This window comes from Lynx rufus, unplaced genomic scaffold, assembly GCF_022079265.1.
Source record: "Lynx rufus isolate CCGP_SWC_20201006 ecotype Redwood Valley unplaced genomic scaffold, mLynRuf1.p SCAF_2, whole genome shotgun sequence".
Taxonomy (NCBI): Eukaryota; Metazoa; Chordata; class Mammalia; order Carnivora; family Felidae; genus Lynx; species Lynx rufus.
In genome coordinates, this window is record NW_025814834.1 from 128,609,529 (window position 1) to 128,681,617 (window position 72,089).

The 72,089-nt window shown below is 43.7% G+C and overlaps 1 protein-coding gene across 2 annotated transcripts; it reads right to left on the bottom strand.

Annotated features, from left to right (window-relative positions):
- Window positions 1-12,230: 12,230 nt before the first annotated feature.
- On the bottom strand, window positions 12,231-50,567 carry AHCYL1 (adenosylhomocysteinase like 1). Of its 2 annotated transcripts, XM_047084136.1 has the most exons (17): window positions 50,405-50,566; window positions 26,898-27,009; window positions 24,261-24,404; window positions 23,157-23,257; window positions 22,628-22,730; window positions 21,161-21,255; window positions 20,484-20,590; window positions 19,550-19,666; window positions 19,246-19,309; window positions 18,351-18,439; window positions 17,915-17,985; window positions 17,454-17,548; window positions 17,268-17,366; window positions 16,808-16,876; window positions 16,284-16,362; window positions 14,805-14,925; window positions 12,231-14,282 (listed from the first exon to the last, which is right to left on the bottom strand). In XM_047084136.1, exons 1-17 carry the CDS (start codon window positions 50,522-50,524, stop codon window positions 14,276-14,278), a joined length of 1,593 nt encoding a protein of 530 aa, XP_046940092.1. In that variant the 5' UTR covers window positions 50,525-50,566; the 3' UTR covers window positions 12,231-14,275. The 2 variants fall into 2 exon arrangements, with proteins under 2 accessions (XP_046940092.1, XP_046940093.1); XM_047084137.1 differs by lacking the exon at window positions 12,231-14,282 and having other exon boundaries at window positions 14,801-14,925; window positions 50,405-50,567.
- Window positions 50,568-72,089: the final 21,522 nt, after the last annotated feature.

The window sequence follows — 72,089 nt, forward strand, 5'->3', positions numbered from 1 at the left end:
GGACACGATCCCAGTTTTCACGGAGTTTACATTCACTTGGGGGAAATACGGGGAACAAATGAATAAGTCAATAAAACAGATTTGTGATAAACATGCATTCATCATCATTCAATAAACACTAAATGCTTCCTGCACTTTCAGGCAGTGCTATAGAATGGGGAACAAATCAAGTTCCTGCTCGAATGGCACGTAACTTAGTACCTAGTGGGAGAGGTAAACAATGAGCACACCGATACGGCATTAGAGAAGTAAGTGCTGAGAAGAAACAAAAAGAAGTGTAACAGATTAGGAAGTGGCAGTGATGATGGGACGCATGGCTATATTAGGTTGGATGCCCCGGGAAAACAAGCCTGAGGGTGTGATTTTAAATGAGTTCTGAAGAAGCGCCATGGAGACAATTCAAGTGGAGGGACCGGCCAGCTACAGAGCCCCTGAGGTCAGTGTGGCAGGTGAGGGGATTAGGGAGAGGATAGGAGATGAGGGCCAGATACATGCAGAGCCATGAAGGGCATGAAAATTTTTTGAATTTTATTCTAAGTGAAAAGGAAAACCATCAGAGGATGTCAACCACGGAGGTGTATGGTCTGATGTTTAAAAGACCAGTCTGGCTGCTTTTTTGGAGAAGGGATTAGAGTTGAGAGTGGATGAGGGTAAGCAGATTAGGAGATTATATAGATGAAAATGGGTAGGAGATTATACAGATGAAAATGATGGTGCTTGCACCAGAGTAGTTATGATATTTCTACATTGTGTGGGTAGATTGGACAGGATTTAGTGAAAGGCTGGAATCCTATCAGCAGGATACAGAGGAATAAAGGATGGGTCCTAGATTTTTGGTCTGAGAAACTAGGTGAGTGGTTGTATTGCTTATTAAAATAGGGAAGTCTGGGAGAAAGAAAAACAGGTTTAGGAGGAAGATCAAGATCTCAGTTTTGGACACGTCACATTTGAGATGCCCATTAAACATCTTAGAGGTGATGTGTCATAATTACCTGTTACCGTGTGGTAAAGTCCTTAAAGGCATTTTCTCCATCTTTCTCTCTCCAGAGTGCCACTTTTGCTGCTCCAGCTCGATTCCCAGAAAGTCCCTGTGATGCAGCTTTGGCGAAATTTCCACCAGGGTCCCAACTAGTAGGTGCTTTAGAAGTCTTTGCTGTAAAATAATGAATGAATCTAAAGCCACTCTGTTGCTTCTTCTTCCTGCTGATCTTCCTGTCCTTTGTCCCTGTTTCTTTTCATATCCAGTAACACACTTGGTAAATTAGCATTTCATCCAAGCTGGGCTGGGCCAAGGTGACAGGAAAAATGAAGGAATTTGCAGGAAAGGGACCCATGCAGTTCTTGGATAAAATCAGCAGATCCCACAAAACCCAACACATAACTGCTTTCTAGTTTTAGTAACTGGTTGGGCCAATGTCTAAGACTGGCCTACCACAAGCTCTATCTCCTTGGGGGGAAAAATAGGCCTTTAAACACCCTATATTGCTTCAGCTACATCCAGGACAGGGAAGGTTTAAGGTTTTAGTTCAGTTATTCCCCTTGTAGTAATAGGTCCTAAGGACACAAAGATTTAGACAAAGATATATGTGTGATGAGATGTTCCAGCCAGTGGTATTTTCAGCTGTGCAAAATTGGGGCCAACCTAATTTGAGAAATAGCCAATAAGAAAATGGGTAACTAAATAACGGAGCACTGACAAAACAGAATATACAGAAACCATTGATATTTGTGTTTAATAATTAAGAATTTTTAGAGACCCTTAGGAAAATGGTTCCTTCTCTCCTCATCTGTAAAATGATGATAATCCCCTGTTTTATGAGACTATGGATCAAATGAGCTAATTTATGTGAAATCATTTTGATCACTATAAAGCATTTTTTAAAAAAGAATTATTGGGGTGCCTGGGTGGCTCAGTCGGTTGAGCGTCCGACTTTGGCTCAGGTCATGATCTCACGGTTCGTGAGTTCAAGCCCCGCGTCGGGCTCTGTGCTGGCAGCTCAGAGCCTGGAGCCTGCTTCAAATTCTATGTCTTCCTCTCTCTCTCTGCTCCTCCCTGGCTCATGCTCTGTCTCTCTCTCCTTCAAAAATGAATAAAAACATTAAAAAAAAAAAAAAGAATTATTGCCAAAAGGTGAAGCCTAGGTGAGAAGGCCCTTCCTCTACCATAAGTGGTTATGGTTCAAGAGACCAGAGGAAGTTAAATTTCATATCTGAGTCATTACAGCATGGCAGGGGCTGTACCAAGAAGACGGTGGTTGTCCCAGTTAGGCTCTGGAGTAGGAAGTTGACACATACTGTGTGCCTCCAGGGTGTCATCTACTGAGCAAGATGCTTCACCTCCGTCTATACCTAACTGCATGCTGGGAGGCAAAGTGAGCCTCTTTCTGGCAATTTCTGACTTAGCCCTGGTCAGGTTATTACCAGTCCATGAAATGCTGCATATTAAAGTCATGACTTGTGGGGCATCTATGGGCCAGGTCTTAACCTCTATCTAGTTGCAATGCCATATGGCGTTTTCTCCATTAATGGCTATGAGAAGAAGAAAATATGGATAATGTGTTAGTTAGTTAGTTAGTTAGTGAATAGGGCAAATAACCTGAATCTTGTCTCCCAAAGGAATCAGCTGTCTGTCCCGGGACATATTAATTTATAACTTCCTAGCCTTCTTACATGCAGTATGGCTTAGTCAAAAGAGGACACAGAGATACATCCAGGGGAGCCTGGGTGGCTCAGTCTGTTAAGGGTCCGACTCTTGATTTCGGCTCAGGTCATGATCTCACGGTTGAACTTGTGCAATTAAGTCCCACATCAGGGCTGACAGTTCAGAGCCCACTTGGGATTCTGTCTCTCCCTCTCCTGCCCCTTCCTTGCTCATTCTCTTTCCCTCTCTCTCTCTCAAAATAGATAAATAAACTTAAAGAAAATTAAAACACACACACACACACACACACACACACACACACATCCAATGACTGCTTTGACATCTCACTTGGATAGCTAATAGGCATTTCAAACTTAACATGTTACAAACAGAACTCCCAATTGTCCCTCCCTTTACCCAAACCTGCTCTTCTCTTGCTTTTCCTCATCTGAATAGATGATATTACCAACCGCCCATTTTTCTCAAGCCAAAACCTAAGACACATCCTTAATTTCTCTCTCCTTCCCCCTTCCATCTAGTGGGGCAGTGACTTTCCCATCAAAACCTGTCGTGGCGCCTTCCCTGCCCTTCACGAACATCATTACTCGTCTTCCCTGCTTCCCTCGCTGCTGTTGTTTTCCTGCTTCTCCCCACAGCCAGACTGAGCTTTTAGAACCACATATCAACTGGTGTAATTTCTTTGCTCTCACTCTGCCAAGGCTTCCCACCTCACTTAGATTTAAATTGTAACTCTCTACAAGGCCCACATGGGCCCAGCAGGGCCCTGCCTGCTTCTCTGACCTCAGCCCCTACCATGCTCCTCCTTTAGCCTCGGGGCCCTCCGCACTCTCTCTCTCTCTCTCTCTCTCTCTCTCTCTCTAGCCTGCCAAGTTTGCAGCCATCTCAAGGCCTTTGCACTAGCTGGTTTTTTGCAGTGAGGGGAGCAGGGAACTTGGGATGTTCTTTTCGTAGACAGTAACAATAACAACAGCAACTCTCTATATGTGTTTACTATATATATATGGCGGGCACCATGCCAAGGACTTAAACTCATTTAATCATGGTATTTCTCCCATTTTGCAGATGGAGAAGCCAAGAATTTGAAAGGTAAAGGGTTTGCTCAAGGTCACATAGTGTCTTAGGTCAGGTTCCCTGGAAAACAGGCTCTGAGGCAGAGATTTAGGAGGTATGTTGGAGACTGATCCTGGTAATAACGCCTGTACAAAGGTGGGAGAAACAGGACTTGGGGGCTGGAGGAGGGAGAAGTTCAACTGTGACACAGTTGTCACAGAGGTCTCAGTGGATCCTTCAGGGTTATCCCATATTGGAGGCCAAGGGGCCAGGCCTTTATACTCCTGCATGGACAAATCCTTGGGCGGCAGACTGCCTGGGAAGGGGGTATATCCTTGGGCAAGGTAGCTCTCTTTACCAAAAGCAACAGCTGGAGAAGGACTTAGCTGCAAACTGCTAGCAGCCAACACTCTGTGCAATAGAAGCAGGAGAGCCCAGTCCTGGAAGGAGAATTTGAGCCATGCATCATAGCATCCAGGCCACATCAGGCATTAGTTTCTAGCTCTGTGCAGCAAATGACCCTAACATTTAAGGATCGAGACAGCAAACATTTATTATCTCATAGTTTCTATTGGTCAAAAATCTGGGGATGGCTTTGCTGAGTGCATTTCGCTCAAGGATGTTAAAGAAAAAAATATTCTGACACTTTGTTAACATAGTAAGGAAGACTTTAGTCAGTACCCTTGCAATAGGTGTCAAGGCTGTCAGTAGGTGAGAAAGATTGGGCTCAACTCCAAATCCAGCAAAGATAGCTGGGGATTTGTAGCCAACAAGTGGAATGAGGGGGTCAGTGGATGAAAAAAAGTTACCAAGAGGAGACAGCTAGGGCAGGGGGATTCTTGCTAAACTGACTCAAAAGGAATTCTTGCTGAAGGCAGGCCAAGGTGATCAGATATCAAGGATAGAGAATGAAGAATATGATCAGATATCAAGAGTGAGGAGATTCTTGCTAAACTGACTTAGTGGGATTCTTGTTACAGTTTGGCTATGCAGGCCTGGCAAGGATCCCCCCTTACTCTCCCTCTCCCTCTGCACCTCTCCCCTGCTCTTTCTCTCTCTAAAGAAAAGAAAAGAAAAGAAAAGAAAAGAAAAGAAAAGAAAAAGGGCTCAGAGGAGCCTGACTCCAGTTTGGACAAGCAGAGCGTCTTTTTGTCAAGGTCTGTCATGAGGTTACAGTCAAGCTATTGTCCAGGGCTGTGGTCTTATCTGACAGCTTGACCTGGGGAGGGGAGAGATGATGGGACATATTCAAATGATAGGCAAGTGTTAAAATCATAGGGGGTGCAGGGAGAGGCTTCTAGGAAGCACCAGGACTCGGTCTCCCCACCTAGAGCAGAGTTGCACTGGCAGAATCTGTCTGATGTAACTATTTTGGAACCCTGAAGTTTGTTGAAGGCTTTGCAACTTCCAGGGGAAGGGCTGGAGAGTAATTTATGATTAACTTTGATCAGTTTCAGCTTTTAGTACACAATTTACCCATCCCCAGTGGCTTGTTACTATTCTCTCTTTTTTTTTCTATACGAGACTAATACATTTAAAAAATAATTGGAGGTGCCTAGGTGGCTCAGTGGGTTGAGTGTCTGTCTGGCTCTTGATTTCGGCTCAGGTCATGATCCCAGGGGCATGGGATTGAGGCTTGTGGCCAGCTCGCGCTGCTTAAGATTCTCTCTCTCCCTCCCTCTCCCCCTCTTGCAAGGACTCCCTCTCTCTCTCAAAAAAATTAAAAAAAAAAATAATAAAGAAAAGAATTGTTAGCGTGAAAACCAGTATTACTGTATCTTTGGTTTGTAACTCCACACTTTGTGTTTTACATAATTTAGAAGAATAATGAATTTTATTTTTTTTTTTTAATTTTTTTTTTTTCAACGTTTATTTATTTTTGGGACAGAGAGAGACAGAGCATGAACGGGCGAGGGGCAGAGAGAGAGGGAGACACAGAATCGGAAACAGGCTCCAGGCTCCGAGCCATCAGCCCAGAGCCCGACGCGGGGCTCGAACTCACAGACCGCAAGATCGTGACCTGGCTGAAGTCGGACGCTTAACCGACTGCGCCACCCAGGCGCCCCAAAGAATAATGAATTTTAAAAAATTATTAGTCTGTTTTGGGGTATACAATGTATAAAGATGATATTTTCTAACATCAACAACCAAAAGGGGTGAGAACAGAGTGAAGGAGCAGAGTTTTTGTATATTATTGAAGGTATATGTTCAAATTAGAGCATTGTAAGTTTAGAATCTTCAGTGTAACCCCATGGTAACCACAAAGAAAATAGCTATATAATACATACAAAAGGAAATGAGAAAGGAATTTAAACAATTCACTACGAAAAAAAAAAAATCAAACACAAAAGAAGACCGTAATGCAGGAAATGAGGGACTGTAAGGCATATAGAATACAAATAGCACAGTGACAGAAGTAAGTCCCCCTTAATACGTAATTACTTTAAGTGTACATAGATTTAACTCCCCAGTCAAAAGGCAGAGATTGGCAGAGTGGACAAACACATGACCTAACTATATGCTGTCTATAAGAGACTCACTTGAGATCCAAAGGCACATCTGCAGATGATGAAAGGAGTTGAAAGGAGAGGATGGAAAAAGATATTCCATATAAATAGTCACCAAAAGAGAGCAGGGATGGCCATACTAATATCAGACAGAATCGATTTAAAAAAAAATTTTTTTTTTCAACGTTTATTTATTTTTGGGACAGAGAGAGACAGAGCATGAACGGGGGAGGGGCAGAGAGAGAGGGAGACACAGAATCGGAAACAGGCTCCGAGCCATCAGCCCAGAGCCCGACGCGGGGCTCGAACTCCCGGACCGCGAGATCGTGACCTGGCTGAAGTCGGACGCCTAACCGACTGCGCCACCCAGGCGCCCCCAGAATCGATTTTAAATCAAAAAAAAAATTAGAAGAGACAAAGAAGGACATTATGTCTTAATAAAAGCCTCAATACAGCACAAAGCTATGATAATTACATTTATGCACCTGATGAAGACCATCAAGATATATAAAGCAAACACTGATAGAATTGAAGGGGGAAATGGACAGTTCTACGGTGACGGTTGGAGACTCCGATACCCCACTCAACAATAATGGTTAGAACAACCAGACAGAAGATAATCAAGGAAACAGAGGGCTCAAACAACACAATAAGCCAACTAGATCTAACAGGCACACAGAACACTCTATCCAAGAAAGGGGAACCCTCTTGCACTGTTGGTGGGAATGCAAACTGGTACAGCCGCTCTGGAAAACAATGCGGAACTTCCTCAAAAAATTAAAACCAGAACTACCCTACGACCCAGCAATAGCACTATTAGGAATTTATCCCCAGGATATAGGAGTGCTGATTCATAGGGGCACATGTACCCCAATGTTTATTAGCAGCACTATCAACAATAGCAAAATTATGGAAAGAGCCCAAATGTCCATCAACTGATAAATGGATAAAAAAGATATGGTTTATATATACAATGGAATACTACTTGGCAATGAGAAAGAATGAAATCTTGTCATTTGCAACAATGTGGACAGAACTGGAGGGTATTATGCTATGTGAAATAAGTCAGTCAGAGAAAGATGTCATGTTTTCACTCATATGTGGAATTTGAGAGGTTTAACAGAAGACCAAAGGGGAAGGGAAGGAAAATTAAGTTTCAAACAGAGAGGGAGGCAAACCATAAGAGACTCATAAATACAGAGAACAAACTGAGGGTTGATGGGGGTGGGGGATTGGGGGGGCGGGGAAAATGGGAGATGGGCATTGAGGGCATGTGTTGGGATGAGCACTGGGTGTTGTGTGTAAGTGATGAATCATGGGAATCTACTCCTGAAGCCAAGAGTGCACTGTATATACACTGTATGTTAGCTAACTTAACAACAAACTATTAAAAAAAAAAAGAACAGGGGCGCCTGGGTGGCGCAGTCGGTTAAGCGTCCGACTTCAGCCAGGTCACGATCTCGCGGTCTGGGAATTCGAGCCCCGCGTCAGGCTCTGGGCTGATGGCTCAGAGCCTGGAGCCTGTTTCCGATTCTGCGTCTCCCTCTCTCTCTGCCCCTCCCCCGTTCATGCTCTGTCTCTCTCTGTCCCAAAAATAAACGTTGAAAAAAAAAATTAAAAAAAAAAAAAAGAACACTCTATCCAACAACAAAAGCATACACTTTAGTAAGCCCACAGCATAGATACGAAAAAGCCACAGGCGGTGGTTTGCTCCCAATTGTATATGTGACAGAGAAAGACAGTTCCCTTCTTACCATACATATTAGATTTGAGATAAAGTCACCTTTGCTTAAAAGAAAAGTTCACACTCAGCTATCCCCTCTGTCGACAGATTTGCATGAAAGCAAGCTGTAGGAGCGAGTGCACCTCAGAGAAGGCTGTGCTCACTTAACCTTCAGTAGAGCAGTATGCTCATATTTATCCAGTTCAAGCTCTTTCTCCTTTCCCTGATGAGAAAACACCTCTAAGTGGCCCTGTGGAAGTAATTTGCCCAGATAGAAACACAAAGGCCAGAGAATCATTGAAGAGAATGGACCTTTCATTTGGTGTTTATGCGCTGAAATAGTGGCGTCAGTAATGAACCTGAGTGTGAATTTCTGTGGTTTAAAAACAACCAAATCCAGAGCACAAGGGCCCCACGGGTCATCAGTAAATCTTTGGGGCCCCAAGAGTGGGTAACTTTGACCTGGTTTGGTTCTGGCTTTGGGAAGCAGAATTCTTTACGCCAGGAGGCAGCAGGTTCCCTGGGCTGTCAGGGCCGTTAGCAAAGTCATGACATCTGCAGTTTGGGTCTTCATGCCCATGCTCTTTCCTCTGCTGAAAGGATCTTCGCTAAGAAATAAGAACCATAGGGAAACTGCCTGAAAGTACCCTTGGGGAGTTTCCAGGTGACTCAGAAGAAAGTCCACAAGGGAGCCAGAAAGACTGGAGGTCAAATCCTAGGTCTACCTGTCAGTGGCACTGTGACCGGAGATACGTGGTTTCCTCATGGCTCTGAGTTTGTTTCAGCAGGTCTGGGGCAGGATCCTGGGATCCCTATTTTTCAAGCAATATTGCCTGGTGTTAAGCATAGACCCTGAAGCCGGACTGTCTGGGTTAATTCCAGCTTCACCAACTTGGGAGTTGTATACCCTCGGGCAAGTTACTCCACCTCCCTGTCTCAATTTCCCCATCTGTACTATGGAGATAATAGTAATATCTGTCTTATAGGGTTATTGTGAAGATCAAGTATGCTTATTGTGTAAAGCATTTAGAATGGAGCCAGTTAGAGCAAACACTATGTGTTACTATTCCATAGCCACAAACCTCATCCACAACTCCAAAATTAAAAAAAATTTTAAAAATCAGAAATTCCCCTCGAAGCTTGTCACAAATCAGTTTAGCAGCAAAACCTGATCTAAACGAATGGGAGGCTTTTGATAGTCTTTATCCCTTATTCTGTGAATATTAAAACATAATTGAGAAAATATCAACACATTTGATTATGGAATGTCACCCCCCCCATAGGTATTACATAATATACTATTTGTGTATTTCCTAAAAATATGAAATATTCTCAACTTCAAAACACAAGGTTTCAGAGAAGGGACTGTGGAGCTATATTTTATTATCATTTGCTGGCAGGAGACCATGTGTGACCACCAGAGACTGTGAGAAAAGTCGCCATCTGGTGGTTGCAATGGAGAACCACGTCACACGGAGGGCAGGATGGGCAGGGGAAAGCCTGAACATCAGAGACAAATAGACCCTCTGGCCCGCAATCTAGAACAATTCTTTCTAGAGGACGTTTTAAAATATGTTCAAGGGCTGCGGTACGGGCAGAGAAGACACCACTGCCAAGAAAATGAATATTCAATTTATTAAAGCAACAAAAACATTACTTCAGCTTTTTCGAGTACAGCTTATAGATCTTATTTATAAATAGCAAATGTTAATTACTTTTAATTGAAAGAAATTTGAATACCCAATTTATTTATAAATTTAAACTCCTTTAAACATTTCCGATTTGAGTTTCTTTTTTTTGTTCGGTTTTGAGAGACAGTGCGCACACACCGTTACACACCCTAATTGGAATCACAAATTACTTTCCCAGGTAATTTTTAAGTTGCTTTATCAGTCTGCTGAGATTTCCTAATACCATAGTGAATCCTGGCCAGGATGCAGGTGGATTTAGCATACGCTACCTAGACTAGAATACTTTGTTCAATATCCTTTTTTTTCTAAGTTTATTTTTGAGAGAGAGAGAGAGCATGAGCAGGGGAGGGGCAGAGAGAGGGAGGAATAGAATCTAAAGCAGGCTCCAGGCTCTGAGCTGTCGGCACAGAGCCCTACATGGGGCTTGAACTCAAACCATGAGATCATGACTTGAGCTGAAACCAAGAGTTGGACGCTTAACCAACTGAGTCACCCAGGTGCCCCTCTCATTTTTTATTAAGCCATTCATTCATATCAGTATATAGACTCATAGTTTCCTATTTATTCAATGGTTTATAAGCCATTATTTTGGTGTCAGATTGTCTCAGATTTGCCCAGTGTGAATCCCTTAAAGCTGGCCTCTGTGTCTTTTTGACATGCCCCCATCATTTTTTTGAGTACTTCCTTTCTCTCTGGCTCACCTTGTACTTTTCCTGCCCAGCCATGGAATCAGCCCTTTCTCCAGTCAGTCCTGGCTCCTTTAAGTGGAAAATGAGGTACCTGAATCTGGATGCTAGATGTGTGCACCACAATGGGGGAAGGAGACAGCTGCCAGGTTCACGTATTAGACAGAGCTAGGGAATGTTTGTACACACACACACCTATATTTATTTTGGAATTCATGAATTCACAGCAATACCTCCTATTCAAACACACTAGAGTTCATCCTAGTCTTCTCTCTTTCCGATTGGTAACACCTTCTCCAAAAATGAGAAAAATTGGCTTCTATTATTCTTACTATGTTTGCTTATTTGATCAAGTCCCATGTTCCTATCCTACCTGCCATTGTCATCCCTCCTCTGTGTCAACGTCCCCCTCATCCCACTTAGGATAACTCCCTGCACTGGGCCTCACCCCAGCTCCCACATCCACATACCTGGCTACAAATCCATGTAGGTGCCTAGCTTGCTCTGCCCTACCAAATGGCAGAATTGTGGGTAAAGGAAAAAGGAAAGAGGAATCTGAGACTTACTGGAATTTTATGTAAACTCCACAAAAGAAGAAATCTGATTCTCACTGATGTATCTCAAGTATCTAAAACAGACTTTTGGCACATAGTAGGCGATAAGAAAACTTTGAAGAATCAGTTTTATGAAACTATAAGGTCAACAGTTCATTTAAATTCCTTATATTCAAATATTTAAGATATTTTCCCACCATAACAGATGACTTTTTATAATCTCAAGAGTTATCAAATAGATTCACAAGACGGTTAAAAGTTTAAATCACTAATTAGGCAATATGAAGTTTATCTTAAATTCGGATTTATGTGTATGGAATAAAGCTTCCAGAATTAAAAACACGTCATTTTTCTAGTCTGCATAGAAATCATCAACATTGTTTGGGGCCAATTTAACAAAACATAAAAGGTTTTGTGTTTTAAAAATTTTTTTTAATGTTTATTTATTTTTGAGAGACAGAGCACAAGCGGGGAGGGGCAGAGAGAGTGGGAGACACAGAATCCGGAGCAGGCTTCAGCTTCTGAGCTGCCAGCACAGAGCCCAATGCGGGGCTCGAACCCACGAACTGTGAGATCATGACCTGAGCTGAAGTCTGACGCTTAACTGAGTGAGCCACCCAGGCACCGTAGAAAAGGTATTACTTTTGAAAGATATTAATACATAGTCACACCAGAAGCCACAGAGATAACTCTAGAGATGGCTACAGGTGTGGGAGGGGCTGAAGCTTTCCTAACTTTAGAGACTTTAAGGAAAAAAAAAAGGTACAGGGTCTTAAAGGGGAACTGCACAAATGAGGAACCCTGAAGTGCAAGCAGATTTGTCTTTTTTTTTTTTTTTAACTTTTTAAAGATTTTATTTTTAAGTAATCTCTACACCCAATGTGGGGCTCAAACTCACAACCCTGAGATCAAGAGTTGCACACTCCTCTGACTGAGTCAGTCAGGTGCCCCACAGATTTGCTTCTTGATGGAGTTTACAATGAAAGTGCTTTGGCACAGAGCAGGCAAACAAAACTTAAGATATCACTACAGGGGCGTCTGGGTGGCTCAGTCGGTTGAGCTCTTGACTTTGGCTCAGGTTGTGATTCTGGGGTTGCGGGATTGAGCCCTGCGCCAGCCTCCATGTTGAGGGCGGAGCCTGAATGAGATTTTCTCTCCCTCTCTCTCATCTCTCTCTCTCTATACACATATATATATGGAGATATTACTGAACTCTGCACCCAGCCTGCTCCTCTCCATATTAGGTCCTCAGAAAATCTCTATCAGAGACTGCTGACTGGCCCATGACTCATCCCACCCTCGAAAACAAATTCTAATGACGTTCTGTTGTTCAGTCAAGAATGACACAGAATTCCAATAAGGTCTTATCATTTTAATTGACTTTAATGATTATTGCTCATCTGCAAGGATTAATATTGCATTCATTAAAAATCATTCAATACAAAATAAACTTGTTCCTCCCAAGTTGCTCTCCACACGCTCCCTCTGATGCCAGACATTTTCCCACAGTGTCCTTTGTTACATGGCTTGACAGAGATGGAACCCTTACCTATTATTCCTATGGACACAGAAATAGATGGGGAGCAGGGGGCAGGCCAGAGGGCTGCGGGACCTGGGCCCCTTCCCTCCAGCAGAGCTGATGCGATGGATACCACTGTTGGCCAGGTTACCTCCCCTAAAGGATGGGGTGTTCTGATTGGCTGGTTCAATGCCCTGGGGAAAAAGGGCTTGAACCATTAGCATCTACAGAAAAGAAAGCATGGTCACACTGAAAAGGAGTGGGAAGGGGCTGGGTGGGGGAGAACTAGGAGAGGAAAAGGAAAAACGTTTTGGCAAGACTCTGCTAGAAGGCTGCAGAGTGAAAGCTTTCCTTTCGTATGTTACTGTTTTTTAATGTCTGTCTCTCTGATCAATGGCAACAGAGAAATGAACATTTCTAGTACCTAGCACTAATGCCTGACCCAACTTTGAAGGATCACCAGCTAGAACAAGTTGAGGATTTGGAATCCTGGATAATTATATACTTAAAGCTCATGAGCATAAAGCTCATTGGACCATGCAGAAATGCTGGTAAGCAGGGTGCATGGCATGGGAACACACCTCTCTAATCTTTGAGGGCCTCTCTAGGGATTCTTTCCAAGTATGGGCCAGGACGCACGGATTGCCTTCTCTGTGCACAAGCTGCCCTTTAAGATCTTGGTTCAAAAACTCTTTGTGAAATGTGTCAATTAAAAGTGGTACCACTTCCGTGAAACTAACATTATACAGGGGGCCTAAAGTCCCGGACCAGTTATACGGAACTATATTTCCCTCACCCTGGCCCAATTTATCCTTCTTCCTCCCATCCACATCTACCTCCCTTTAAATATTTTAGGTTGCAAAAGCACAGCTGACCAGAAATTTGCTCTTAAAGGATAAATCCTAAAGATAGAGCTCAGTGTTTTAGACTGAGTAATGGCTCAAGAAATTCGCCATCAGCACAAGCTGTATGGGGCAGAGCTGATAGAATTTGCCGTTATGGCCCCAGTTCATTGATGCTATAAACTATGGGCTTAGAAACAGAGGGACTTATCAAGAGTTTGAGATCAGCACTTCTCTAGACTCAACTGTGTACTCTCAGCTCCAAAGGTTCAAAAGAGAAACTGGTAACAACTAATCACCCAAGCAGTTCCTCAGTGTTAACACTAAACATTTTTTTTTTTTTTTTTTTTTTTGTGTGTGTACAACAGAAATCAATGCTAAGGGACAAAATTCAACTGAATAGAGTGCAGTCTGGTTAAAAACCTGAAAAATGAGAAGGTCTGGTGGGAGTGGAGGAAGGGCTGTACTAAATCCAAGTGGACCAACTGGATCTTAACAATACACATCTCTGAACCAGACACACCACCTTCACACAGGAAACAGGGCTTGGAACATCTGGGGAAATGAACATGCGCCACCTACATCTAACCTACCTGGCTGGTGGGTACCATCCCTGCTCCTCTGAAGAAGTGAAAGAGCACTGATTTCAGCAGCTAAGAAATGGGCTCTTTTAAGGCAATTTAGACATTGCAGATTGTTCAACATGGAAGGTACCTTAGCATTTCCTGTTAATAAGGTACCCAATTAAGACTAAAGTCCCCAGAAATGGGAAAGGAAGAATCACCTTTCTGGGCTGGGAGAGTAAAATCCTTCTTTAGTGACTAGGGTGAGGAACCTTGAACCTCAGTTTCATCTAAAGAGCCATGAAGCAAGTTCCTGTGTGGTTTGCAGAACTTGGATAATGAGATGAAAAAACAAAAATGAAATTATAGAAAAAAAAATCAACAGGAAAGGAATAAGAAGAAAATAAAAGTTATCTTAAAAAATATTTCTTTTAGAGTTGTGTGGTTCATGTGGACTGGTCCTTGGGAATATGGTCCATTAGTATCTGTAAATAAAGAGATTGGTTGGTTAGCACTTGTGTCTTCCACATTGAGAGATCCAAGAGAAAAATCTGAAACAGGGGACACTCCCCAGGGTCCTTCCCCAGCCCCAGCTGGGATCCCTAAAGCCGTTCCCCAGGGATCATTCTTCCCTGTGCTTCCACAGGGCTTATGACAGTGCCACCTCTGGTTTCATTTCTTGCTCCCTGAAAACATAAGCCAGTGGTTTTCAACCCCGACTGTATATTAGATTAATCTAGGGAGTTTTTATCAAATAAGTCTGGGCCCCAAGCCAGACAAAATGTATCAGACTGTCAGGGAGTGAGGCCCAAGCTTCCCAACTCTAGAAAACCCTTACTCCTTATATCTACCACTAGATAACACAATTTCTCTGCCTATCTTGTTAGGTCGGAGCAGAGTTCTTATACTCTTCAAAATCAGGCACAACACTTTATTTAAGAAAGCCAGCTAACCTGCTTGGTTTAATACTGCGTAAAAGAGCTTTTCACTTGGTTTTCCCAAGTTACCTGTAATAATTGGGTTTGAATGGCCCATTTTTGTTGAGTCCCAGATATTTTGCTTGGTCATCTGTCAGCTCTGTCAGGTGGGCATCAAATGATGGCAGGTGCAAGCTGGCAACATACTCATCTAGGAAGAACACAGTGATGGGGGAGCAGACCCCATTTCAACCTGCCTCTCAGAACATAACCTCCCCCTATTTTCATCTGAAGCTTTTTGAGAAAGAGGACAAGGAATGGAATAACTGCAAGCATCTACAACTCAAAATATTTGCTTAAAGAGCCCTCAAAGTTGCCTTTTTTGGCAGGGTACCCCCCCTGAACATCCAGAGTGTGTTCAGAAAGGCATTTGCCAGGGTAACAAAATGGGGTGGGCTTGTACCTCTGCATCCTTCTCTGGCAACGCTTCTGGCTTTACCCCAGTGGCCAACATGCTATGTATCACTCTCATCTTCCTGCAACAACTTCTTTAACTGAATTACACTCAAACTACAGAACAAAGCAGACACCGGTAGCTCAAAAGACCTTTGTGTCATTAAGATTTATTTAGAATATGGGACGCCTGGGTGGCGCAGTCGGTTAAGCGTCCGACTTCAGCCAGGTCACGATCTCACGGTCCGTGAGTTCGAGCCCCGCGTCGGGCTCTGGGCTGATGGCTCAGAGCCTGGAGCCTGTTTCCGATTCTGTGTCTCCCTCTCTCTCTGCCCCTCCCCCGTTCATGCTCTGTCTCTCTCTGTCCCAAAAAATAAATAAATGTTGAAAAAAAAAAATTAAAAAAAAAAAAAAAGATTTATTTAGAATAACATCCATAAGGGCCTTGAATTTTAGGATCATGGATTTCTAAGGCAGCTGGTGCAAATTTATTACTCTTCCCTGGATAAACTTCCTGGGCTTTTATGAATATGAATTAAAGAAAAAAACTCAATCTGTTGGAGGAGATGAGAGTGAGAGGTCTTTCAGCTTTAATCAAGGGGACAGGGGCTGATCAATTATAGATGGGAGGTGGGCATCACTATTCAAGAAGGGAAAGAATCAGAGAGGACATGTTTTCCATATGAACGCAACACAGCTGTCCCCTAGAATCTCAGAGGTTGCATTATTTACACAGAGGATGGACAATAAAACCTAGATTTGTTTCTGTTTCTCTCATCTTGGTCCCAGGCTGAAGTCACTAGTGGTAGGAATTTTACTGAACTTCATAAGGCTACTCAGACTAAGAGCATCTACCCTAAACCACCATGCTAAACACTTAGGCTCGTTAGTTGTAATTCTTACTACAATTCTGCACTGTATGTATTACTCTCACTTTATTGATGAAGAAACTGAGGCCCGTAGCGATTAGAACTTGTCCCAAGGTCCAGAAACCATGAGAGGTTAGGATGGGGATTACAACTGTGACTCTAAATCTAATACTTTTCATGATAATCATTTCACCAAACCATTCAAGAGTCTGAAGATCGGTACAGGTTCCTACTGTTTCTCACTCACCCATCTTCTTAGGAAGCAGGTATACGTCTTGTTTGTATCGTCCCTCAGGTGCATTATAGAGTTCTATCAGTGCCAAAGCCTAGGTTGAGAGAAGAGGGTGAAAAAACACAGAAACACTTCTTAGACAGGGACACAAAAACAAAACTAGATGTAACAGGGTCTTGGGTAAGTACTACAGTGATGTATCATGGTGACAGCACCCAGGACTTGGGCCTGTAATAACCACCACCATACATCGTAAAAGGATTTGCTGCTGTTTTTGTTTAGTTCCTAATAAAAGAACAGACTAAATACAACTAAGCCAGAACACTACATTCTCAGCTAACACAGCCAACTTAAAGGGACACAAACTCCAAGTCTGCCTGACTGAAGACTCTCTTCTACACTCGAGAAAGCCTGTCTTGCCCACCCACGACCTGAAACGTGTTGAAAAGAACATAGCAGGGCACACTCTCATCGGAACTATGCCCGAGGCCCCGTCCCACTAATCCCAGGGCAGGAGAAGCAGGCATTTAGTCACATACCTGTGTTGTGGCTGTGATGGACAGAACAAAGGTGGGAACTGTGGAGCAGCTCAAATTGAGCAGACGACCCTGGAAAGGTAAGAGAGCCCTGGGATGAGTTTTGCTCCCCTTCGGGTTTCAGATTCCAGGGTCATCCAAGTTAAGCAAATGCAACTCAGATGGTAGAGAAAGCATTACAGTTCCAGATCAGGACTCGAGATTTTATCTTATTTTCTTAAGTCCATCGGAGTAAGACAAATGAAGAATGAGCTGTGGTCAGGAAAGAGTATGTTACTTGGGAAAAGGTAGGTATTTTTTTGAGTGGTTCTATGTTAGGGACCAGAAAATGTACGAAGGAGATCTGTATCCAACGACAGAGTTCAGGGAAACATGGCATAACATTTCCTCCCTGCCCCTCCTCCTGCCGCAGATCTAACTACGGTGCCTGTGCCGCACTGCCAAAGCCCTTCTGAGTGCGTACCTCTGCCAGGAGGACGACACGTTTGCCATCTGGCCAAATGACATGGTCCACCTGAGAACGCACTCGCTCCCATGTCAGCTCTGGAGTGCGGAGGCTGGTCTGAAAGGAAGACAGCACAGTTGACTGTGGCTCTAATGGAAGGAAGGGGAAAAAGGCCTTGCGGTCAATGAATGAGAGAAACCATACCACATCAATTTCCGTGTTGGAGTGGCCCATATTGCACACGATACAACTGTTTTTCATGCGGTCCAAGTGCTCCCGTGTCACTACATTCTTATTTCCTAAAAATAAAGGGAGAGCGGCTGAAGGAGATGTTGAGCAACAAAGGTACCAACCGGCTTTCAGTAGAAGATGGGAAAGAGGAGTTTCGCTGCATGAAAGGGCATGTATACTCTGTGAGAAAAGTGTATGCTGCATAACTGCTCTTCAGGCTCACTGATTTGGTTTTAAGATTCAACTGTATAAAAAGCCATCAGGGAAAAAGTCTCTTTGTTCTGGAAAACACTGAGGTTCTGATCGCTTATTCTAGTTCTGAGACTTCTACTCCAAGCACAGGCCTCCCCTACTTTATGTGACGGTCAGACCATTTTCACGATCTGGCCTCAGAGTTACCACTCCTCCACGCACCTCGGAGCACGGACACTTACCCGTGCAAGTTATTACGACATCAACTTGCCGGATGACTTCATTTAGCTTTACAACCCTGAACCCATCCATGCTGGAAGAAAAGGAAGGAACATTATGAGCAAAGCAAGGAAGCAGTGGGACAGAAGCTGGTCACAAAATGAGACTGCTAAATTCCCTTGCAAAGTCAGGTCCAGGGCTACCTCACAGGGATGATAAGTGACAAGCTGTGCTAAACTACAGACTGGCCTCTTCAGACTCCCCAAGACTCCATTCAGGAAGGGAAAATGCCAAGAAGCTCCCGGAGTGCCCTGGGATTACAATGGAGGGAACAGAGCCATCCTAGCCTTCTCTTCCTCTGAGAGATTTCTGCAAGGAATGGTTAATACGATCCATCATGAACTCTCAGAAGCACGAAGTACTGGGGTCAATCTAATCGTATCACCACTCTGTTCTTACCAGGCCTGCAGAGCACAGATGGGGTCGATTTCTGTGATGTAGACAATCGCTCCAAGGGCCTTGAGAGCAGCACAGCAGCCCTTTCCCACCTGCAGCACGTAAGAAAGAAGTCGGGGTGACAGGTCCATCACGGCATGGGTACTGGGGCAGGTAGGCTCTTCGGGAGATGGGGATGAACCTCCCTGAAATCACCATCTAGTAAGCCCTTGCGGGGATGCTCCAATCCAAGCAGAGCAGAAACAGATCCAGATTATGCTGTGACCCTTAGTCAGAGAGGTGATTTAGCGGACACTCACATTTCATAGCAAGGGCTGGGGCTTGGGATGGTAAAAGAAATCAGGAGATCAAATAGGTGTTACCATTAGGAAAACAAGACCAAGGAAGAGCAACTGTAACCTCTCCTATCTTAGTCCAGGAAAACTTGATTAACTCTCATCTAAGATGCATCTAACTCAAGGAAAGCCCAGCAGCTCGGGGAACTTCCGTGGGTCACAGATGACAACAAAATCTCCTTCACCTTTTCTAGTTTACAGATAATCAACTATGTATCACTTTGGGTCCCACCCTTCACTCCAATACCAGGGCACTTGTGTGGCTAAAATGCTACATATTCACTCAAATTAAGTCTCATAAAAAGTAACTGTTATGGGGGGGAGGGGGCGGGTGATGCCCACATTCCATTCTACAAGACAACGCGGTGAGATCTGAAGATTCGATTCATTTTGTGCATCTCTATTCCTAAGTCTGAATAAAACACTTTTGCTATTATTTTGAGATACGTTATCTAAAAGCATGTTTTAACCTCACAGCAGTGACCATCCTGACAGCACAAATCTCCTGCACTCAACATTTCTGGTAAGTCTACGAAAAGACACACTCAGGCCCAGTTATTTACCTCACCATAGCCACACACCACCACTTGTTTCCCACCAAACATCACATCTGTGGTCCTCTTCAGGCTGTGGAAAACAGACAAGGGCTCAACTTAAACATTATTAGCCCAAACACAGTCCCTCTGCACACAATTAAAAGAACTCTGGCTGGAAGCTGCCTGGGCTTGGTATGAAATGGACCCCTCTGACAAACCTTTAAAGCCAAAGGAAGACCACGGGACAAGACTGGAGTGGTATCAGATTAACACTGCAACCCAACCCAGATCTGTCCCCTGTAAGTCTGAGTATCTCTACATTTCAACTCACCCATCCAAAATGGACTCTCGGCAGCAGTACAAGTTATCAAACTTCTGTTTGGTAACAGAATCATTGACATTCATGGCCGGAACACAGAGCTTCCCAGCTTTGGAGAGCTGATATAGCCTAAAGGGAGAAGAAGCCACAAAAACAAACAAAAACAAAGTTAGCTGATGAAACAATATGCAGCAAAATCTGCCTAATTCTCTTCAAGCTTCATGCTGCCCTCCCCAAGGACATTAGTAACCAAGATCATTTCCTTGTCATCCCTCCTCGCACTTCTTTTCATTTTCTCTCCCCCTTAGCCCTCCCCCCCCCTTTTTTTGGAAGGGAAAAAAACCCCTTTCCATTGAAGAAATTTACTTCTCTTCCATAAAAGGGATGTATTTCCTTAGACCAGCATTTTCTCAATATATATAAAAAAACATGCCCACCCCTGATAAACAAAGATTATCAATGACTCTGCTTTGGTTCCCTCCGTGTGCGTGTGTGAGCATGTGCGATGTGCTCCCAACTGAGAAACACTCTTTTAGATAGAGATCTTTTAGATTTTCCGACAAGCCAAGAATATTTTGCCCAGTTTTGCTTTTTGTAGTGTGTATAATGTATACTTTTACAATAGGATTTTTTTTTATATTTCAAATAAAAAATTATAATACAATATTGAATACAGTTTTTCCAGATATATTCACTCCCTACACCTCCCAGCGTTGGCTGAGACTCACAGTGGGTTAAGTGGGAAAGAAAAATGTGTGAACGAGAACCTGAGATAACTTCCTCTTAGGGCCTCCTGGATTCTTCAAAAGGAAAACTCAGAAGTTTTATCTAATGAAGATACTCCCAATTTAGTTACAAGTCTGAAACACAGCCCTAAAGCCTGACAGAGACCAGAAGAATTTGCTGAGGCAAGAACACAAGGGGCAGCTACTCCAGAATCTGTTACCTGTGAACACCAGTCACGCTCTCTTCCACAATGCCTCGGATCTTCTTAAACACGTTTGGATACTTCTTATAAACCCAGTGGGTTAAGTCTCCCCCATCATCCAGGATCTATAGAACAGCCAGAAGACTTCTATGGGCATTCAGGCTGCTAGAGCTGGGGGGAACTTTGAACCCACTTTCTGTACTAGTAAGAGAGCCCTGTATGTTTTGGAAGAGCACTCCTCAGAGCTCCTTAGAGCAGGTTTAGACAGTGGAAACACAGTCAAATTTGTCGGTGTAAATGGTTAAAAGGATTCCTAAGTTTGTTCTTGGCTAGAGGGAAGAGTATTAGGCTAATCATAGACTCATTTTTTAGTCTAGAGTCTTGAAATATATAACTCCTTGGAATGCAAAAGGAGAGCTGGGGCAGGAAGGAAAGAAACCAGAATCCTATTCCAAAGAGGTACCACATTACTTCTTTCTATTTCTTTCTGCTGTGTTTGAGCCACACGTGTTCACTTTAGTCTTACCCTTCCCCCACCTTTCCATTCAGTACTCCGACCCATTCTGAATAGGTTATCAAGCAACAAAGTAAGTGCATGAAGAACAAACATCCAAAACATATTTAGGGAACCATGCTTTGAGGGAAAAAAGGAAACAAATCTGTGGTCAAAGTGTAGGATGAATATGTATCATTACCATGTTAGCTTGCCAACCATCCATGTTCACACAGCGGTCAATACACCACCAGAAGTCATCTTCCGACTCGCCCTTCCAAGCAAACACTGCAACTCCTGTAGGGATGGGAACAAATCAGCTGACTCCTCCTTCCGGGAGTTCCCTATACCAATACCACTTTCTGAGATCCACGTGAAGAGAAAAAGGCTACAGAACCTATGTTGGAAAGGAAACAACTTCAAAGGGGCAAAAAGTCAAAAGAGCACCTTTAGTTGAGGAATCGGTAATGAATTTAAGAGATTTTTGTTTTAAAAATATTTTAGAACCTTAAAATGTTATTCTCTTTGGCCAATTTCACACTTGGAACTCTGTCCTAAGGAGATAAAATGAAGTGGGAATTAAAATAAAGTTGTTCACTGGAACATTATTCGTATTAGCAAATATCTTAAAACAACCTAAATGTTTAACATGAGTATTGATAGTGAAGTAAAACCATGTGGCCATATGATTATTACAAATGATGCTGTCAAGTTTTCAGTGACATGGAAAACTACTTCTGAAAATGTTGTATTTTAGGTTATAAAATTGTATACGTACAGAGATTTATTTATCTCTGTAAAAAGTGAACTGAAAAAAGGAAAAAATGTGTCAAATATCCCTGTGTACTAGGATTATTATTATTATTATTTTGGAAACTCCTCTAAATTTTCTGCAATAAACACCAGAAAAAGGTAAACAAGAAAAACAGAACTATTATAAAATTGCTGAGGATCTCAAGGAGACGGGAGGTCCTTCAAGAAACTTCATGGTTCTGGAACGCCTGGGTGGCTCAGTTGGTTAAGCCTCCAACTTCGGCTCAGGTCATGATCTCATAGTTTGTGGCTTCGAGTTCCACATCGGGCCCTGTGCTGACAGCTCAGATCCTGGAGCCTGCTTTGCATTCTGTGTCTCCCTCTCTCTGCCCCTTCCCACTCATGCTCTGCCCTTCCCTCTCTCAAAAATAAATAAACATTAAAAAAAAAAAATTTCATGGTGGTTTTCTTCTGAACATTTTAACAATAAAAATTGTTTTATGCTTAAGTGAACTTACAAGCAGTCGACAATTTTTCAATGAACTACTAATACAGAAGGCACTCCTTAACTTGTGTTCTCTCAAAAGTGATGAGCCTTTGGTGAAAAAAGACCAGCTGAACTTGTATACCTCACACAGTTGAATACTCTTCTTTGTTCACTTAACATTACAATTAAGCATTTCCCCATGTAATTAAGATTCTTTTCAAGGGTTGGTCATTCTTAATGACCATATGATATTTCATCACGGATATGGACCTTCATTTTATTACCCATTTTCTTCCTGTCGATATTCTTAATACCCTCCAAATTTTACAGCCCCTGGACATACATGATACTGTAAGGACTATTTTAATACATAAATACTACATTTAGATAATTATTTTGAGGCAAAGGTGGTGAAAGAGCCGAACTTACCAGCCTCAGCCAGTGCTGCGGCCACTTCATTCTGAGTGGAGTAGATGTTGCAAGCAGACCAGCGGCACTGGGCCCCCAGGGCACAGAGTGTCTCAATCAACACCTATGCAGATAGGGAGCAAGAAAGGGTGAGAAAGAGGAGGGCCAGATAGGAGTGGCATGTGTGGGAACAGTACGGGCAACTCTGCAGCAACCTAGCCGCACTGTGACATTACAGAAGGTGACATTACAGAAGGTATAATCCAGCGAGGCAGCACACTGGCATCTAACTTCACCCAAAAGATGTGCTCCTAAAAGTCATTACATTTTCCTAACAATCATGTTTTTGCAACTCTAGATCTCCCGAAGTCAGGTTATGATTATACGTATGTATACAAAGACGAAAACCCCATTATTGGGTAACAGGAGGCCCCACCTGATGGTCATTTGCATTTGGAGACTGGATAGATAGGGAAGGAAAAGCAAGTAAAAAGAGTTTGTTTTTTTTCTCCTCATCACGAGTCCCTCCTTTTTCTCCCAGCAAACTCACCGCTGTCTGGGCTGTGATGTGTGTACAGCCCACTATTTTAGCACCAGCCAAGGGCTTCTCCCCCTGAGCACGTTTCCTGAGTGAAATCAGAGCAGACATGTCTGTGAAAGAACAGAGGATTTGAGCCAGGCCTGCACCAGCAATATCACCAATTCCTGCCCCAGCAACATCTAGGGCTGGTCTGTATCTGTTGAGATATCGCAAGATAAGGCAGAAAAACTCTAAGTATATTTCCTCGATGAACTGGCAGCTTCAACAGCAGAACAACAGTGGGGAGCTGCCAGCCAATCACCTGGAATTTCTTTTTCACTGTTTCAGCCTTGTGTACAGAGGGCTGAATGGAGAATGAAGTAACTTCTCAAATCTGATCCAAATGGAGGGTGAGTCTCCTCATTCATTTGGGAGGAGGGGGAAATGGTTATGGCAGTGGCTAGTGGGCTCCTATATATAATCATCAGACCAGGAAGGAAGACTTCACCCTCAGCAGACGAGCACTTGTTTCTCTCTGCTACCGAAGCCCATTCTGTCAGTCTGTCTGGTTTCTGTACTACCCCCTCCCAGTACAGAGCATGCCTGTAGTGGGAAAGCAACAAGAGTAAAAAGACTGTACCAGGAATGGGGTCGGTGAGGAAACCAAATTTAACTGTCAGTCACTTTTACTCTAGCTCCAGCAGAGGGTGCTCAGGACCAGAGACCGAAGGAGACCCTAGGCGACCACATCCTTAGCTGAAAACCCTCCCACATTTGCCGCTTCTGGGAAATGTGGGTCTCTGAGATTGGCAGCTATGGTAGGATCCCGCAGAACTAACCACCGTGTAGTGTTCTGGGACTTGCTGACTCCACAGGCAGATCTCCGAATATGGTGTCATGGGGGAGGAAAACAGAAACTACACTGTGTAATTACTATGTGCTGAGAACAGGAAGCAAGGAGAACAAGAACCCTGAGGCTCCGGCTCCAACAGAGAGATCTGCTTGTACAAGAATCCGGAACACTGAACGTTCCCAGAGGATTTTTCAAGTTAGTTTTCAAGTGTGAAGTTGTCTATGGATCCTGATGACCAGCAACTGGGTTGCTTCTGGTCCCCTACCACTCCCTTTCTTTACCTTGCTCAGCAATCTCAATCTCCCGGCGTCCAAATTCTGCCTGCTTGATGTTCTTCACACAGAAATTGCTGCTGCCCTTGGAGTTGGTTTGCTGCTTCTCTCGGGGGGAAACCTCATCATCAGAGCTATCTGTGTAGGACGCAGCTGGAGCCAGAAGAGAAAGAAACAAGGATAGGAGAACCTCAATAGCCCCCAACTCCACAAAGCACACTCCCCAAAGGACTCATTTAAGTGAAGTGAACTCTTAACTGCGGCCATCTTTTACGTCACCCTCAGCCCTACTCCTCCAGAATAACAGAGGAATGCGATTGTTGGGGATCTTTCAGTGTTGTGGCCCCTCTATCCACCCTGATGATACTGTGCCATTACTGCTTGTAACAAGAAGCTACTGGTCCCAATTCTGCACCGGCCCTCGTGAATCCCAAGATACCAGGGGCACCTGGTCCCAACCTGGACTGGAATCAGACACAGCAAAAATGGAAGAATAACTTAGGGCATATAAGGAATGCAATTTCTGTAGATCACTGGTTTTCAAACTGAAGCATCTAAAGCACTCATCAGAATTACATGGAAGGTCAAAATACAAATGGCTAGGCCCCACCGCCAGAAATTCCCATTCAGTAGGTCTCAGATAGGACCCAAGAATTAGCATTTCTAACAAGTTCCCAGCTGTTGCTGACAGTGCTGTTCAGAAAACCACATTCACAGAACCACTAATACGGATGACAGCGACAAGAAAATCTTACAAGGGATTTTATACTAGGTTGTGCTCAAAGAATACAGAGAAGGAAAGAAAGGACTCAGAAGGTGAGCAGCTCTGGTTCTACTGTCAGCCCTAAGATCCCTCAAGATGTTCAACATTAAAAAAGCAGCTTCATATAAAGGCTAAAAATGTCCTTTCAGACAGATATGCAGGAAGGCATATAATAATCACTCCCCGACTGTTAAATCACCTCTTTCTTCTCTGAATCGAGTATTTCCTGATCTTGATCTCAGCCGGTATGTCAGGTCTCTCACTGTCTCCTACATACTACTTGCTAACACAAATACTCCTAAAGGTATCTGTCCCACTAGAGCAGTTTAACTGTATCACAAAGTTTTTAAAAATGCCCTGACAGGTTCCTGTTAACACATGGCCGTCAAGATCTTTGAGGACTTCGTTAAAGCTTTCTTCACTCACTCCTTTCTTTCTAACTCAGCCTTTCACAATTAATTCTTTCTTAGCTGTGATCAGCCCGTTTATGACCCCCAGTCTTTTGTACCTGTCACTCCAAGACACCTTTTGTTTATGACAGCCATTATATTTGGAACCTTTTCTTGTACACAGGCCCACAGCGACTCTGTATATTCATTTATTTCAGTACTTAACCCTGTGTACCACCCTTTGTTCTCATCTGCCTATCTTATTTACACTGGGTTATCAGCGGCACAGAACAAAAGGACAAGTTTTTAAAAATGTGTTTACTTGTTTGTTTTTTCACATTCCTTTTACCTTGAGCCCAGTCCTTAATGTTGATACCATAGGGGTGCCTGGGGGGCTCAGTCAGTTGAGCACTGGACTCTTGATTTCAGCTCAGGTCACGCTTCTCACAGTTCCTGAGATCAAGCCCCACATCAGGCTCTGTGCTGACAGAGTGGAGCCTGCTTGGGATTCTCTCTCTCTTTCTCTTTCTCTCTGCCCCTCCCCTGCTCATGCTCACATGCTCTCTCTCAAAATAAATAAATAAGCTTCAAAAAAATAACAATACCATACAAATAGTATTCTGGCAAAAGTCAACAAATGGGTTTTGGTACAAATCCTTTTGTAGACACTAACGGCAATCTATGACCTTGGGCAAGCCTCTGAACCTCTTGACGATGTTTCCTCAGTTGAAAAATGAGGTGGGCTTAGGTTGGATGTCCCTGTGGATCTTCCAGTACTCAAATCCTAAATTCTATATCTTTTTCCACATTAACTTTCTAGTAGCCCGTCTAAAGTTGAGAAGGGCACAATTAAAAAAAACAAAAGGCTACTTACATAGGGTTAAAATAGGATATGGGAACTACAAAGAAACAGAACTAGAGACACATTATAGTAGTTTGAACCTTTCCTATTCGAAAGGTTAACAGGGGAGGACACTTCAACATAAAGGGTAACCTAGTGAATGAAAGGAGCCAAAATACTAGTTTTTATTGTCACAATTCAAGCAGTCTTGGAGCCGAGAAAGAAAAAGTCAGGTGGCAGGGTGTATCTTATACAACCAAATTAGAAATTATACTTCCAAAGTACACCTCTTTTTCAAGGCCAGTTCTGTCAGCCAAAATAGAATTGATTTTCTCCCTTTGTACGTGGGCAGATAAACGTGGGAATGGGAACTGGCCCAGTACTACCAACCAGGCACTGGCCACAGACCACACACAGACAAGGCCACGCATGGGAAGAGAGTCTCCAGATGACAAAAGCCTCACCAGCTACAAGCCTGGCTGGGGACATTTCCAGTGTTCAACTGCTAATTATCAGCTTTTAGCACAAAGGTGGGAAGTCCTGACATGAGGTCCTTTCAGATTCTAGGTAAGTAAAGGGCAGGGGGTAGAGAACTAGCTTAAGACCGTGCAACAGAGAAGAAAGATCGGAGTGGACTCAGAGCCCGCACTTACCTGAACTGTAGCTGTCGGTGGAGGACTGGGAGATGGAGCGAGACAAAGACCGGCGGCCTGTCTTGGTGGGGAACTTGGTGAACTCTTGCATGTCATCGGCAAACTGGATTTGCTGTAGGAGGAAGACACACACTTGAAAACTTACAACAGGGATGCTATGAAATGTTCCATTTTTTAAGGCCATACATTTCCTTCCCTGAAACCTCAGGTGAACGTGGCCCCTACCAAGCCAGCAACTCTCCCACCAGAATGAGGGCAGGCAGAAGCTACTTGCGGACTCCTCTCCAAATGCCAATTACTATCTCTTTCCAATTGTTTCAGAACCTTTTGTGGGGGGAGGGGGGCAGAGCTCAAGACCCAGCTTTTTGTACCATCTGTCCAAAATTCACAAGTCCCTCTTCTCACAATCCGTAAAGTTTTATTTCTTCTTACAACCTTGACACATCAAACCCTTCACTCTTCCTCCCAACTCTACCAAAAAACAGGCACCATTTCATAGTGCTTCTGCTCTTTTTCATTTTCCAGAATATAGTCTTGTAGCACATTCTTATCCTGAAATTAGCAGAGGTCTTGTTGTTTGAAAAATTACGGGGATGCCTTGAAATGGTGATGGTGGGTGCCAAGTCGGAGTCCAATCATACCCGTACCTCACAAAGCCAATATAGCGTCCTTAGAACCTGCTACGTCCAGTAAAATGCTGGAATACACTAAAGAAAGCCAAATTAAAAAATATATGCACACCATAGTAAAATCCAACTAATCAGGACTAATTTAAAGGAAGGAGAAAAGAAATGACTTGGTAAACTCTGTATTCAAAACTTCCTTAAATGAAATACACCAGAACTAGGTAACTGTCTGAAGGATATTTGGAAAACTGGCTTTAATAAATAGCAAATACAATTAATATTATTTATAGTCAAATTAGCGGATGTTTCTAAAGTATATGAAAACGTTTTCCTCCATTAAATGACTTAAACTTTCCTCCTGAACTCTTATTTAAACTCTGATAAACCCTTCAAGATATAAGAAATAAACTTCAGCCTCCTGAAAAACAGAATGGTTTGAGACTCTGAATTAAGATTCTCCTCTCCTCACAACCTGACTAAATCTGAAAGGTTCCCATGGAGAATCCATTAAGCTAAGTCTTTAGCAGATATCTTTGGAAATGTAAAAGCTATTACAGATTAAAATCTTCTCTCCATAATGCTAGCAACATGGTTATAGCCACTTTGAAGCCACGAATAGTAAACTCTCCATTTGTTACAGCTGCAAAACATTCCTCTCCTCTGTCACATGTACCTTTGAGATAGGGTAGCATCAGCTGGCAGTAGAAGAATCAGGCTTAAATGTGCAACACAGCAAAATAAATAAGTAAATAAAAGAGACTCGGGCTAAACAACATATATATGGCACTAGAACTTGACTAACAAATATCTTTGTACATCTGAAGCAGCTTTTTCAGTTTAGATGCTAAAACTTTATAGCTTAAATGCCAAAAGCACTAGTTCCTTTCGGGAGGGGCGGGGGGAACCACCTACTCCGTTGAAGTGGCCACAGGTCAGCATCTGCCCTTCTCGATAGGATTTTCCACTGCATGTTCACATGACTTCTGCAGTCAGCAAATCTAGTTTTACTGAAGAGATTAATCCAAGACCAAGGTAATGACTTTCAACCCAATATGCAGTTCTTTTGGTGGCAGAAAAAATAGAGTCAAGATACCATCAATGGCTTTTAACACTCTCCAAAGGCAGCCCTTCCTCCAACAGCCTTCTTGTTCCTGGCATGGGCAGTCTAGTCGGAAGCTAGTCTTCTCTCTTGGCTGTTATGATTCCCTCCTCTGTTCATCTTTTTTCAAAAGGCTCTGGGCATATTCCCAAACACCACCTACCTGGCGGTGGAGGAGGGAAATGCAGTAACATTTGCAGTTTCTTAAATAAAAAAATAGAGAGGTGGCTGTGGCAAGATAGAACTGTGTTTCTTCAGCAACCTAAGAAGTGACTTAACAGTCATAATCCCACCTTGTATTAATGAAGCTCGTCAGTAGCCTAAAGCTTAGCAAAATCTTACCCATCTAAAAATATTAGACTGTGTTGCAAGCAGCTTACCAATCAGCGCTGTGCCCCATCTCTCAAATCATTAATATGGTGCCTATTTGAAGTGGGCAGCATGTTAATTCAAGCCATGACATGGATGGATGGCTGTCTAGTCTCACAACTCTTTGACACTTTCACTGCTTGTAAATAAGGTAGTCCAGCTCTACAAAGATGCGTGATAACCTGTCTTCTCTCCCACCACCAAACTGCGCAAAGAGATCTGCCCTGCCAGTTCCCACCAGGCCTGCTTGCCCTCCTGGATGTCTTTACAGCTAGTACCCGTCTTCCTTCCGAAGTACTTCCTGGAGTGCCGCTCACCTTCACATTATAAACAAAGACACTGCTGTCAAAAGCAATTTTGGGTATCACAGTTTTCCCTCTAATGAAAACAGATCTCTGTAACAGCCTTCTAATTGGGATGGATTCACTGCATTTACACCCAATACGATCACTTAAGTAAAAACAAAATCCAAAGATGGATTGTTCTGTTTACATTATTTCCTATTGTCATGATTTCTTCCAAACATAATTTTTAGTTGGTATACTTCAGTGTTTCTTCAAAGCTGTATCTATAAGGAAGGCTAGGTCTAAATATGATGCAGAATGGGAAAGAGGGGAGGGGGAAAAAGAGATACAGTAATTGGAAATCCAAAAAGTATCTGATCATCAAAAAGTCCTACGTTAAAGAACTATTTGTGTTTGAAGGCTCACCACCCTGTAAACAGCCTTACCCACAACAAGCATGCCAGTATTCCATTCTTGAACTAATATTACATCTGAGAAAGGCTAGAAGGTCAGATTGACCCATTCTCCAAATAGCACATCCAAATACAGAAGTCTACTTGCTGTGCCTTAAAAACTCAATTAAATATCAGGCCAATTTAGTGTGCTATTTCAGAGCACCTTTTCAAAGGGCTCAGTGGGTACAATGGCTGACTCCCTTCAACATGACACTGAAAATGATAAAGAGAAGCTCTACCAAAGAAACAATTTGGGATATGGTACATTCACCACCTAGTGGTTAAGTATGGTGACAAAGTGAGCTGAAAGAATTGCTGTATGTAATTTATCAAGAAAAAGGGATCACAGGCAATCCAAAAGTTATAAGCCTCCAAGGAAGAAAAATTGTTGTATACTACTCAATTTATCCCAACTGATATTTCTTACCATAAGAAGCCGAAAAGCTTCTTTCCATAAACATTTCTTCCATCTATTCAAGTGTCAAATAGCTTAGCCACACTTTTGTCTCCGGTCCAACCCAATTTTGCTGTCTAGCTCCTGAATCACAGGAAATTAAAAGCCATAGGAATTCCACTATGACACTATGGCCAATGGATGGTGATCAGGAGAATAATCATTATTACATCCTTTTAATCAACACATTTGGCAGGTACCAACTAAGTACCCAGTGGTATTTCAGGAAAGATCTATGAGATGAAATATGCACAATCTGTAGATGTGTTTTGACCAACAGGGTAATGATAACACAAATGGCTGTGAGAGAATTTTACTGCTTCTTAAGAAAGATACTAGATATTGTGGTCTTAACAGCCTTATCTGGATATTGTTTAGCTTAGGCCTCCAAAAATCAGAGGTTAGACGAGACATCTTATTAAACGTATTATTTCACATGCTTATCTAACAGCTTGTCATTTCCTCAGAAAGGTTTCCTCCTAGGGGTGAAGGACTAGACTCAAAGGTAAACAGCAATTATTAGGAAAACAAATCATTAAGAAAGCATAGCTTAGAAGTGAGTAAAGGGATCAGTCTGTCTCAACTGCTGAGGAATATCTGAAGAAGGGCCAGTCAGTACCCCTCCTCCTGGTACACTACTGATTTTCTGAGACATCCCCAAATTTATATAATCTGTTCCAGTGTCTCTTCTAGCATGTTGTGTGTGCAGATTTTTCTGTTTTGAAGTTATGGTCAGCATATTTCTTAGCAACTGAGCAAAAAGATGACTATTAATGAAGCTAGCAATTTTAACAAGTCAATTACTAAGCAATGTATGATGACACCTTCCAGGATTCCTACATCTCTTCCAATCCCTCTTTCACACATCTTCTGGCTAATGTATTCCTTCTCCTACAGATTCTACCCTCATCTGCTCTTTATTCAGAGGAAAGGAAGAGGGTATGGCTGTCAGCCTAAACTAAATAGGTACAAGACTTTTCTCCTTGATACTTACCACTGATCAGTCTGATTCCATTTCAGATGAATCAAAAGAAACAGTTATCAATAAACACCAGCTTTTAAGTACAAGAACTACAGAAGTCTGCACATCTTTCAAACCTCCAATTAGGTAAAAGAAATTTCCCAAAGAAGAAGGGTATCCTCTTCCCAACACTTTGCTCTCAGGTACACCACCAGAAAACAATTTATCTCAAGGGAATCAATCTCAGGCCATAGAGTCAAATCCACAGCCACCTTCAGTCACTTCCATTCCCCAGCGCAGAAACCAGTCTTCTGAGACTCAGCAGGTTTTGGCTGCTCCCTGTCCTCCTTCCCTGTCTCAAGTTTCTTAAGTTCTCAGTTTCCCCAGATGGGGCCTGAGCTTCTGGAGGGGGAGGGAATTGCAAGCTGACTAATCACAGCACGTATCTCCCTCCACCACTCCACTCCTCTCTGGGTAACAGGAGGGTAACAGGATATAATGTGAGTGTGTGCATGCACGCACACACATGCACACTACTAGAATCCAATTCCAGAAGAAATACTCCTTTCAAAAATGGGAATCAAGTTCATCTTTCATCAATGTTGGTGGGAGGAAGGGGTGAGGCAATACCAGGGTTCATAATGCCAAGTCACTTAGCTGGTGAGGAAGGAACATAAAGTTTGAATACCTCTGCAAAGAGCAGTTTTATCCTTATCAGCTATTCTCTACCCCACCTCCCACCCTTCATATGAGACAACATACCTCACTGGCTTTGCTAATTATCTCCTGAGGTGCTCTAATGAAAATAAGTGATCTAGGCCTCCAACTGCCAACTAGAGGTAAAATTAAGAGGTTAAAAAGTGGCAACAAATAGGACAGGGAAGGACTTCCTAATCTTTTGAAAACTGCAATTTACACTAGATACACATCCCGACTATGTTTCAATGCCTATTTAGCTATCTGCCCATCCAACTGCCTGGCCTGTCCATACTTTCCTCATCCTCAATCTGCTACAAATAGTATATGAAAACATGCTTGTTGTTCTTTTTCTCTTAACATTCAATTATCATCAACTCTAGCATATTTTTAATTTTTAAAATATTTATTTTTAATATTTATTTTTGAGAGATAGGCAGACACAGAATCCAAAGCAGGCTCAAGGCTCTGAGCTGTCAGCACAGGGCCTGATGCGGGGCTCGAAACCATGGACCGTGAGATCATGACCTGAGCCAAAGTCGGACGCTTAACTGACTAAGCCATCCAGGCGCACCAGTGTTTGTTTTTGAGACAGAGAGCGTGCATGTGGGGGGGGGGGGAGGGGGCGGGCAGAGAGAGAGAGGGAGACAGAGAATCTGAAGCAGATTTCATGCCGTCAGCTCAAAGCCCAACCTGGGGCTGGAATCCCCAAACCATGAGTTCATGACCTGAGCCAAAGTCGGATGCTCAACTGAGCCACCCAGGTCCCCCATTTATTTATGTAGAGGTAACTGAAGAAATCTAGGTTCCTGGAACATACCCATGACTTTAGTGATACACCAAAGTTCCCTTCCAACTCCCTCTGCATCCCCACTGTTTCATTTTCCCAACTTTATTATGATCATTTTCTACATACAAAAACTTAACAAGAGTAGTATAATGAACACCTTTATACCCTCCATCTACACTGAATCTATTTTCCACATTAGGTTTCTTTCGCTGCATATATACACATGTATACATGCACACTTTCAAGTGGTCCTGCCAAAAAAAAAGGTTGCAAATATGAAAATTCACCAATAAATTCTACAGAATGAATTTTCTAAGGATATTCCCCTACAGAACCACAATATCATACTTAAGAATATTAACAATAATCCTGTATTATCCAGTCTGTATTCAAACTCCTCTAATCATCTCAAGAATTTCTTTCAAAAAGATGTAGTATATGCACAATGGAATATTACATGGCCATAAAAAATGAAATGACATTTGCAGCAACCAAAGGCTATAATGCTAAGTGAAGTAAGTCCATCAGAGAAAAACAAATACCATATGATATCCTTGTATGTGGAATTTAAAAAACAAGCAAAGAGAAAAAAGAAACAAAAAACAGACTCCTAAGGACAGAAAACAAACCTAGTGGTTACCAGAATGGAGGTGGGTGGGGGATGGGTGAAGCAGATATAGGAGATTAAGAGTAGACTTATCTTGATGAGCATTGAGTAATGTGTAGAATTGTTTAATCACTATATAGTACATCTGAAACTAATGTAACACTGTGTTAATTATACTTGAGTAATTTTAAAAAAAGAGTGTCTTTCATAGTTATAGACCTAAATGCCTCCCCAATTCTTCCAACCCAGGACAGAACCAAGGTTCACTAAATGCATTTGGTTGTTAGGTTCCTTCAGTGCCTGGTTATCTATCTAGAATAGTTCTCCTGTGTTTCTTTTCCCCCCCTGCAATATTGACGTTTCCTGGACAGGTCCAGGCCAGTTGCCTTTTGGAATCTCCCACTTTTCAGATTACTTTTTCCTATAAATTGGAAGTTCAGCTTTGAGGTTTGATTAGAAAGAGATTAAGATTTTGGCAAGAATACTTCATAGATAATGTTGTATACTTTACTTTGCATTGTACTAGGTAGCATATCATGTTAGGTCATTCCATTATTAGTGACACTAAACTGAACCCTGGGTTAAAGTGAGATCATCAGTCTCTGAAAGGTGTATTTTCTCCTTTGCAAGTAAAGGTTAAATTGTGGGGTGATATCTGTCAGCTTGTGAATATCCTGTTCCCTAGTGACTTTACCATCTGTTCATAATCCTTGCCTGAACCAATTATATTGTGGTGGGGGTGGGGGGATGTTATAGAATAATGTTTTTTTCCCTTACCATTCTTATCACATATATTAGCTGGCATTACTTTTTGTAAGGAGAAACTTTTCTTCTCCCTCTTTCATTTTTTTTCCTTACTTGTCTTTCATATTTTTATTTATTCAATCTGTTACACTCAATAACACAATGAGTACACTGAATGCTCCAATTGTCTCAAACTGGGCCAGTGGGAGTCTCCTTCAAGCTGATTCTTCTGTTTAAGTGCTTCCTTCCTTTCTGGTATAAGAAGATATACCAGGCTCACCTTGTTCTTTCTCTGCTTCAGATCTGTAATCAACGATTTCTCCATTTCTCCAAGCTCTGGTTTCTTTCAGTGGGGAATGGTATTTAGAAAATAATATCTGAGTATAAAATGTGCTAATTGTTAATAGAAGTGTCAGTGCTCCTAAGTTCTTGCAGGGGATAGAGAAATAAATCTTTTTGTTTACTCATGAGTTTATATTGATATTTCCATTTCAAATTTAACATTTTTTAAACTTTTAATTTTCCTATTTGTATTTCTTTTCTATTATTGTTTTTTTTTTAAGTTTATTTAGTAAGAGAAAGAGGGAAGGAGCAGATAGGGAGAGAGACAGAGAATCCCAGGCAGGCTCTGTGCTGACAGCGCAGAGCCTGATGCGGGATCCCATGAACCAGGAGATCACAACCTGAACCAAAATCAAGAGTCAGACATTCAACCGACTGAGCCACCCAGGCACCCTCTGTCTTAGGTTGACAATGCTGGTCTCTAATAGCAATGATACGCTTACTTGTTTTATTCTAGAATACAAATAAAACAATTTCAAAATTACAAGACTAATGTTACTAACAATATTCTACGTAGTGAAGTGTCAATATTTCACTGAAGTTCCTTTTGTCCTTAGAAAATATCTCATGAAGGATATATAGGTGAAGTATGGTTTTCTGAGTGGTTAATATCAATTTGATATGTAGCTAGATTCATTTGTTTCTGTTTACAAGCAATTTTAAGGTTTCCTTTCTCTTTAATTTTTTGACACATAAGGCACATGTCTCAAAAGTTTTAAAGGTATATTCAGAGAAGTCTCACTGCCATTTCTATCTCCCCAACCTTCCTCCCTCCTCACCATTTTCATTAATTTCTGGTTTATGTTCATTAATACAGGTAAAAAAAATAGCAAGTATATACTTATACTTGTATTTTCCCTGTCTTTCTTACTCAAAAAATAGACTGCTAAAATATTCTGCACCTTGTTTTTTTCACTTAGCAATCACTTTGTATTGGTTCAGAGTGTAAAAATCAATAATTCTTAAGTGCTGGGAAAGACTGAGCCAGGTTACTACTGTTCACCTTATATGTTTGTCATAAAAAGTCATTAGACTTAATTCACAGTCCTCTCTAAAGCCTATCTTGACTTTAAATAAAACTCACAAGAAGTTAAACTGGCAAACCTCACTGCAAGGTATGCTGGGATGTTCTTTAAGATGAAAATTTGCCAACTGCTTACAAATAGGCAAATGTGTATTCTTCAAATTAATTTCTATCAGAGAAAAGTTAACAGTGAAAGCAAGCAATCGATCATTGGACAGGTGTAGAAGATGGAGTTTCTGACATTTTGGAAGGTGGCCACACAGACTGAATAAATGCCATCTGTATAATTTCTTAGCCTGCCAAGAAGAAACAAGATTGGAGACATATAAAAACAATTCCTTCCTTCAATTCCTTCCTTCAATTTGGAAGTTTAGCTTAAATGAGGTTGAAAGCCAATTACATCTTAGAAATTCAAACCCTCTACACATATTTGCTTGAGTGAATGGGAAGGCTATATCCACTGAGGGGTGAAAGACATGAAAATCTTTGCCAAATAGTTTATGGCAAAAGAGCTACAAGCAGCTCCAAAAAAGTGGCAGCTGAGTGGACCTGCGTGTGCTTTCTAAACCCTAGGTTAATACCCAACAAAGGTTAATGAGACAGAAACCGTATCAGTTGTTTTTTGTTACCATCTACTGCTTCCCATAAAGTATAGGCTCAAGGGAAGAAAACGCCATCAAAACTCAACACCAAATAAAATAATAATCAGACTTTAAAGACTGAATATTGAATAGTTAACTATGTAGTAACAGGTATTGTTTCCAAATGTGGGTGGGTCAATGGGATCCTTCAGAATCTGCCCTGTAGACAGATGGAATAGTTTTGATTTCAAAAAAAAGGTAAAAATCACTTTAAAGATCAGCTGTAGGCGGCTTTAGTTTCTACAGCTCTTAAAAACACAAAATTGCAAACATCTAGGAGATTAGAAACATAATTCAAGGACAAGAATCTGACAATCAGTCACATCAAATACAATCACACTGTATTTTCCATTCTAGAAAGGTAATATTTGCCATCCCTTCCTGACTTTCTAATTTGAGATGTATATATTCAATTTTAGATAAAAGTCTCAGCATGAAATCATGACCTTAGATAGTCTGTAAGAAAAAAGGTAGTTGATGGGGCACCTGGGTGTCTCAGTTGGTTAAGTGTCTGACTCTTGGTTTTGGCTCAGGTCATGATCTCACAACTTGTGGGTTGGAGCCCCACGGTAGGCTCTGTGCTGACTGCACAGAACCTGCTTGGGATTCTGTCTCCCTCTCTGCCCCTCCGGAAGTCTGTCTCTCTCAAAAATAAACATTAAAAAAAAAAAAAAAAGAAAGAAAGAAAGAAACAAGGTAGTTGAAAGGAATTGGTGGTTGCAATGTGCCTGGGGCTATTTAACAATAAGAACCACCTATTGCTCCAGGATGAATACAGTGCAATTCCCCAAACTCTCTAGCTCCCCAACCAGAACACAGAAGTGAGTTTTCCTGACCTGTGACTTTCTGAACAGCTATTTTCTAATGAGGAAAAGTGGACAGATGCACAAGGATAAAGATCTCTTCCTTTAGGCTGTACTGCAAACCAAAAGTCAAAATCAAATTTGGTATAGGAAGAGTTATCCTTCAAATGTGATCAATAAGCAACACTGTGAGAACATCACTGATCTAAATATTTTTCAAACCATTCTTGTTTAAATTCTGGCATATAAAGAACAAGTAAAACCACTGCAAGCATTACATCAGGACTTTTACCTAAAGCTGATTATAGATTTGAAATCCACACTTACTGGTATCAAAAAACCAAGGTCCTGAATGCCTAAATTTCTATGACATTCTAGTTTTGCACTCTGCTTCAACATCAGTGGCCCACAGATATGATTTCTTTACAGAAGATTTGTATTTTCAGAACATGTTGGAATCTTTCGAGTGAGAGATCTACTCTTCACAGATGAAAAAACAGAACAGGGGTTGGGGTTAAGTGACTTGCTGAAGGCAAATGTGTTAACAAATTGAGATTTAGAAAAAGAAAAAAAAAAAATCCCTACAAGCCCAGTACCATTATATTATCCTTCTTCTAGAATAGGCTGGGGGAAACAGCAGCTCTCCCCTTTATTTTCAAGAGGTCAGTTAAAGGATAGTCCACTATTGCAATGAAGCTTTCTGAGCTTCCATATGAAGACTTGTGAGCTCTAGGGAAGGAAGAGAATTCTCTCCATTCCAAAATCTACATTGATTTTGGGAAAAGTGAAATGATGCAGAGAAATGTAGTATTTTAAAGCTGCCAATGAATTGCTTTAAGAGGTGCTGCTCCTTGGACGTGGAAAGGGTGAGGAGAGAGTAAGAGCCCAAACGTGGAGGCAAAAAGCTCCGGTCTAGCATACACTTCCACCATCTTCTGAGGATGGAATGGGGAGGAGGAGAACGTACGGGCAATCTAATCCAGACCACTAGGATGAAAGAAATGACCCCAGAACTTCCTACTGTAGGCATCAAAAGCAACTTAGAAATTCCACCTGTTATTTATTTATTCAACAGGTTTTCAATCTGGTATGATTAAAACTGATCAATGATTTGGTTTTTTTCATCATCTGGGAAACCTATTATTATTATTTTTTTCAACATTTATTTATTTTTGAGAGACAGAGAAAGCATGAGCCGGGGAGGGGCAGAGAGAGAGGGAGACACAGAATCTGAAGCAGGCTCCAGGCTCTGAGCTGTCAGCACAGAGCCTGACATGGGGCTCCAACCCACGAACCGTGAAATCATGATCTGAGCCGAAGTCCGATGCTTAACCAACTGAGCCACCCAGGTGCCCTGAAACCTGCTATTTTCATTTAAAATGACCATATTTTAAAACATACAACAAAGAATATATTTTAAATGTGCTTTTTAAGGTAACTTATTTATGTTGTGCACAATGGTAATGGGGGAACTTTTCTTTCACACAACAGTACAATCTATATAACTAACTGTATAGCTTTGTATGGTGAATAGAACCTTAAAACAGACCTAAACAGTCCCAGGAAGTGAGGCCTGAAATTCCTTTGATCACTCAAAGGGCTTCTTTAAAAATAGGAAGTAAACATAATTGGTGGTATGATTATATTCCCCCTAGATTAGGGAGTTTTGGTTTAATGCATCACTGAGCAAACAATGAGATGTCCTTATATTAATAGCAGGTTAGAAACTTTAACAGCAGAACAGTTTTTCCATATGCTGGACAACTGGAGCAGTTACAACTGGAATCATCTAGAGCCTCCAGGCTCCTTTGGGGAGGACTATGGGCTCTGAGTGTATAGAAGTTTGGCCTGGGTGGCTCATTTGGTTAAGCATCCAACTCTTGATTTCACCTTAGATCATGATCTCACATTCCTGAGACTGATCCCCATGTTGGGCTCTGCACTGAGTGTGGAGCCTGCTTAAAATTCTCTCCCCCTCTGTCCCTCTCCTCAGCTCACATTCTCTCTAAAAAAAAAAAAAAAGTTTGGCCTGGAAGACCTTGAATCCTTGAATACAGCACAATTTCAGCATCCCTCAGTGTGGGTCTGGAAAGTTCCCCTTAGACGTCAGGCAGAGTGACAAGAATTCCCCCTAATAGACCACCCTTAAAGAGGTCTTGATCTGTAGTTACACTAAAGGTCAGATTTTAGGGAGGTAAAGGCAGAATTGGCACAGGACTCAGTGTGTTCATTGTGCTCCAATCTCTATTATCTGGCCGAGTTATTTCTACATAATTCTTTCTCCCAGTGTCCCAAACAAAATTTCACTCATGTTTCTGCAGCACATGTTGTACTATACATTATACTAACCCTGAAGCACAGTTTAGCCATTCGCTCAAGTCAAACACCAACTTTTCCAAGGATAGAGACATATTAATATTGGGATACATGAAGCAAAGCCTTATCTGCCCTCTCCTTTTATCTTGAGTTCTGTTTGATAATAAGACAATAGTGACAGACCCTTTAGAACTAAGATGTAATCTTTTTTTTTTCTTTCTTGGTCTGGGTGTCAAATCCACTCTCTTTGGTTTCAGGCTATCTGGCTTACCAGCTCAGTCAATTGTCTTTCTGAGTTCTGCCCTCTTTTTTTTTCCTATCATCTTTCTCCAGTCTTTACTCCTTGGGTATTTCCTCAGCCCCTCATTTATCAACTCCTTCTGTAATGCTGTGTTTTGAAGCCAAGATTTCACTATAATGCCCTCTCATGATCTTTATAATTTTACTGTCACTCTTAGTCTAGGAATTGATAGTATAAATCATGTTAAGGAAATTCTCATATTCTGACCTGATTTTTAACCTATTGAGTCCAACAAGCTCAGCCAACCAGAAACTAGGGGTGGGAATGGGAACAGAGAGTCAAAATCATTCTTAACATTCAAAGAGAGCACAGACTAAGAAATGTGACTGGTGTAGTGGAGGCCTAGCAATTCTTATTCTTTTTTTGAGATGCTCTCAAGTTCTTTGCAAAGGACCTTGGCTGTACAGATGAAGAAACTACAACCCAATGTGGGTAGGAGATAATAGTCCCAAATACACAACTCATGGCCTGGCTTTACCCCAATCACCACATTCTCAATTCTGGACAAGCATTCTAGGTTTTTAGCCTGGGTTCACGGACAGGCCTCAGGCTGCCAACTCCCCTTATATGCAAATTGGTGTGTGTATGTGTGTGTGTGTGTGTGTGTCTGTGTTTCGGGAACATGAACACAACTCTGACAGGGCTCCAAACTCCAAATGATTAAGAACCACTGTACAAGACTTATATGACCCAAATAATAACCTCACAAGAATGTAAACTCCACAGGATATGGATCTTTGTCTTGTTCACTGATTAATCCTAAGTGCCCAGTATAGGTCCCGGGAGACAGTAGTAGGTGCTTAACCCTGAGCTAATAGAGCTACATAATTTCTGGTCATAGCTTACTCTGAATACTTTGGAAAAGAAGAGTAACCATAGGCTATTTTCAGGACCTCTCACATGGGGCACAAGATTTTTTCTCATGGCCAAAGTCGTCCGAGATAGATGGTAGCTACATTACCATTCCAATATCAGATATCATAACAATTTTGGCCAGCCTTGTTAGATAACCTAAGTGGTTCTAAATATGGGATCTTTTAGGCTTCAGCAGTTTCGAAAAGCACATACTATCCTATTCTCCACTTGCCCCTTACCATCAACCCTTCCCCATTCTGACTAAGTAGGTCTAGGTTAGGGCCCTGAAATAAATGTTTTAAAAAAGTTCCGTAGGTGACTGATTCCTTCCATTCTTTCTATTCCATGAGAAGTACTCATCTGAAACAATCTAAGCAGGATCTGAAAAAGCAAACACAAGCACACGGAGTTTACCAGGCTCTTGATAAAGCAACTGAAGGCACACAGGGAACAAATGGGTTAGACACATCGTGTTCAGAGAGAAAACAAATAAGGCAAAGAAAGTAGAAAATCTGCCTTTGTAATACCAACTCCATCTGTCAGGTACAGCCAATCCATCAAATGGATCCACAGGGTTTAGGAGCACATGACAAAGAGCTCGTCTCAGGAAAAGAGACTATATTTTTACAATGGCTTGGTCCAAAATCAGTAAAAATTGGCAAGGTGCTCTCATTCCAAACATGCCCAGCGTTCAGCTAATCCTCTCCCTGTGGAGTCAGAAAAGAATGTGCAGAATTCTGAACCCTCTATTTCTCAAATAGGAGGGGTTCCTTCTTCTGAATGCAAGGGTTGAAACTAATCCCATCAACTCTCCACTCCGAATTACAAACTGGGTAGAGGAATGAGATGCCTCTCTACACGGGTGTTCTCCTTCTAACCTTTATGATCTGTAAATATCCTATACCCCATCTCACAGAAGCCATGCCTTTGCTGACCTCAATTCATTCTCAACTGGCAAATAAGAACAGAAACCACCCCCAGAGTAATGTTTCCCTCTGGGAAACCCTGGGGAAGGGTGCAGTAGGGTCAGTGCCTCCAGCATGCATTTTCCCTGGACTTACAATACAGCTTATTACATTTAGAACATCATGTTCTCAACCAGCTTGGTCTCTTTTCTGTTACAAACCTGAAGTAAACAGATTCTACAGCAGCTACAAGTCTGTTACCAAGGCCACTGTATTGATCAGTGTAATTAACATTCACAATTCATCTAGTCCAGCATGACAAGCCAGCTGGGCTACTCTCCGTAAGAACTGAACATTGGGAATCTTCCTGTCTTGCTTGCTAAGGAGTCTGGTGCTCCCGAAGCTGGGCACTAAAAACTTAAGTACTGAATTAGAAGCAGGATACTACCTGGCTACCCACAGGAAACTGAATTAGTTACCAGAATAACTGAACACATCTGCCTTCTCTACAAAGCACCTACTTCTACTTCCAAAACTACAAAATTCTGAAGGTCTCCCTTTCCCCTGAATTCTGCTTGCATCACATACTTAGGGAAACAAAACACAAAATCCTCAATGCCAACTAGGGCCTGATTCCTGGTTAGGACAAGCATTGGCCCAGTTCCCAGAAGCCTGTAACTCTAAAGGAGGTGAATTTCAAAGACAAGGGCATATATAGTTTTTGAACATGGAGCTTAGCTTTTGGTTCAGAAGGGGCAGCTAGGGTTGCAGAATGAGAAGAATCAGAAGTTTGCCCATCATTGCTGGGCAGCACTGTTGTTTATTACTTTCAGGACTCCAACACCAATTCCAAAATGAAACTGTTCAACTCACTGCTGGCCCTCAAATCTCAAACACCCTAAAGGTGAGCCTCTGTTCCTTAAATCAAGAGCATGTGTAAACCAGAACACCACTTTCAACTTAGGGCAGTGTCCCTACTGCTAAGGGTTTAAAACCGGGTGGGACATCAAATTGCCTTCCTATTACAAGTAAGAATATCCCTAGGCTTCTAACCTACTGCCTTGTGATTCTCAAGCAACTGGGCCAAGAAGCTAGAGGCCTTGTATCTCAACAGTCTCCTCCCTTAGTTCCTGATTCTAGCATTATAAAGGGATCTACTAAGCTGTCGGAAATTCTTATCAATGTCTCACCTGCAGTTCTCTGTATTCCCATTATCACCCATGTGAGAGGGATCTAAGTTAGAAAAACAACCCTTGCCAACTGAAGGGGATGGTGAGCCAAAGCCACGAAGTGAGTCCAACTCACTTTCTCCTAGAGAAATCATCTCACGATATTTTACTCACTAAACAATTGGCAGTACTTATACGCCAAGCACATGGTCCTTGCCCTCAATGTCTGGTCTAGAGAAATCAAATGAAAAGTATGATTCAGATATCAAGCCAGTTCTGAAAATAGTTTTGAGAAGTACTACACTGAAGTCAAGCCTGTTTTTGAGACCTACGGGGAGCCAGTTATTTTATTTAGTTTTGATAGTGCAGCATGTGAGTTCCCTACTCTGAACAGTTCAGCTCTGAAGCTTTACAGGCACTCACAGCTCATATGAAGGGCAGTGGGTATGAGGTAGTACAAGAATCCCCAAAAGTTGCTGACATGCTGGTTTCAGTATGCCTAAGTTCTTGAGTTGAACCCTCAAGGCACTGATAATGAGGCTCTTGGGAAGCCAAGGAGCATCCCAAAGAGGCGGATGACAAAGAACACCAACAACCTCAGTTTCGTTCCAAGGACAAACTGCAAGCTGGAAACAATCCGCAGTTTCTGGATCTGTAAAGGAAAGAGATACTATGGCTTAGAGACCTCCTCCTCTAAATCAGGGTTTTTAACCCAGGATCCATGGATGAGTTTCAGGGAGTACCACAAGCCCTCTGAAAAGTATAACAAGTTTTTGTGCCCCTGAATTTTCCTAAAGAACTATAATTTTCATAAGATTCTTAAAGGGATCTGTGACTCAAAAGATTAAGAACCATTGTTCTAGAGTCTCTAATCCAGTGAATATCTCAGGAGCATCCCTCAAACAGGCAAAATAGAAACCTATTTCAGTTCTCTACCTTCTACAGACTTGTCTACTTACTGACCTCTCTTCTAAAATTAGAAACAGAGATGAGAGTGTGTACTTTAAAAATTCAAGGCAAAGAGCTCTTTTATACATCTCCAAAATAAAGCCAACCATCATGAGAGCCCAAATGAATCTTCCTTAAGACCTATGAGGAAGAGGACAGGGTGGAGGTGGTCCAAAAGGGCAGAGCAGAACCACTGTCCACTACTTACTTTCCTGACAAGTCCCTTTTTCTTAATTTCAGGATCCTATGATCATAATGAAAACAAGTCACAGCCCAAAAGCCTGGACTCAAGGTCAAGCCAGTCCTGGGAGAAGGGAATAAAGTAATTCCCCTTATGATCATGGAAACCTGTGTCCCAAAAATTCATCTTAATTGGTAAGTACTGTAAGAGCTGAAAACACTTATTAAAAACAGAACTTCCAAAATCCTGACATTACTCAAAACACGGTAATATGGACAGCTTCATTCAGGAGGCCAAAATGAAACATGGTTACAGTCCTCTCCTCCAGGCCTTTCACCCCTTCACTCTGTCACTCACCAATCCACCATCTGGCTCACAGAGCCGCGCACCAGTGCGGATCAGCACATTAGCATTCTCCTTGGCACCCTGAGCACATAGCATGTTCAGGGGGATTCCACGGATGGCACTGTGCACACACTCTTCAGGAAAGAAGAGAAAAATATATAAACAGGGCTCGCAGTTCTTCAGATTGTAAAGAACTAGGCCTGAGGCAGGGCCAAGACCAACGCATGCAGCAGTGAGCAGTCCCAAGCCCCTCCCGTTTAAGCCTTACTCTAGCATACAACTGCGCACAGGGTGTCCATTTTAGAAGTGAACTGGTTTGGGCTGGTAAAGAACATTTTAAGCCCATTAAGCCCTACAGGCTAAGTACAGAGGCATGTCAGCTGAGGCACTGGGACTTCTGTGGCAAGAAAGCAGGAGCATGCAGGGCCAGTCCTAGATTTGTGTTTCTTCAAAGTCTTTTCCTCATCTCCACTACGGTATTCCATATACTACCTTTTACCCGTAGCTCATTATATTTTTTCTCTTTGTGGCCAGTTTGGGTAGTAAATGATTAAGCCCCATTGTATATTGCTAAGTAGTACCAGCCATTATACACGTTGTGAGATTAAGGCACCGGACTGAAGCCTTTAGAAAAACTGAACAGAGATAGGAAAAAAATGAAACCAGTCTGAGTGTCAACAAAGGCATGAGGGTTCCACCCTAGTTCTGTAATTGCCTTGGAGCAAAGGCCACACACTTCTGCCGGAGAAAATCAGTTAAATGTAATTAGGAGCAGACTGTTTAGGGCAAAGAGAAACAGTATCTAGGGGAAGGAGGTGGAATACACTGGGGAGTGATCTGAAGGTGACCACATAAAAAGATAGTCATACCTCAAAAGAGTCTTTGGAATTGTTTCATGTAATTCAAGGATTCTAGTTTGGGAAGACTCCCAGATAATTACAGTTTGAGGATATAAACTCGTGGACTCAGCTGGCCCACTGTCTGATAGGTGCCCACCTTCCACAGGTACATCGTGTGATGTGGGGGGGTGGACAAGGGAGGGGTGGTGGTCAGGCAGAGCACGTCCACCCCATTTCCAGTACGAACTCGAAGTTCTCCCGTTGTCTACGTCCTTCTTGGAAATCAAATATTTTAGTGTTCAGCAGGTTTAAGCTCTACATTTTTCTCAGGGAAAACATTTTTCTCAGGGAAAATTTCTTTCCTGGTGAGAAGCCACTCCAATAGAAACATCTTTGTTTTGGCTCTTTAAGACTATTTCAAAATTCCATATAAACCAGGGTACTTTTCAGAGTTTATGGAGGTAGTCACTGAACAGCATGTTGGGATAACACATAAACTGGAACTGCAAGAAGCAAACCAGAAATATGGTCACTCTAGTTATAAAGGAACAAAAACACTAAGTAAATTTAATAAATTTACTAAATGCTAATCCCCTCAACAATCCTGTAGTACTATCATTACTTCTCATTTTACAGACAAGAAAACGGAGGCTCAGATGGGTTAAGTCACTTGTCCAAAAATCACAGTTATCAGATGAGAGGAACTGAAGGTAAACCTGACTCCAAAAATCAAGTGCCTAACGTACACGGTACTACTCAGTTAGCCAAGCAACAGCGGGGATAGCTAGTGAAATACCTGAGCGGGTCAAAGGGAAATACAGAATCGGAAGAGAAAAGGTGAACACACCTCAAAGTGAAGTTTAAACTGCTTATCATATGCAAGATACTGACACTATTGACAAGGGTCGGAAGGAAAATTTGTGGTAAGAATCAGTCTTTAACTTTGGGTTCTTTGTTAGATTTCAGGTTGGAAAAAACTCTGGCCTATGCAAATGTATTGTTCTTCATACCTGATGAGGATGCTTCTGACCTACCACAACATGACGTGTTCTGAATTCTACGCAGTATAATGAGGGTAGCCTTTCTTTATAAAATTTTAATATTCAAATTCCCAAACTTGAGAAACTGGTAAGTATACATGATTCTCCTTTACTGGCCAGTTCCTTTAATTAACAGTCCCAAGAGAGCATTAAAGTACTTGTTTACAGATCATAATTACTTGAGGTGGAAGAATAAATTTATCAAGAGTCATAGGCAACTAGAAATCTACATGATTCTATATCAAAATATCCTTTATGAATAACCTTACAAGAATACAGTGGGCAACATACACTGGATCCAAATAATATCCTCCTGATAAGACACACAATGGTAATCTTGCCAGCAAGGGATCTAGACAATGAACAAATTTATCTCTGTTACAACATAAAAGTGCAAAAGAACTAGAACAAAGTAATATGGCAACTAGTGTCTAATTAAACAAATAAGAAAAAGAGAGATAATCAGTAATTGTGGAGAAATCCAAACTAGATCTTCTTATATACATCCCTGACTCCTGTTTGAAGACCGCCACTAAAACAGCTGTTCTAAAGAGAACTGAGAGATACTTAAAAAAAATTTTTTTTTAATGTTTATTTATTTTTGAGAGAAAGAGAGAGAGACACACAGAGTGTGAGCAGGGGAGGGGCAGAGAGAGAGGGAGACACAGCATCCGAAGCGGACTCCAGGCTCCGAGCTGTCAGCGCAGAGCCCGATGCGGGGCTCCGACCCGCAAACTGTGAGATCATGACCTGAGCCAAAGTCAGACGCTTAACGGACTGAGCTACCCAGTCCGAGAACTGAGAGATGCTAACGACGTAGAAAAGATAAGAAACATCCACCTATCAAACCTCAGTGAATCTAAGAAGTATCGGTGCAAATTCTATAAAACTGCACCAAGAATTAGTCATAACATAATCCTTCCTGATGAGAAGAGGGGCATCCTGCTGCATTCCACCCAACACATGAACAGCTAAGCAGTACTCACTAAAGCTCTACTCGGTGTGCTTTACTAAGTCTTAGCCCACCTTTTTGATGAACTGGTGCTATACATGCCTTACTCAAATAAAGAATATCCTACAAGCAAAAGTAGCTGTTTTGTCTCTCTTCTCCTCTACTGTGCTGGCGGTAAAAGTCTGTCTGCATAGATCTTAGGTACAACACCTAAGTACCACTCTGGAGAGACCCCCGCTCCCCCCCCCCCAGTAATAAATGTTCAGAAGTGCAGAGAACAGCAAATGCTTTGATAAGGCTTCCAGAGAAACTTATCTATCTTACAAAGTTTCATCAACAAGCTGGAGATCTGAGTTTACTCTAAGAAAAAAAAAAAAAAGTCAACTTGACACAATGTTAATTTCCAAAGGTCCAAGGACAGCCATCACCCCTGCAACACAAAGTAGCAGAAAGAGGGAAAAATACCCAGTGACTATGGGGAACTAGCTGACTTACCTGGGTCGACTGATAACCACCAACATTAAAGAAGAATCCTCTTTAGCTGTGGTACAATGTACACTACCCTTACAACTCAGGGACCCCTTTTATCACCCAAATATTCCTGGCAGTACAATCTGAAATCAACAGGAACAGTTGTGAACAAGCCTTACTATAGCTGTTAATACCATCCCATGAAAGTTTCTTTTAGAACTTTATGTGTCAGCAAAAGCTGTCTTCCCAAGAAAATGGTATGTATTATTTCCCATGTCTGCTAGCGTGATTCCCTCTATCCTCTGGCTCCTAGGAAGCTTGGAGTTGCATGTGATGATCAGGTTCATCAACGGTCTTAGACCTCAGGGTTAAAGGTATTTTTTTTTCCTTTGTATAGTTTTGACTTTCTATCTAAATTGTGTATGTCTTGCGTTATAAGTCATCTCAAATGCTCACTAAAAACAGGCAGTGTAAGAATACTAATAGACTTCCTTAAAACCACTTTTGCTATCTTAGCTCCTAACATGCACCTATCTCCACCTGTTCCAAATAAAAAGCACTTATTGGTAGATGAGGAAACTGAGGCACAGAAGCTCACTTACTTAAGGTGGTAGCCACTTAGTTGACTTTTTGACACCCAGATCAAGCCTTGAATCAAACCAACAAGTCATATTAACTTCACAGTATTGTGCTAGACCCTAGGGCACACAAAACTAAGTTATGATTACAGTTGAAGAATTTCAATTTATCTATGCTTTGAATTGACAGACAATTTGTCCCCAAAGTGAACAAACTTTCACAGTTACACTGGAATCTGATCTGAGGACCATCAAGGTCACCCTAACGTAACCTGTAGCCTGACTAGCACCTCACTTCCTGAGGGGCCTCAGGGCTTGGAATGACCTAAGGATTACTTGGTCTAGAGCCACGCTGGAGTCCTCACAGGCTAAGGACGGCACCTTTTGAAGAGGCCTTTTTCTTGTAGCATTCAGTACACGGCTGAGCTACATCTTTCCCCCTCTCTTCTCATACTTTCTCACATTATCAATACATGGCAGAGGTACAAAAGTGACTTAAGTCATAACGTCCAATTCAGTAGTTGTGAAAAAACAGATCACCTGGGACTTGCTGTGTGACCTTGACTAGTCCTCAACCAACTCATTAACTAAATAAATGTCTTCTATTATCACTAGGGAAAGGGTAATTAGTCATCATAAATCACTTTAATACAAAGTGCTGTGTAAATGCTAAACAATAAAGCTCAGAAAGAGTAAGATTAATAAGAAACATGGGGTACATTTACTAGCAAATGGAAACTTCTAACAGGGTCTTCCCACATTCCTGGCAGAGACTGCTTCTTTTAGCTAACGGAATATGAGTCTTTAAAATCATTAGCATTTGTCCTGACTGTAATATACATTTTAACAGTATTTCTCATGGGAAGCAAAGAGGAAAAGGGATATTTATTCCTGGTAGGCGGTCATACAGACATCTCAATTACTAGTTGGCAGGTGGGCAATTAATACTTGAGTACCTACTATGTGCTAGGTACAGAGCTGAGTACAGTAGGTACAATGGTGAACAAGAGTCCCTCCCTGCCTTTATGGAGTTTACAACCCACAAAACAAACTTTGTCTTATTAATAGTGGCACTCGCAAGGATACCGGCTTACTAAAATTAAGGCAAGAAAGAATAAAAACGCTTAATCTCTGAAGCAATTAGACCAAAGAGGATAGGCTAATGGGGAGAGGAAGAGTTCAGGGAATTAGGGTACCAGGGCTTTCCCCCAACCCATCATAGGTACTACCCTCAAGCATTCTTAGAAAAGCTGTCTCCTCAAATAGTGCAGATTAGAGTTACTGCCCCCAACAAAGCAGTCAGCTGAAGTGACAGCACGAAAAGTAAGGTTAATCAGACTTCACAGAATCAAAGGACCTTCTACCACCTTTTTAAGGCATCTATTGGTAAGTTTCTGAATTTTACGGGAAAACAGACCCACACAGCACACAACGGTGAACTGTCTTTTCAACCCTGCATTTGCCTCCTGGAGTGGTAGATTGATCTCCTTTAAAAACAAAGTCATCTTGCCCACTATGACAGCTTGACTAATTCAGGTGTAGGAGCCTCAAGGACTCTTATCTAGTCCTGCAAACCTTGCTGTATTCGGCCTACACAAGCACTGCACCCCGTCAAACGCTGCAGGCCCGGACAGCCTTGAAATACTGTCTTTAAAGGAGGGCAATATGTATCCAGCTTCTCACTGGTTTCAAGAAAGGTCACCTCTCTGCAAAGGTTCTCCGGTCTGTTAACTGGGTGCCAGGTATGTGGAAAGTCAAGATGTGGGTGGCAGCAAACGCTCACAAGGCACTCGGGATCCCAATTCCACCGTTCGGAGAGCTAGTGAGACTAAAATCTCCAAAGCCTGCTATTTAATCTTTTCAGGACAAGAGAATTAGAAGGGTGTCCTCTGAGCTCAACCCCGCAGCACAATAGACTAAACTTGTTCTGCCTTAGTTGAGTGCAGTACAGAATGAGCAATCCTTCCTTACCACCCACCCCTCCAACCCACCCAAGCTCCCTTCCCAAGGGATGCCTAAGTGATCTATTCACATGACTACCATCAACCTGTATCCATGGCAGTGTCTGCTGTCACCAACCCCCAAACGTTAGTATCTTACATACGTCCAAGCAACCGGATGACCACAGAAGGTGAAAACCACAGTGTCCTTTCCAATCTCACACTGCCCTCGCTGCTTTCACCTGCATAAACGAGCTAGCCCCACGTATTTCTTCCTCTTGCCTCCGAGCTAGCACGCAGTTGTCGGATAAACCAGCCGCTGCTCCCAAAGATTTGCCCAAAGCGGCTCTGCCAGATTTATCCACTCACCTGAGGGGAGAGGTTCGGTTCAGCCCCGGCCCCTGGGGCTGGTCACAGGGGTCGTGAGTTGGCTCACCCCAATCCCGGCCCCCACTCCCGTCTTCGAAAGGCCCTGCCTGCATCCCGGAAAAGTCAGCCTCAAATTTAAGGCCCGGCCCTGGCGGATTTCAGAAAGATCCCGGAGGACTAGGGCCGAGGGACAAAGGAAAGTGAGGTCAGGGGCGGCCTTTCCAGCTCGGGATAGGCCTGGGGCCACTCACTCGCCACCCTTCACACCGCCTCAGTCGTCCCGGACCTCCTCAAACCTGGCCCCTGAAGTCCCGAACTCGCTGGATCCCGGGCCGCGGGCAAGCTCGCGCCCCTTCCGCGAGGCCCCAGCCCAGGCCCCCACCGCCACCCAGAGCCCCCGCACCTTCTTGGGCGCCTTGGTGACGGTGGCCATGAAGGAGTACTTCTCAGCGTCCTCAATCTCCTTGGCCTGCTTCAGCTCCTCCCCGACCCCGGGCAGCGGCATCGCGTCAGGCATCGACATCCCCCGGCCGGCCCGGCCCGCGGCCGACCCGCCGCCCCCGCCTCTTTCCCTCACGGGCGCCCGCCCGCCCGCCCGCGCGGCGCCCTCCGACACGCGTTCGCCCACCCTCCCGCCCGGGCCGCGCGGAGCTGCGTCCGGTGCTAAAGTGCTGTGGCCAGCGCCTCGTCCGCTCGGCAGTCTATACCAGCCGGACAGCGACGGCAGCGACAGGAGCACCAGGAGCAGCAGCGCCGAGCTCCGACCGGCCCGCGCCGCCACCTCCGCCGCACGCAAACACGCACGCAAAGTAAGGGTAGAGGGTGGTGACGCCACGTCAAGTACTGGCAGCTCCGAGTTGGGGAGAGAAGAGGCGGGGAAAAACGGCGTCCTGTCATGACGTCACCACGCTGGACCCGGCCGCAGAAGCCACGCCTTCTTCTTCCTGCCTCGCCGAAGTTCCCAGAGGGAGTCAGACCCTTTCCGCCGCCAGGTGGCGACATCAGCCCTGTAAGACGCGCGTGGTTTCCGCAAGAATGCCTCGGACCTGGGAGGGAGTCTCTGGGCTGTGGGGTTCCCCCCAAGGCCTCACTCAGGAAGGTGTAAGGGGGATGTTTGGAAGCAAAGCCCAGAGCCCCACACGACACGTCCTACAGCCAGTACTAGGAAATATGCGGGGCCCGAGACAGCCCACCGACGGCCCCAGGCCTTTTGGACCAGCAGCCCCCTCCCCTCCTGCTCACCCCCCCCCCCCCCCCCCCGCACAGACTCAGAGAGCAGTGTGGTTTCCGCACAACCTTTTGTGACCTCCTCCACCACCGTCTCCGCTGGGTCTTGCCTGTTTACAAGACCTTCAGGTCGCGGAGCTGATGTTATCTGGCCCCTGGGATAGGGGTAAGGGAGCCGAGAGAAGGAGGGGGGATTTGGGGGTGGGACAGATAAGTCCCTGGCTTGAATGGTTTTCCTGCTCATCCCTAGAACCATTAGATTTTGCCAGTTCCCAGTGGCACCCAGGGCATTCGCATGCTGTTACTGGTCCCTACCATGTGCTCTGTGCTAAGGCCCTGGATGGAAGAGGTGTGCGCGATACATTTTATGTTTTGCAAGTCTTATTAGACCAGCTGGAGAGGCAAAGCCTGTTTGTAACCTAATGTCAGCTGAGGTAGCATGTCTTTTGAGAGTGAAATGACACTGGCTAAACGCCCGCCCGTGTCCTGTGGAAAGTCCAGTGCCCTCCCCAGGATTTCTGTGAATTAGTAGGGGGACTTAGATTTTCATGGTTACCTCTGGCTCTAGTTTTCTGCCTCATCTGAAGTGTTACTCACTATTCTGGTGTTGTGACTGTTTCTTCAGTTCCTGCTGTCAATTCAAATACGGAACACGGCCCCTTCTCCTTTCAACCCCCACCCCTATTCCAAAACAACTGCAAAAATAATGCTGTAACATGTAGCAGAACTTTTAATGAAGGTTTGTGGGCCACAGGGGAGAGATTACATCACCTAGCAAACAATTTAAAATCACATTTCTGAAATGTTCTGTAAAGTTATTTTGGCGATCTCATCACCTGGGGTTTCTCACTGGCCACACCACCCCACAGAGCTGCCCTAGCCCACTGCTGCCTAATGTGGCTTCCTTGTTACTCCCTTCCATCCCCCCACCTCCCTCTCTCCTCCTTGATTGACTCTGGAAGGCCAGATTCCTCTCTACTGTGATGAGTAATTCAGGTCCCCCCCAGTGCCCTTTTCTGAAATTTCCCCTGCCCCACCAAGCCCACCTTTTTCTATCCAGAAGCCCACCAGGTCTCTGACAGGTTCAACTCTTTTAAGAAAGAAGTTGTGGTTTGGAATGACATCTTTTCCACTGGTTTGTGTTCAGGAGTGGGAAGAGTGTAAAATACTTGCCTCTGGGGCCCCAGAAGTCTTAGTCAGAGAAGCCCATGTTCCAACCACCCCGCCCCATGGGGCCATCTGTTTGAATGAGGCCGCGGAAGTGCCTGAAAGGATGCATACTTCTGCATATCCTCATCTTAACTGCCCACTTTTTCAATCCCCCAACTTCCTTCTCGGGGGTATTCCTGTATCAGAAGGGACAGAGAGTAGGGGACCACGATACCAGATTTATCCACAGCGTGCCAGACTGGTATCTTTCTCCTTATCTCCCAGCTGGGGCCAGGAGCCATACCTGCCCACCCAGGAGTCTTTGGATATATGGCCTAAAGTAGCTTTCATCCTGTGGCTTTGCCCAAACTGTTGTCAGAGTCCAGGGATCAGAGCTGCCTGCTCAGAGAACAGAGGGAGAGCCAGTTGGAACAGAGGTGAAAACTCCACATCCCCAGAATAGGAAAACATGTGACTTAGGATAGCTTATTTAAAAAAAAAAACAAAAAACCAAAAAAACATAGATGTGCCTTTTGGATTTGATGTGTAAAAAACCCCCATTGTCTGAGAGCTTTGTCTCTCAGATCCCAAGTTCTGCCATGCATGTTAGCAACCAAACTGCCAACTTCCTGGAGACAGGAGTTCAGCCCTTCTTTGAGTCCTCCTGAATCAGGGTAACAGGTGTCAACACCTCGCTCACAGAATTGGCCGTTGCTGCTGCTGAGGATGCCGAAGACAGGAACAGGCCTAGAAGAAGCAGTTCCTTTGCCATTTGAACGAGGAAGGAGGCTGACTCCACTTACCTGAGTGCCTGGCCCAAGGGGGGTGTGGGGTGGTCCACCTACGGGAATTGGGTGCTTAGGCGAGAAGGCAGGATGGACAGTACTCCTTGCCCTGGAAAAGGCAGCAGGCCTATGTGGTTCATGTCAGGCCAGGGTCCAGGGCCTTCCTGGAAATTAGCCTGCTGCAGAGGACATGATTGGCTGCCACTGCCCCCACCATATGTGGGCTGGAACCCAGAGGACTCACCCAGCCAGAGAGTGTGATGACATAACATGGGTGAGAGCTGTTGTGTGCTGCCCCCCCCCTCCTAGATGGCCTCACATGGCCCAGCTAGGGAGGTTGCCTCTTATGGATGTCAAGAAATGACCTGTCCTGGGGGCACCTGGGTGGCTCTGTCAGTTATGCTTTGGACTTCGACTCAGGTCATGATCTTGCGGTCCATGAGTTTGAACCCCGCGTTGGGCTCTGTGCTGACAGCTCAGAGCCTGGAGCCTACTTTGGATGCTGTGTCTCCCTCTCCGTCTTTGCCCCTCTCCCTCTTGTTCTCTCTCTCTCTCTCTCAAAAATAAGTAAACATTAAATTTTTTTTTAATAAAAAAAAAAAAGAATTGACCTGTCCTCAGCCCACCCAGCCACCTAACTGACTCAGCAGCTCTGAGCAAGGTCAGGTGGGTAGGTCAGGGCTCACTCCCCTGAACGGCACAACCCACACCCAACGAGCAGGCGCCAACATTTGAGAACAGTAGAGACCCAAGGATGGGTGCACCTGTTATGTGTGGTGGAGGGAAGCTGCCAAAGAGCCTAAGGACCAGAAGGGACCCTGCCCTAGAAAGGAGTAGCCTGGGGGTAGAGATGAATTGGGGGATGCCATCACCAGAAATGTGGTGGCATTGGGGTGTCACACATGGGCTGAGTCTTGTCAGTCAAATTCACTCTTCTGTCTACCCCAAAACTTCCTCTCCACATTCATTCATTTTTTTTTTTAATTCATAAAATATACACTGAATGAGAAAGATGTGTCAGGAGCCACACTAGATATTGGGGCTACAGAGACAAAAGAAGTACTGATCTCTACCAGGGGACAGATGGCGGGGGTGTGGGGGGGGGTCTGGGGGGTCAGGGGTGGGGACAAGCAGGAATGGTTTTGTAGAGGCAGCTGCTACTTGAGCTGACTCTTGACATATAAGCAGCCGGACAAGGTAGGGAAGGGATAGCATGAGTAGAGGCAGGGCAATGAAGTAACTTGGTATGTATTACGGGAACTGTAACTATTTCAGCACAGGTGGGGCACAGGGTGCAAAATGGGGCAGAGTGACAGCTGAAGTTGGAGCCAGATGGTGCAGAGCCTGGCAAGCCGTGGGTGGATGGCAGGGATGTCCACCAGGATGGGGAACATGGTAGGAAAAGCAGGTCTGGGTGGAGGGGCTGCTGACATAAGGAGTCTGCTTCAGACATACCGGCTTTGATATGTCTGTGCAGCGCACTGTCCCCGAGTCCCAGGGGAGCCTAGGCTGGTGCCTTTCACACCTGCCTGTTCCCTGCCAGGCTGGCATCCCCACCAAAGCAAGGCCAGGCTCCCCCTGGAAGCCTCTCATCTTCTATAGGCCAGGTGGCGCTTTAACCCTCCTAAATGAAAGTGCAGAAAAATTGCAGGAGATCTCAGATGACAACAGAAGCAGGTAAGCAAGGCTCAGTGGCTCCACGTTCAACAGATCCGCTCCAACTTCTTTCTGTCCCAAGGCTTCCATGTTGCACAACTCTGGGAGGCTCCATTAATGTTGTAATTGACGTGAAGGGGGCCCCTGGAGCAGGACTCCAGATTGCTTACGTGTCCTCCTGGCCCTGAGGGACTCCCAGAGACGAGGCTCCCAGGTGCACCTCTATATCTCTGAGCACTGGCTCCCACCCAGCTCCTTCACCCCACATGGCCAGTCTCCTCCCCCTGCCACCCTCTTTAACTCTAGCCTTTTGGGGAAGATGGATAGTCCCCTGGGGGCCTTCTGCTTCTCTGCTTATTATGATCCTATTTTTTTAAATTATTTTTTTTAAGTAGGCTCCATGCCTAACGTGGGGCTCGAACCCATGACCCTGAGATTAAGTCGTATGCTCTACCAGCTGAGCCAGCCAGGCACCCCTGTTACGATCCTATTCATTATTTATTATTGTTTTGAACATTGTAGGAAAGAAAAACCTGTGAAGATAAAAAATCTCTTCATGTCTTTCTACGTTCACTTCTGGTTCTTGGCAATTCACAGAAGCTCGACTGTTACATACCTGTGCTCAGTAGATGCATGTTGCTTTGTGTCCTCCTGCTCTGATCAGATTACAGTATTTCGAAAACACATTACCACATACGCAGACTGCTTACACGCTTGTCCTTGTCAGTGTTTCCCAAGCATTCCCTCATCTTGCCATAAAAGTTGTCTCCGTCGTTCTCCCAGCGCTGGGCACTGGTTTCCAGTTTAGTGCAACCTGAATATAGCATGTGTCGGGGTAGGAGGCACAGTGGGATAGGCTTTCAAGCAAAACAGCAAGGTTGGTTCATGGCACCAGGTCCTGCCAGAGGGAAGGAGCAAAAATGTAAACAGTGGGGCCAAATTGTCCTGGCTGTGAATAGGACCCAGGGAAAGGCACCTTTCGGCCACAGGGGATGTGAGGCCCAGTGCTTGGAACTCGTGACAGCTGACTCATGGGGAGGCTGCGTGTCTAGTGTGGAGCAGAGTAGGGCATCTGGGAAGACAGAGATGTGGCCTCAAGTCTTGACTCTGCTACCAACTTGGCTGCCGGAATCCTGGGACTTTCTGGGGCCTTCTGGGCCTCTGTCTCCTCATGCAAAACCGGGTGATAGCTCTCCATCTGGGGTTTGTGATGATCCAATCTAGTAAGATAATAAATATAAAAGAGCTTTGAACAAGTTACAAGTATTGTGCAAATGTAAGGCACTAAAATGTGGCTCCAGCTAAAAATCTGGAGGGGAACGCGTTATTGTTGAGGATTTGGAATTCTCTGTGTGCCCTGCTTCCTAGAATGAGGAACAGCGGCAGAAACCTGCTTGCTTCGGGAAAGGTTGTCACTGCTGGTGCTGAGTACGTGTTTACGTGGAGATTACTGCCTCCAGCACTGGGGCTGGAGCTGCGGGAGCCGCCAGCACCCGCCACTCCCCTGGCCCAGCCTGGCCTGGGGTCTGGCTACTGTGTATCCAGCAGCCCCTCCAAACTCCCTCAAACTTGGACCTGAAATCCTGATGTATCTTTCTTCAGTTTTCAGCTTTCAAAGCTACAGCCCATTAAAGTTAAGGCTGAGCAAGCTTCCAGTAATGGTAAACAATGTTCAAGGAATCTGTTTTGATGGTTCTTTGTGCTACTTTGTGTACTTTCCTGCCCCTATGAGTGTGTGTGTGTGTGTGTGTGTGTGTGTGTGGTAAGGCGTTTACCAAAAAAAGCAGACTCCAGAAATTGTGAAACTGGCCTTGGGCACCAGCTTGTGCCCAGGTCTCTGCCAGTCAGTTATTTATTAAGCACAGGCTTTGTGTCAGGAGCCGTGCTGGCTGCCAGGGAGCCCGCGGTCAACAAGACAGACCCTGTTCCTGTCCTCACGGGGCTTGGAGTCAACAGCTGAACTTTGTCACAAAATCTGGGCCTCTGGATACCTTCTCCTCCCTCTCTCCGTGTGCCCCACCCTGCAAAGTCCTTCTGAGAAGCAAACTTGCCTTTACCACACCAGACCCCGGTGTGGGGAGGAGGGCAGCACTCCGTCTCCAGAGTTCACATCAACATACCCACTCTTGGATTTGTCCTGAGTCTTTTAGAAGTTTCTGAAATATTGTCTCCCTGGCAGGTAGCCTGTCTCAAGACAATGGAGAGTGGGCTGGTGAGAGGAGGTGCCAGTTTGCTGTGATCAGAGACTGCATTGTGCGTCTACACCTCTCACAGGCCCAGGTTCCCCACCTGCTACCTGCCACCGGCCCCTAGGACTGGAAATGGTCTTGGATTTAGAAGAGACAGGAGGTTGGCCAGGTTGGTTAGGTCTGTCATTGGGTGCCAGGAGAGGGATTTGCCTTGGCTGGAAGGGCACTGGGGCCGGATGCAGTGGGACAGGCAGGAGCTGCAACTCCCGAATTTTCTGGTGGCCAGTCACCTGCCCCCTTTGCCCCAAAGGCCCTGCCCTGTGGTTGGCTTATTGGAGCCGGAGGAGAGTGGTCAGCTGTTGGTGTGGAGGCTGCTGCTGGGTGGGAGCTCGCCTTCCTCACCCTCTCTGGTGTGCAGGGCGGGCCCCATTGCATCACCCTTGGAGCCTCTGCTCCTGGCTTTGCAGCCAGCTGGGCCCCTGGAGGAGGGACTCTCCCTGTTTTTCAACAAACCATTAACCATTTCACCCTCCCAGCTCTTCCTATAGCTGGCCCAGATTGCCAGCACTGCCCCTCATACCTGTCTGTCTTAATCCCGCAAGCCTCCCTTCTGCTCCGCCGTGTGCAGGAGTTCTGCCGGGGAGGCCTTCTGAGGGTCAGGGGCTCCACCTTTACCCATTGCGAGCCTGGCCTCTTCCCCAGGAAAAGAGTTAACCCCCCTCTTCCCCGCCCTCAACATTTGTCCCATTCTGCAGCAGTGAGGAAAGACTCCTCAGCCTCTTGCATGAGCTCATGCCACTTCCACACTCCAAACAGAGCCTGGACAAAGGGTCAACACAACGTTTTAGACCAAGGGCAACAGTGGGGCCCAAGCAGAGCCCGGGAGCTAGGACATTAACCTTTTCCCACAGCCCCCCCTCCAGCCATTTCCTGCAGACCTGGTTGGGCCCTTGCCCCCCCCCCCCATAGGGACTCAGGGACAGAGTGGGTGGGGCGAAGGTCCTAAGGGGCCCACAAGGGTCTGATGGAAGAGTCTCTAGTACACAGTGTTTCCCTGCTCCTGCTTGGGTGGTGGGGAGAGGAGGGAGGCAGAGAGGCCCTTCCAGGCAGTGAAGCCCAGGCCACATTCCCGCTCAGGCCTTTTATCTTGTAGCCCCAGCATTCCCCTCATCACCCCACCCATCCCAGGGCCTGAAATAGCCTGAAACTTGAGCCAAGCCTAGGCCCAGGTCCCAATTCTAGTTCCACAAACATTTGGCTGCACCATAACTCGTAACATCCTGGGCTGAGTCCTGTGGGGCACGCAGAGATGAGTGAGGCCCAGCCCCTGCCCTCAGGGAGCTTGCAAATTGTACCCTGATGACTGTAGTCACAGGCCTAAGATACCAGTGGATGAAGAAAGAAAGAAGTCCACCCTCTGGGGGTGGCCTCGTGGAGAGTGGATGTTGTTGAATTTTAAAGGACCAGTCGGATTGTCACAGGCAAGAATGAGGGCCCCCCATTCCAGGGGAACAGCAAGAGCAAAACCATGGAGGTGTAAAACCCAGAGTATGTTCTGGAACATGGCCCACAATCTGGTTTGACCGGAGCACACGGGAGAATATTGAGCTGCTTATGGTTTCCATGGCTATGTCATTTAATATTTATCAGTGAGTGGTCTAGACTTCCTAGAGGCTGAGGGCTCCCAAGAGGCAAGGGCTTATGGGTCCACAGAACTTTACAGACTGGGAAGTCAAGGCACAGAGAGGTAAAGAAACTTGCTCAGAGGTAGAAAACACATTAGTGACAACGTGGGGACTGGAACCAGTTTCCCCCACCTTGTCTGTCTTTGCCGGGTTCTGATCTCTCAACCCAAGGAGCTTAATCCATTGAGCTGACTGGCCCAGCAGACATTGCCACCCCTTAGGGGGCCAAGATGCTTGAGATGAACAGCCTGTGTGATCAAGGATGAACACAGAGATTCAGCCACATGAACGTTCCTCATGTTGTTGTGCATAAGAAAGGAATAAATAGCTCCATGACACTCGATGGGGAATAAATACCAATATTCCTTATTTTGCCAGCTTTGTTTGTTTAGAGAGAGCACTCAGGGGAGGAGCAGAGGCAGAGAGAGAGAGGGAGAAAGACAGAGAATCTTACTCTGGCTCCACACCCAGTGCAAAGCCCAATGCAGGGCTTGATCTCACGGCAGTGAGATCATGACCTAAGCCAGAACCAAGAGTCGGGTGCTTAACCGACTGAGCCACCCAGGCACCCTGCCAGGTTTATTTAAATCTGATCCCAAGCAGGGCACCTGGGTGGCTCAGTTGGTTAAGTGTACAACTTCAGCTCAGGTCATGATCTCACGGTCCGTGAGTTCGAGCTCTGTGGCAGGCTCTGTGCTGACAAGCTCAGACACTGAAGGCTGCTTTGGATTCTGTGTCTCCCTCTCTCTCTGCCCCTCCCATGCTTGCACTGTCTGTCTGTCTGTCTGTTTCTCAAAAATAAACATTAAAAAAAATTAAAATAAATAAATAAAATAAATAAATCTGATCCCAAGTCCCATCCACAGTTGGTGGGAAGTTTAAAGTCATTATTAGGGCCTCATCCCCTGGCCCATTGGATTAAAAAAAAAAAACCAAAAAACAACAACAAAAAAAAACACCAAACCCCCAAAAATCTCCAAATAAGCAAACAAAGGATTTGATCTTGTACAACTGGGGCAGCTGGTCCTTATTCAGTGAAAAAGGCCACAGTTGCATCTGCTTCTTGTAGTACATGCTGAATGTTGCTCCTTCCTGTCTGAACGCTGCTTCCTCCTCGTAACCAGACATCCCATACCAGGTTTTTGCCACCTGGGAGGCACAGGGGGGTAGGAATGTGTGTTCCAGCTGGATCTCAGCTTCTGTCACCTGTGGACACTCGTGACCTTGCACCTTCTTCTCAGATACAGGAAGTCACTGTCCCGCAGGTAAGGCTCGCCCTCCCCCGCTGGAAAACTAGCTCCAATCCTCTCCAGCCTCCAGGACTGGAAGCTCTGGCCGCCCTCCTGGGAGGATGTGGGGAAAATACTTCACATTTTTTCCTGAAGAGTCCACAGCCAAGAAAACCACATATAGCTGATTTCTCAATCACATTATTCCACCACATTAAATGTTCAATTAATCACCCTCTCCCATTTCCAATGGCAGAAGCAAAGTACGGCGGTAGGCGACCAAAAATACGGTCAAAGCCATGCCGTGCGAGAATGCTTAAGGAAATGAAAGATGCCCATGACAAAATTGCTAGCCGGAAAGGGTAGCTTTTAAAACCGTGTTACGGGGCGCCTGGGTGGCGCAGTCGATTAAGCGTCCGACTTCAGCCAGGTCACGATCTCGCGGTCCGTGAGTTCGAGCCCCGCGTCGGGCTCTGGGCTGATGGCTCAGAGCCTGGAGCCTGTTTCCGATTCTGTGTCTCCCTCTCTCTCTGCCCCTCCCCCGTTCATGCTCTGTCTCTCTCTGTCCCAAAAATAAATAAACGTTGGAAAAAAAAAATTAAAAAAAAACAAAACAAAACCGTGTTACGGTGTTGTGTACGGAAAGGCTCTGCTTCCCTCTCCCCACCGTTGTGTCTCTCCTGTGTGTCTCCTCTACTGGACACAGAACACTTTGCTTCTGGTCACCAAATGTGGAGAGGTTTTTCCCCACGACGAAGCAATGAAGCAATTCTCTCTGACACCAGCTGGGCTCCCACAATTCAACCCAACTCCAACACCATCGACCAGGAGACAGTGTCAGATGCCCCAGGTTAAGGGCTCAGTCCCACAAGACTGACACCCCCACACCCCTCCCCAGTCCCAGTTCAGACGCCAATCGCAGGCTCAGGCTGTCCCTTGTGCTTCTGGCCGGCCAGCTGTAGACCAGAGATTCTGATGACCCCCTCCTTGGGTTTGATTCATCTGCCAGAGCTGCTCATAGAACTTAAGGGAACACTGACTTATTTTTGCCAGCTTCTTATAAAAGGATATGAGAAAGGATATGGTGCTGCTCTCCCCACACCTCCATGTGCTTTCTGAGCTCTCCAAGTGCTTGTGCAAATTGATGGACTTTTTATCATGCAGGCATGATCCATCATTAACTCCATTTTCAGCCATTCTCCCTTCTCGGAGAGCCTTAGAATTCCAAGCTTCTAATCTTGGTCTTTTCAGTGACCAGCCCCCACCCAGGAGCCCACCGATAGTCACCTCATTAGAACGAGAGATGTCCTAGGGGTCTGCACTTGGGAACTTAAAACGGTTTTAGGAGCTCTGTGCCAGGAAATGAGGGGGAAGAGGCCAATATATATTTTCTATTATCCCCAAGTGTCAACCAATTTTTTGATAAACGTGAAATCGTATATTTATACCAAAAAAAACTGAAAATGTAAACACCAAAATGTTAATTTCCTCTCTGAGGTGAGATTGCAGGTCATTTCTATTTTCTCATTTGTGCTTGTTTTTCTTCTCTAAAAACTTGAGGGGTGCCTGGGTGACTCAGATTGACTTCAGTTCAGGTCACGATCTCGTGGTTTGTGGGTTTGAGCCCGGAGCCAGGCTCTGTGCTGACAGCTCAGAGCCTGGAGCCTGCTTCGGATTCTGGGTCTCCCTCTCTGTCTGCCCCTCCCCCACTCACGTGTGCGCTCTCTCTTTCCTCTCTCAAAAATAAATAAACATTAAAGAAAAAGTAAAAAAAAATCGACAATAAGTGCATACTACCTCTGGTGAATAATTTGAAGAAAAATATGATTTTGTTTAATGTTTTGTTTATTTATTTATTTTAATTTTTAATGTTTATTTATTTTTGAGAGAGAGAGAGAGACAGGGCATGAGTGAGGGAGGGGCAGAAAGACAGAGGGAGACATGGAATCCGAAGCAGGCTCCAGGCTAACCCATGGACCGTGAGATCATGACCTAGGCCGAAGTCAAATGCTTAACTGACTGAGCCACCCAGGCACCTTTATTTATTTATTTATTAAAGTTTATTTATTTTGATAAAGAGCATGAGTGGGGGAGGGGTAGAGAGAGAGAGAGAGAGAGAGAGAGAGAATGCCAAGCAGGCTCCTCATTGTTAGCACAGAGCCTGATATGGGGCTCAAACTCATAAAACCATGAGATCATGACCTGAGCTGAAATCAAGAGCTGGATACTTAACCGAACTGAGCCACCCAGGCGCCCCATGTTTTATTTATTTTTGAGAGAGAAAGTGCACGAGGTGGGGTGGCAGAGAGAGAGGGAGACGGGATCTGAAGGAGACTCTGCGCAGACAGCAGTAGGCCCGAAGCGGGGCTTGAACTCATGAACCATGATATTATGACCTGAGCCGAAGTCGGACACTCAACCGACTGAGCCACCCAGGCACTCCTGAAGAAAAACATAATTTTAAAGGATCTAAGTAATACACACTCAGAAAAAGAAATCTAAGGGGCGCCTGGGTGGTGCAGTCGGTTAAGCGTCCGACTTCAGCCAGGTCACGATCTCACGGTCTGTGAGTTCGAGCCCCGCGTCGGGCTCTGGGCTGATGGCTCGGAGCCTGGAGCCTGTTTCCGATTCTGTGTCTCCCTCTCTCTCTGCCCCTCCCCCGTTCATGCTCCGTCTCTCTCTGTCCCAAAAATAAATAAACGTTGAAAAAAAAAATTAAAAAAAAAAAAAAAGAAATCTAAGCAAATGTTAGTATGTGCAACAAAAGTGAAAATCTTTCCCTGTACATGCACACAACTCTAGGCTTAGAGCGGGGAAACTTACCTCCACATAATATTTTTTTGCATTTTCATAGGTGGATTTTTTTTTTTATTGTATACATAAGGTTATTCATAGTATTCTACAACCCCTCTTGTGACAGTTACCTAGTAAAGTTGAGATTACAACAATGCCTACCTTATTGGGGGTTTTGTCACAATCAAATGAGTTACTATATGTAAAAAGCTTAGGTAGTGCCTCACATATAAAAAGCACTACCGGAATTTCCACAATTTTAATGTATTTGTTATTTAATTTCCCACTCTATTTTATAGACATCCCTCCACATTAAGACTATATCAACTTAATACTTAGGACAAAATACAAATTAAAAAAAATTTTTAATGTTTATTTATTTTTGAGAGAGAGAGAGAGACAGAGCTCGAGAGGGAAGGGCCAAAGAGAGAGGGAGACACAGAATCCCAAGCAGGCTCCAGGCTCTGAGCTGTCAGCACAGAGCCTGATGTGGGGCTCGAACTTACAAACCTCGAGATCATGACCTGAACGGAAGTCAGACACTCAACCAGCTGAGCCACCCAGGCGCCCCACAAATTTTTTTTTAACTAAACAAATGAATAGCTGACTCATCTCTTCCCCTCATGGCTTGGAGAAGGGCTGCCTGTGGCAAGTTCCCCCTTTATCTACTCTCCCATTGATGACCCTTCACCTGAATGACCATGAGCCCCCGATGGGCAATCTATTCAGCCAAATGAATGTCTGCTACCTAGAGGCCCTGGGGTATCCGAACTATTTGTACCTTTCTGGAGAGAAGGAAGCAGAAATGCCCTAAGCCGTCTTCAAATCAATATATGCATCTTCTTCTGCTTACGATGAGGTTCCATTTTGATAAACCCATAGTAAGTTAAAAATATCTTTAAGTTGAAAATGCATTTAATACACATAAACCACTGAACATCATGGCTTAGCCTAGCCTATCTTAAACGTGCTCAGAACACTTACATTAGCCTACAGTTGGGCAAACTCATCTAACACAAATGCCTTTTATAACATAGCATTTCATATTAAAGTGTCAAATATTTCATTTAGCTTCTTGAATAAAGTACTGAAAGTGAGAAACAGAATGGCCATATGGGCACAGAATGGTTGTAAGCATAGGGGTTGTTAGCACAGGGGTTTCATGATCATGTGGCTGACCAGGAGGGAGCTGCAGCCGGCTAGCAGCACCCAGCATCACGAGGGAAGATTGTAAGGTGCATAGGCAGCCCTGGAAATGATCCAAATTCAACGTACGGTTTCTACTGAATACTGCCTCTGCGCCTTTGTAAAGTCGAAACGTGTTAAGTCAAACCATGCAGTCAGGGACTGCCTGTAGTTGTGAACTGCACAGAGGCCTGGGCTTACCTGGCCGGTAGGTTTTGTGCTGTTCTAGGTGTGGCTGCAAAACAAAAGCAAAAAAAAAAAAAGAGAGATCAGGTTAATAGTGCAGCTGTAGGAAAATTTACATTTTACGTCAATCACTGAAACTGTGTCAGCAGGGAAGACTAGTTTTAATAATTGGCAATGAGATACTGAGATTACAAAAGTCAGTTATCACTGCAGCCAGCATGACAACCATCTGTATTTTGGATTCAGGAGCAAAACATAAAAGAAACTATATGCAATTCACAGCCCAGCAAATGGCACTGGTTCAAGAATCCAGGAATTGTCTTCAATGGGATGTTTGCAGAATCCTTGTCATTTCTTAGTTTTGATCCTTTTTAAAATGAAGGATTGGTCCATTCATAGAATAGAACTATACCCAAATAAGAAAACGACATCACAATAAAAGAAAATTAAAAACAAATAACTCTCATGAACAGAGACACAAATCCTCAACAGAATATTAGAAAATCAAATCCAATAACATAATAAAAAAAGGAATAATACACCATTGTCCAAGTGAGGTTTATCCAAGGAATGCAGGGATTGTTCATTATTTGAAAACCAATCAATGTAATTCCCACATTTGCCACTTGAAGGAAAAAAAAAAAAACCAACAGGGTTAAAGCAATAACCAGGTGCATAAAAAGCACCTGACAAAATTCACATCTATTTATGATTTTGGTTTTTTTTAATGTTTTTATTTATTTTTGAGACAGAGAGAGACAGAGCATGAGTAGGGGAGGGGCAGAGACAGAGAGAGACACAGTATCCGAAGCAGGCTCCAGGCTCTGAGCTGTCAGCACAGAGCCCGACACTCGCGAACCGTGAGATCATGACCTGAGCTGAAGTCGGACGCTCAACCGACTGAGCCACCCAGGCGCCCCTCTGTTTATGATTTTAGAAAAAAGAACTAAAAGCTATCTGGGTTGTAAAGGAAGAAATGAAACTATCTCTATTCACAGACAACCCTAAAGAATTCATATGCACGCACGAGACATCATCTAGCACTAATACTTGAGTTTAGCAAGATTGCAGAATGTAAGATCAACACATAAAAATCATATGTCTGTATACTAGCAATAAAAATTGGAAACCAGGGGCGCCTGGGTGGCTCAGTCGGTTAAGCGTCCGACTTCAGCTCAGGACATGATCTCACACTCGGTGAGTTTAAGCCTTTCATCAGACTCTGTGCTGACAGCTCAGAGCCTGGAACCTGCTTCGGATTCTGTGTCTCCTTCGCTCTCTGCCCCTCCCCCACTCATGCTCTGTCTCTCTCACTCTCAAACATGAATAAATGTTAAATTTAAAAAATTGGAAATCAAAATTAAAAAAAAAAACCATTATCACTTGGCAATAGCTGAGAAAATCGTATGTTTAGATATGAATCTCCTAAAACATATACAGGATCTATATGCTTAAAACTATAAAACACTGATGAAAGAAATCAAAGAAGACCTTAAAAAAATGGAAAATCATGCCATGTTCAGGGACTGGAAGACTCAATAGAGTATAGATTTGATACTCTCCAACTTGATAAACAAATTTAACTCAGTTCCTATCAAAATCTCAGATTTTTGGTAGATATAGATGAACTGATTCTAAAATTTATACATAAAGGCGAAGGAACTAGGATAGCTAAAACAATTTTTTAAGGTTTATTTATTTTTGAGAGAGCACAAGCAGGGGAGGGGCAGAGAGAAGGGGACAGAGGATCCGAAGAGGGCTCTGCACTGACAGCATGGAGTCCTATGTGGGGCTCGAACTCACCAACTGTGAGATCATGACCTGAGCTGAAGTCGGCCGCTCAACTGACTGAGCCACCCATGGGCTCCTAGGATAGCTAAAACAATTAAAACAAAACAAAACAAAACAAAGCTGGGAGAATCACACTGTCCTCCGATTTTAAGACTTACTACAAAGCTATAGTAATCAAAACAATGTGGTACTAGCAACAAGAGAGACACATACATCAATGAAACAGAATACAGCATCTAGAAACAGATACACGCGTCTATGGCTGGCTGATAGCTCACAAAGGCTCAAAGGCAATTCACTGAAGGAAGGACGGGATTTTTCCCCCAACAAATTGCTCTGAAACAGTTAGATATCCACAAGTAGAAAAACAAACCTCACACCGTGTGCAGATTTGAACTCAGAATGGATGTTTAATCCATGTAATTCTCAACGTAAAACATCAAACTATAAAACTTTTAGAAGAAAACAAGAGAAAATGTTTACAACCTGAGGGTTAGGCAAAGTCTGAGACTTGACAGGAAAAGCCTGATTCATGAAAGAAGAATATAAATACATTGGACTTCATCAAAATTAAAAGCTTTTGGTAATAAGGGAAGCCGAATGAAAAGACAAGCCACAGACTGGGAGAAAATATATATATGTCATATGTCCAACAAAGGATTTGTAACAAAAATATGCAAAGAGCTCTAAAAACTGGACTGTAAGAAAGCAAAGAATTTAATCGAAACTGAGTAAGAGCCTTAAACATTTAACTAAAGAGGATGAAACAAGTAAGTACGTGAAAAGATGTGCAACATCATTAGCCATTAGGAAAATACCTATTAAAACCTTAATGAGATAGCACCACACGTGTTAGAACGGCTAAAATAAAAACCCCGACAACACCAAGCAATGACAAGGAATGTTCTCATGCATTGGAACATGCTTCTGACACATTGCTGGCGAGAATGAAAACGGGTGCAGCCACACTGGGAAACAATTGGATAAAGTCTTAAAAAATGAAACATAAGTTGCCATATAATCCAGCAGTTGCACTCATAGCTAGAGAAATGAAAATTTATGTTTACCCAAAAACCTGTACAGAAACATTGCTAGAAGCTTTATTCATAATTGCCAAAAAAATCGATATAGTACAATTGTCCTTCAATAAATTAATGGATTAAAAAAACTGCTGTGGTTCATCTATACAATGGATTAAAAAGGAACAAACTATTGATACATGAAACAACGTTAGTGACCCTCAAATGTATTATGTGGAATAAAAGAAGTTGCTCTCTCTCTCTTTTGGTTAGTATTGGCATATCTTTCCCCATCCCTTTACTTTTAATCATATTTCTTTATGCATATTATCTATGTTATATTTAAAATGGGTTTCTTGTAGACAACATTTAATTGGGACTTGGTTTTGCTTTGTTTTGTTTTTGAGAGAGAGACAGAGAGATCAAGCAGGAGAAGAAAAAGAGAGGGAGAGAGAGAATTCCAAGTAGGCTCCACGTGAGTTCAGTGCAGGGATCCAACTCACGAACTGTGAGATTGTGAGATCATGACCTGAGCTGAACCAACAGTTGGTTGTTTAACTGACTGAGCCACCCAGGCACCTAAATTTGGTCTTGTTTTTTGATCCACTCTGACATCTCTGTCTTTTAATTGGCAAAGTAGATTATTGACATTTAAAGGGAGTCTGGCTAGGGGTTCCTTGATGGCTCAGTCAGTTAAGGGTCTGACTTTGGCTCAGGTCACGATCTTGTGGTTTGTGGGTTCGAGCCCCAGGTCGGGCTCTGTGCTGACAGCTCAGAGCCTGGAACCAGCTTCAGATTCTGTGTCTCCCCTCTCTCTCTGCCCCTCCCCCATTTGTGCTCTGTCTCTCAAAAATGAATAAACATTAAAAAAATTTTTCAAGGTCATTATGGCTATAGTTGTTTTCATGTCTACCATATTTGTTGCTATTTTCCATTTATTCGCATTTCTGTCTCCCACTCTTTTTCTGGCTTTCAGAGTTTTAACTGAGTATTTTATAGGATTCCATTTTCATTCTTTTCCTACCCTATCAATTATGCTTCCATTTTAAACCTTTATTTTTAAGTTTATTTATTTATTTTGAGAGAGACTGAGACAGCATAAGTGGGGGAGGGGCAGAGAGAGAGGGAGAGAGAATCCCAAGCAGGCTCCGTGCTGCCAGTGCAGAGCCCAACATGGGACTCGAACTCATGAAACCATGAGATCATGACCTGTGCCGAAACCAAGAGTTGGACGCTTAACTGACTGAGCCACCCAGGTGCCCCCTTTTTAAACCTTTTTTAATGGTTGCCCTAGAATTTGCAATATACAATTTATAGCCAACCCAAGTTCATTTTCAAATAACACTGTACCACTTTGTGGTTAGTGCAAGTGTCTTGTCATAACAAAATATTCCAAATTCTTCCCTCCAAACAATTATCTGTTAGATTAATTAAGAGTAAGAAAAAGGGAGGCGCCTGGGTGGCTCAGTTGGTTGAATCCAACTCTTGATGTCAACTCAGGTCATGATCCCAGGGTCGTAGTATTGAGCCCCATGTCCAGCTCCATGTTGAGCATGGAGACTGCTTGAGATTCTCTCTCTCTCTCTCTCTCTCTCTCTCTCTCTCTCTCTCCCCACCCCTCTGCTGCTTCCCTGCTCACTCTTGTGCACGCCCTCTCTCTCTCTCTCTAAAATAAAAAAGAAAGAAGGAAAAAAAGAGATTTTTTAAAGTTTTTTTTAATGTTTATTTATTTTTAAGAGAGACAGAGACAGAGACAGAGCATAAACATGAGCAGGAGAGGGACAGAGAGAGAGGGAGACACAGAATCCAAAGCAGGCTCCAGGCTCCTAGCTGTCAGCACAGAGCCTGACTCGGGGCTTGAACCCACAAACCAAGAGATCATGACCTGAGCTGAAGTCGGAGGCCTCACTGACTGAGCCACCCAGGCGCCCCAAGAAAAGTTTTTGTTTTATTTTAACCTATTCCTTTTCTAACACTCTTCCTTTTTTAAAAAATGTAAATCTTAATTTCTTGCTGACATAATTTCCCTTGTCTCTGAAGGACTTCTCACGTTTCTTGCACATCAAGACCTACTGGCAACCAATTCCCTCAATTTTTGTTTGTCTGAGAAAGTCTTTATTTCTCCTTAACTTTTAGAGGATAATTTCACAGGGCACAGAATTCTAGGTTGGTAGGTTTTTTTTTTCTCAACACTTTAAATATTTCCCTCCATTCTCTTCTTGCTTGCATGCTTTCTGAGAAGCCAAATTAGTTCTTATCTTTCTTCCTCTGTAGGTAGGGTGCCCCCCCCCAACTCCCTGGCTTCTTTCAAGATTTTTTCTTTAATTTTATGCAGTTTCAGTATGATATGGTTGGGTGTCATTTTTTGTTTTGTTTGTCTATCTGTTTTTTTTTAATTTTTATCCTGCCCTGTGTTCTGAGCTTTCTGGGTTGTAGTTTGGTGTCTGACATTAACTTGGGGGGAAATTTTCAGTTATAATTGCTCTAAATATTTCTTCTATTCTTTTCTCTTTTTCTTCTTGTGGTATTCCCGTTATATCCCAGAGTTCTGGATATTCTGTTCTTCTCTCTCTCTCTTTTTTTTTCAGTCTTTTTTCCCTTTGATTTTTAGTTTTGGAAATTTCTATTGACATGTTCTCAAGGTCAGAGATTCTTTTCTCAGCTGTGTCCAGTCTACTAATGAGCCCATCAAAGGCGTCCTTTATTTCTGTTTCTGTGTTTGTTTGTTTTTATCTCTAGCATTTCTTCGCGATTCCTTCCAAGACTTGTCCATCTCTCTGCTTACATTACCCATCTGCTGTTGCGTGTTGTCTATGTTTTCCATTGGAGCCCTTGGCTTATTAATCATAGTTGTTTTAAGTCCCCAGTCTGATAATCCAAGATCCCTGCCATTTCTGAATCTGGTCCTGATATTTCCTCTACCTCTTCAAACTGTTGGGGGGGGGGCGGTTCTTGCCTTTTGTTATGGCTTGCAAATTTTTTTGGTTGTTGAAACCCTGACATGATGTGCTGGATAAAAGGAAATCTGGTAGGGGTGCCTGGGTGGCTCAGTCGGTTAAACGTCCGACTTCAGCTCAGGTTATGATCTCACAATTCGTGAGTTTGAGCCCCTGTATTGGGTTCTGTGCTGACAGCTCAGAGCCTGGAGCCTGCTTGGGATTCTGTGTCTCCCTCTCTCTCTGCCCTTCCCCTGCTTGCACTCCGTCTCTCTCTGTATCTCAAAAAGGAATGAAACATTAAAAGAAACATTTTTTTAAGGAAATCTGGCAAATAGGCCTTTAGTGGTATGGTGGTCAGGCATGGAAGGAGGGAAGCGTTCTGTAGTCTAATGATAGGTCTTAGTCTTAATTTTTTTTTTTAACATTTATTTATTTTTGAGAGACAGAGAGACAGAGCATAGCAGGGGAGGGACAGAGAGCGAGGGAGACACAGAGTCCGAAGCAGGCTCCAGGCTCTGAGCTGTCAGCACAGAGCAGGTCGTGGGGCTCAAACTCACGAACCTCGAGGTCATGACCTGAGCCGAAGTTGGCAGCTTAACTGACTGAGACACCCAGGCGCCACAGGTCTTAGTCTTTTAGTGAGGCTGTGGCCCTGGGCTATGAGCTTCACATAGGCTCCTCCATTTTCTCTCCCCTTAGGTGGAATAAGAGGCTAGAGTTCGGCATGTCCCTTCTCCTAATTAAGGATTAAGTTCTGATAAAACCCCAATATGTTAGGCTCTGGTAAAATAGTTTCTCTTGGGGGAGGCCTTTGTTAAGAAGAATGGAACACTCTGTCGTATTTCAAAATGGTCACTCTCTCCCTTCCTCTGCCAGAAAGAGGTACAGGGGAATTTTTCTCTGATACTCTCCAGAAGCTGATACAGCTTCTAGAGCTAAAAGTGACAAAAGCATGCGCCTCCCCCAGGATTGCCTCCCCGCCGCGCCCAGAGGTTTTAACTCTCAGATGTGTCCACACTGAGCCTCCAGCAATTTGGCAGCTACAGTTTAGATTTTCCTATCCTAATACTAGCTCCCACGGAGGTTTCTGCTACATGAAGTCGCAATTCTTTGTATGTACCTGTCTATCTCTCCATTTTGGGGGCAGTAGTTTGTTCTGTGAGCTCACTTTCCTGATGGATGTAAGAAAAGTTGATTTTTCGGTGTGTTCAGCTTTTCACTTGTTGGTTGGTTGGATGGACTGATGACTTCCAAGTTCCTTCCGTGCTGGACCAGAAACCAGAAGTCAGCCTCGCGTTAATTTAAAAAATAAGACTCTTAAAATGATTAAAAGGTAAATTTTATGTTAGGTGTATTTTAGCACAATAAAATTTTTTAAAAATAACAATAATAGGGGTGCCTGGGTGCTCAGTCAGTTGAGCGTCCAACTTTGGCTCATGATCTCATGGTCCATGAGTTCGAGCCCCGCATCAGGCTCTGTGCTGACAGCTCGGAGCCTGGAGCCTGCTTCGGATTCTGTGTGTGTGTCTCTCTCTCTCTGCCCCTTCTCTGTTCCTGCTCTGTCTCTCCTGCTCTCAAAAATAAATAATAAAAATTAAAAAAAAAAAAAAGTTAAGGGATGCCTGGGTGGTTCAGTTGGTTAAGCATCTGACTTTGGCTCAGGTCATGATCTCATGGCTTGTGAGTTCGAGCCCTGTGACGGGCTTTGTGCTGACAGCTCAAAGCCTGGAGCCTGCTTCGGATTCTGTGTCTCCCTCTCTCTCTCTGTGTCCCTCCCCGGCTTGCACTCTGTCTCTGTCTCCGTCTGCCCCTCCCCTGCTCATACTCTCTCTCTTTCTCTCTCTGTCTCTCTCAAAAATAAACATTTAAAAGTAACATTAAATAAAAGAAAAGAACGAGACATTTAAGAATGAGACATTATAAGTGAAGAACAAGGCATAAGGAATAAGGTGGATTTTCAAATGCTTGCAAGATATCTCTACTGGCTAATGCCATGAACACATCAAACTCAACATAGTTTGAATTCTTTTAACTTACTTTACCTCCTGTATTCTTGACTTTCACCATAGTGCCACCTTCTGTTGGTCACCCATGCTCAGAACCTTGGGCCAACCTTAACCACTCTGTCCCTCCAACCGTCAATCAATTGCTACATCATGTCTGTTATGTCTCCATAATTCGGGTGTACATCCATTTTCTTTTTCTTCTCTCCTGTCTCTCTTCTAGTTCATCACCATCAATAGGATTTTGCAATT

Bases quoted from the DNA above. Each gene is read 5' to 3' on its own strand.
- AHCYL1 (XM_047084136.1), bottom strand. From the start codon at position 50,524: ATGTCGATGCCTGACGCGATGCCGCTGCCCGGGGTCGGGGAGGAGCTG. The intron at 21,256-22,627 runs GTAAGTTCGGCT...CCATCCCTACAG, and splicing joins CGCAGCACTGGCTGAGGCTG to GAGTTGCAGTGTTTGCTTGG. The intron at 17,549-17,914 runs GTAAGTGTCCGT...CTTTATTTTTAG, and splicing joins TGTCGTAATAACTTGCACGG to GAAATAAGAATGTAGTGACA.